This window comes from Polypterus senegalus, chromosome 4, assembly GCF_016835505.1.
Source record: "Polypterus senegalus isolate Bchr_013 chromosome 4, ASM1683550v1, whole genome shotgun sequence".
Classification (NCBI taxonomy): domain Eukaryota; kingdom Metazoa; phylum Chordata; class Cladistia; order Polypteriformes; family Polypteridae; genus Polypterus; species Polypterus senegalus.
This window is the reverse complement of record NC_053157.1, coordinates 228816164-228878437: the sequence shown is the minus strand read 5'-3', so window position 1 is coordinate 228878437 and position 62274 is coordinate 228816164. Positions and strand designations below refer to the sequence as shown.

At 38.4% G+C, this 62274-nt stretch overlaps 2 protein-coding genes across 3 annotated transcripts; one reads left to right on the top strand and one right to left on the bottom strand.

Annotated features, from left to right (window-relative positions):
- The first annotated feature begins 3397 nt into the window (after positions 1-3397).
- Positions 3398-11144, top strand: LOC120528880 (zinc finger protein OZF-like). The gene is made up of 2 exons (XM_039752956.1): positions 3398-3788; positions 9081-11144. Exons 1-2 carry the CDS (start codon positions 3398-3400, stop codon positions 10124-10126), a joined length of 1437 nt encoding a protein of 478 aa, XP_039608890.1. The 3' UTR covers positions 10127-11144.
- Positions 11145-30517: 19373 nt separating this feature from the next.
- LOC120528096 (zinc finger protein 883-like) lies at positions 30518-48422 on the bottom strand. 2 transcript variants are annotated; one of them, XM_039752119.1, is made up of 3 exons: positions 48201-48422; positions 39579-39931; positions 30518-33844 (listed from the first exon to the last, which is right to left on the bottom strand). In XM_039752119.1, exons 2-3 carry the CDS (start codon positions 39826-39828, stop codon positions 31962-31964), a joined length of 2133 nt encoding a protein of 710 aa, XP_039608053.1. In that variant the 5' UTR covers positions 39829-39931; positions 48201-48422; the 3' UTR covers positions 30518-31961. The 2 variants fall into 2 exon arrangements, with proteins under 2 accessions (XP_039608053.1, XP_039608054.1); XM_039752120.1 differs by having other exon boundaries at positions 30518-33841.
- Between the last annotated feature and the right edge of the window lie 13852 nt (positions 48423-62274).

The following is a 62274-nucleotide window of genomic DNA, read 5'->3' as shown; positions in this document are numbered from 1 at the left end:
ATTAAAAGATTTGTTCTTTGGTGAAAGTGAAATCCACATATGCGAGTGGCAGAGATATGAAGTGGCTGGAGCATAGCACAGGCCCTAGGGTTGTCAAGCCGAAGTGAGCAAGGGCATAGCCCCCTAGTTTAATAATATTTTTGGTATTGTACAAGGGATGTTGAAAAAGTTTCTGCACTTTTTTTAACTCTATTAAGAATTCCAAAACAAATTATATCACTTTTCTACACAGTCCCCTTCCTTTGCAATGCAATTTTCCAAGCATTGTACCAACTTTTATGCCCAATTACTACTCCTCCCGATTCACCATTTCCAAAGAAAATATAATAGTGCAGAAACTTTTGAATGTCTGTCCTATAAAGACTTTTTATTTTTTTTTTTTTTACGGGTGCCGCCAGTTTCTGAAATGGTTTTCAGGATGCTGGTTGCTGCTGCCATCTTAGCATCTTCTTGAAGTTGGTCATCATGACATCACTAGCACTATTTACGCTGTTTAACTCAGTGTTGTGTTACAAACGTTTCCAAAACTGAAGGCTCTGTTAAGACTTATAGTGGGGATTAGTTAAGAATTTATTAGGGCTGTGATTTGTCTATTGTATATCTCAACTTAGCATTATGATTTAGCAAATGCTGAAAGTATTTTGTTACTGCATTAGAGTTATTTTTTGTGGGTTTCAGATATCAGAAAATAAGAATGTATTTATATTTCAAGGCAACTGATTTTGTTGTCGTACAATCCATACATTGTAGTGACACAAAATAATATTCCTCAGGACCAAAGTGCAGCATAAACATAAACACAGGACAAGTGCAAGTCAAGAACAGCTGTACTGTGCCATACTGTAATAGAAATAGATACATAAATGCAGTAAATAGCAGGTAATGAAAAAAAAAATATATATATATATATATAAACAAACCAGTAATGGCGTACCACACAATAACATTCAGTGAATACACTTGACTTGAGCATTCCTAGTTTTCATCCTCTTTCTCTGTCTCTGTTTAGCATTCGTTTGCTCAGAGGTTGAAAAGCTTGCTGCTTCCGAGCAGCTCTTCTTTCTCCACTCTAGCGGCGGCTGCTTCTCATTTTCTGTCAGCATCTTTTGCGTTAAAACTGATTAAGTCAGTTATTGTGTTGCAATTACTTATTACATTTTCTTAGTTTTTCACTTAAGCTAGCACTTAAGTGTTCAATCTGCCTGAAGAATGATTTAAGATATGAAGAGGTAGGAGAAGTCACGGAGAAGGTGGTAGGGAATGAGAACGGCCCATACACATGCGCCGTGGCCACCCTACCAAGAGTTGATTCTACAATAAAATAAAAATAAAAAGAAGAATAAAAATCATCACCCTGAAAGCGGACAGTAGAAGTCATATAGTATATGTGTACCAAATTTCAGGTCAAATGGCTTGTAAGCTACAGGTAATTTAAAATCCTGGACAGACAATCAGACAGCCATGGTAGCGTATTATATATTAATATATATATATATATATATATATATACACAGTAGATATAGATATCAAAATTAAATCAAACAACCTTTTATTGTCAATTCACTATATGTGCAGAACATACAGAAGAATCAAAATATTGTTTCTCTCTCATCTTTGTAGTACAATAAAATATAAAAAATATATGTAAATGTAACTAATACCAAAAATGTATAATACAAGCAACAGTAGCTACAAGGCTACTGCATATAATAAGCTACCAGGAGCAGATCTGAGGGCAGGGAGCAGCACAGAGTTCAGAGTCCAGACAGCTATGTGGCAGAAGCTTTTACAGAATCTGGCGTAACTGTTTCAGATGCTATAGTACTTCAGAAGAAAGTAGAACATAGAGACTCTGGAAGGAGTGGAAGCAGTCGTCCACAGTGGTGTAGGATTTGCAGATGCAACATTTAATAAAGATGTCTTTAGTGGAGGGCAGAGAAGGTCCAATGATATTTTTGCTGTGTGCACTGTGCATTGTAGAACCTTACATTCGGAGACACTGAGGTTCGATAACCAGATGGTGGTGCAACTGGTTTGAGTGCTGTTTATACTGCCTGAATAGAATGTGATAAGAATGGAGGAGGTAGGCTTGCCTTTATCAGTCACTGAAGGAAGCCAACATGCGCTGAGCCTTCTTAGGTATGAAGGTGGTGTTTCTTGACCAAGTAAGGTCCGATGCGGAGTTCACACCAAAGAATTTGGTACTCTTGACCACATTCACATAGAGCCCTTGGGGTGTGGACAGCATGGGACTTTCTGAAGTCAGCAATCATCTCTTTCATCTTATCCACATTAAAAGACAGATTATTGCACTTACTCCAATGCTCCAATTCTTGCATATTTATTGTGTTAACTGGCTCATCTCCATTTTGTTTAAAGTGTGTGTTTTATTGTGGTAGGATCCTAGGGTGGCCCTGTTCTTTTATTCCAACTGTTTACTACATCAACCTTAACAGAATTCCTCAAATCTCATCTATAGCTGTTATATTTTTACCCTTACCAGCCTGCTCTTTGCCAGGGCTCACTAGGCAAATGGATAAAGTACAAGAACCGACAGAAGAAAAAGTTACACATTTTATTCACATATATATAAACTTACAATATCTAGCTGTGTCCAAAATTACATTAAAGTAAAATGAGTGTGCCAGTAATATTACCACAACCTGATCAATAAACAGTATATCTTGTGTGTTTATGCTAACATGCAGCTTTCTGTGTTAATATGTTGACGGATCTCTGGTCCAATGTGGTCCGGTATGGCCCCTGGATTGAAGAGTAGAGACACAGCATTTCCTCTGTATGGATGAGATAGCAAAGATACTGTAAGGCCTTCTATATGAAACGAGCAGCAGCGACACCAGCATGACTGCAAACATCGATTTATCCAGTCCTTGACACACCTCTTGCATGAGTGGGGCTCCCAGAGATTCAGCTCTTTATCAAGACTTTTATGAACTTTTTGACTATAATCCCTGAGTTTGAGGGCTCAATCCCACTACTGATGTTTTGTGACCCCTTTGTAAGTGTAACCAATTGTATCTCAAGTGTTTGTAAGTCCCTTGGTTAAAGGTGCCTGCCAAATAATAATCATCATCATCTTGCCCCCCAACCCCTCCCCGATTCTACAGGCTGTATTCCTTGAAGGAAGAGAGAGCTTGTATTTCTAAAATGTGTTCTTCCAAAGACAAAGATCAATACCCCATAGGACTTTATTGCAATAATCATAAAAAATAAATCAACTTTGTCATGATATTCTAATTTTATGACAGGCACCTGTACATTTTATAAAGAAATTGATTTTTCTTTTCATTATAGGGCAGGATTTCAAGTGAAAAATATCTCACCATGAGGAAATTCTGGTGAATTAAACAAGTTAACAAGAACTTCATTGAAGTTGATGTCATGGAAGAAAGAACAGGCTCCATCAAAGAAGAGGATTGTGAGGGACTTGGTGCAACATGAACAGGAACTGGAACTTGTGCACCCAAAATTAGAAGGCCATGAATTTGGATTTGCCATAATCAAGCCGGAGCATTTTGAACAAGAGTGCATCAGAATCAAAGTGGAGGATTATGATCAAATGCCTGTTTTCAAGCAAGATGCCCCTTTACAAAATGACTCAAGTTTAAGCATGTGTCCAACATTTAAAAAAGAAATGCACTGTTCACCTCAAAGTCACTCTTTTCCAATGGAGCACAGCTCACTGGCTCTTGAGATCAACATGGCTGAGGAGCTGGGTGACAGTGCAGGTGAACAAGAAGAACAAAGTGCAAGGGAACTTGGAAAATGTAAGTGATGCAATTTAAAAAAGAAACAAAAGATTTCATTCTATCTCACAATTGTATATTGCAAACAAACTAAAGCTGAAGTAGTTTAATAACTAAAATATTTTTAGACAATAATTGGGAAAAGAAGCAATTTGATTTTACTCAAAGGGGCAACACATTCAAAACAGAGATGAAGATGACAGTAAGAGTCAAACTGGGCAGGCAAACAGCTGGAAGATATATTGGCAGAAAAGTAAAACTGAGCAGGCAGTTCAATGCATTAAAAGATACATAAAGAGACTTCATTAGGCTGACCATAATGTTACTTTAACAGTTAGCAGATTTGATGAGCCATTCATGGTAGATATAATTATTGGCTTAAGTTTAAAAACAGGGCTCATTGTGCCTCTCAGACAGTTTATAGAGGTGGGAAAAGAATTAATTTGGATTTAGAAAAAGCCAAGAAGTGGGAAAAAAACCAAGGATTTATTGTGAGAGACGACTGGGGTTTGATAAAGGGCTCTTAACTTGCTTTTGTAGATCTTGTGAAAGCCATCAGGTTAGAAAACAACCGCTACATTTATTTGTATGATGTACTTTCCTATAAAAAAGTTTAGTTGCAGCTGCTTTATAAGTAGTAAAATAAATACAGTAACACTAAATTTCATCTGCCACAAACCTAATCTAATATGCATTTTCTTATTAAGGTTTGTCTGTTAAAACAAACATGTTCTGAGACTTTTCAGTTATGAAAGATAGAAGGTTTGAGGTCATGCAGTTCTCATCACTAATCATGGCGTCAAAGTGTGCCAATGTGTAGCATGTGGATCTGCACATGCAAGTAAGAATTTCACTGTGCTCTGTACACATGACAATAAGGACCCAAGCCAACTTTCTGTCCAAGTCAATCTGTAATAATTACAGCTGATTATATAACATTATTCACTTAGTTTGACATAATCTGCAATTTTATTTTCTTTATTGTTTATGTGTATTAAATAATGCTTTTTCTTAATCTAATGTAATACATTTTGTGCTGTTTTTCTAGTAAATTTTTCCACAATATCTGTCTTAGACTGGGCTTGGTTTCACTTTCGCTTAGAGTTTCAGTTTTGTTTCATGCTGATTAAATACATCTCTATTATAATAAAACAATCCTGGGACGAGACGTGACTTTTTCAGAGAGATACTTTCACGCCCGTGAGACGAGACTTTGTGCCAAGAGATTTAACCATGCCTGGGGCTGGAAATAAAAGACAAAGGTGCCATACACAACCAGAGCAGGTTAGCGATAATGAAAGTACTAAAATCGAAAGCCTCAAAAATGATAGTAAAGATCGCATTAGTGCAAAAACGGAAATTATTAGTCGGTGAAATAACAGAACAGTGAAAAGAGATTGAATATATTGTTGGATTTAAACTGTAAGTTGGAGACTTGTAGATCGTCTAATTAGGTGTTGCCATTAGAGAAGAGTAGTGTTTCTTCCCAATATAGAGATGTATCCACGAGAATTAAAAGATTTGTTCTTTGGTGAAAGTGAAATCCACATATCACGACTGGCAGAGACATGAAGTGGCTGGAGCATAGCACAGGCCCTAGGGTTGTCAAGCGAAGTGAGCAAGGGGCATAGCCCCCTAGTTTAATAATATTTTTGGTATTGTACAAGGGATGTTCAAAAAGTTTCTGCACTTTTTTTCAACTTTATTAAGAATTCCAAATACAAATTACATCACTTTTCTACACAGTCCCCTTCCTTTGCAATGCAATTTTCCAAGCATTGTACCAACTTTTATGCCCAATTACTACTCCTCCCGATTCACCATTTCCAAAGAAAATATAATAGTGCAGAAACTTTTGAATGTCTGTCCTATAAAGACTTTTTATTTATTTTTTTTTTACGGTGCCGCCAGTTTCTGAAATGGTTTTCAGGATGCTGGTTGCTGCTGCCATCTTAGCATCTTCTTGAAGTTGGTCATCATGACATCACTAGCACTATTTACGCTGTTTAACTCAGTGTTGTGTTACAAACGCTTCCAAAACTGAAGGCTCTGTTAAGACTTATAGTGGGGATTAGTTAAGAATTTATTAGGGCTGTGATTTGTCTATTGTATATCTCAACTTAGCATTATGATTTAGCAAATGCTGAAAGTATTTTGTTACTGCATTAGAGTTATTTTTGTGGGTTTCAGATATCAGAAAATAAGAATGTATTTATATTTCAAGGCAACTGATTTTGTTGTCGTACAATCCATACATTGTAGTGACACAAAATAATATTCCTCAGGACCAAAGTGCAGCATAAACATAAACACAGGACAAGTGCAAGTCAAGAACAGCTGTACTGTGCCATACTGTAATAGAAATAGATACATAAATGCAGTAAATAGCAGGTAATGAAAAAAAAAATATATATATATATATATAAACAAACCAGTAATGGCGTACCACACAATAACATTCAGTGAATACACTTGACTTGAGCATTCCTAGTTTTCATCCTCTTTCTCTGTCTCTGTTTAGCATTCGTTTGCTCAGAGGTTGAAAAGCTTGCTGCTTCGAGCAGCTCTTCTTTCTCCACTCTAGCGGCGGCTGCTTCTCATTTTCTGTCAGCATCTTTTGCGTTAAAACTGATTAAGTCAGTTATTGTGTTGCAATTACTTATTACATTTTTCTTAGTTTTCACTTAAGCTAGCACTTAAGTGTTCAATCTGCCTGAAGAATGATTTAAGATATGAAGAGGTAGGAGAAGTCACGGAGAAGGTGGTAGGGAATGAGAACGGCCCATACACATGCGTGTGGCCACCCTACCAAGAGTTGATTCTACAATAAAATAAAAATAAAAAGAAGAATAAAAATCATCACCCTGAAAGCGGACAGTAGAAGTCATATAGTATATGTGTACCAAATTTCAGGTCAAATGGCTTGTAAGCTACAGGTAATTTAAAATCCTGGACAGACAATCAGACAGCCATGGTAGCGTATTATATATTAAGATATATATATATATATATATATATACACAGTAGATATAGATATCAAAATTAAATCAAACAACCTTTTATTGTCAATTCACTATATGTGCAGAACATACAGAAGAATCAAAATATTGTTTCTCTCTCATCTTTGTAGTACAATAAAATATAAAAAAATATATGTAAATGTAACTAATACCAAAAATGTATAATACAAGCAACAGTAGCTACAAGGCTACTGCATATAATAAGCTACCAGGAGCAGATCTGAGGGCAGGGAGCAGCACAGAGTTCAGAGTCCAGACAGCTATGTGGCAGAAGCTTTTACAGAATCTGGCGTAACTGTTTCAGATGCTATAGTACTTCAGAAGAAAGTAGAACATAGAGACTCTGGAAGGAGTGGAAGCAGTCGTCCACAGTGGTGTAGGATTTGCAGATGCAACATTTAATAAAGATGTCTTTAGTGGAGGGCAGAGAAGGTCCAATGATATTTTTGCTGTGTGCACTGTGCATTGTAGAACCTTACATTGGAGACACTGAGGTTCGATAACCAGATGGTGGTGCAACTGGTTTGAGTGCTGTTTATACTGCCTGAATAGAATGTGATAAGAATGGAGGAGGTAGGCTTGCCTTTATCAGTCACTGAAGGAAGCCAACATGCCGCTGAGCCTTCTTAGGTATGAAGGTGGTGTTTCTTGACCAAGTAAGGTCCGATCACGGAGTTCACACCAAAGAATTTGGTACTCTTGACCACATTCACATAGAGCCCTTGGGGTGTGGACAGCATGGGACTTTCTGAAGTCAGCAATCATCTCTTTCATCTTATCCACATTAAAAGACAGATTATTGCACTTACTCCAATGCTCCAATTCTTGCATATTTATTGTGTTAACTGGCTCATCTCCATTTTGTTTAAAGTGTGTGTTTTATTGTGGTAGGATCCTAGGGTGGCCCTGTTCTTTTATTCCAACTGTTTACTACATCAACCTTAACAGAATTCCTCAAATCTCATCTATAGCTGTTATATTTTTACCCTTACCAGCCTGCTCTTTGCCAGGGCTCACTAGGCAAATGGATAAAGTACAAGAACCGACAGAAGAAAAAGTTACACATTTTATTCACATACATATATAAACTTACAATATCTAGCTGTGTCCAAAATTACATTAAAGTAAAATGAGTGTGCCAGTAATATTACCACAACCTGATCAATAAACAGTATATCTTGTGTGTTTATGCTAACATGCAGCTTTCTGTGTTAATATGTTGACGGATCTCTGGTCCAATGTGGTCGGTATGGCCCCTGGATTGAAGAGTAGAGACACAGCATTTCCTCTGTATGGATGAGATAGCAAAGATACTGTAAGGCCTTCTATATGAAACGAGCAGCAGCGACACCAGCATGACTGCAAACATCGATTTATCCAGTCCTTGACACACCTCTTGCATGAGTGGGGCTCCCAGAGATTCAGCTCTTTATCAAGACTTTTATGAACTTTTTGACTATAATCCCTGAGTTTGAGGGCTCAATCCCACTACTGATGTTTTGTGACCCCTTTGTAAGTGTAACCAATTGTATCTCAAGTGTTTGTAAGTCCCCTTGGTTAAAGGTGCCTGCCAAATAATAATCATCATCATCATCTTGCCCCCAACCCCTCCCCGTATTCTACAGGCTGTATTCCTTGAAGGAAGAGAGAGCTTGTATTTCTAAAATGTGTTCTTCCAAAGACAAAGATCAATACAGATCCTTCAACCCCTACCACAAATTTCATACCCCAGAGCAGTACATAACAAAATTCTCATGTGATCCAGTAGGGTCATAAATATGCAACTTATATGCTTGATATTTCTCTCCATTAAACTGGATAGTGCTATTTTGTGGCATAGTTGCTGACATGACGTGATGCTCCATTGTTGGAGATTTGTCACACCCACAGCACTGAATCTGACTTAAAAGCAAAGAAAATGGATAAATGGAAATCGGCTGGTTATTAAGAGAGTAAGAAAGTATAGTCTTATAGCTTCATCATTGTCCCGTGTATGGAGTACAGTGAAATTCTTACTTGTATATGTTAAACAAACATGCAACACATCGCTATGATAATTTTTTAAAAGCTTTTTTATTTTTGTTATCCAGGTTTTACTTATGCAAGCAAATCTTGCAGGCAATATACTGTGATACTGGCACTCTGAATCAAAACTGTTATGCTCTTTTTTTTTTGTAATCCTTCACAAAATATAACTGATGAGTTCATAATTATTATTTTTTTATTTTTGGACTGCTGGAGTTTCAATTTGCTTTTCCAATGTCTAAATGATTGCAATTTTCTTATCTTAAAGCATTTTTGCCAGAGGAAGGCAGTGGCCCCCAGTGTTCTTCAACATCTGACGAATCTTCTGCTCATTGTGGAATTCAGTGGGACCAGCACAATGAAGCCATGAAGAACTGGATGTCTGATCCAGAAATACTGAAAATGGACTCTTTGCAATGTTGCTCTCTCCCTCTTGTCAAGCTGACAATGATAGACTCCATCAAGCTTCACCAGCAGATGCACAACACAAACCATGCCTCTTTGTACATCTGCCAAGAGTGTGGGAAACTTTTTAAACATAACCGTGATTCTAAGGATCAAATCATTCAACCTGAGGAGAAACCTTATGGCTGTTCTGAATGTGGAAAACTCTTTGCATTTAAATGCAGTCTTCAAAAACATAGGCAGATCCACACGGGTGAAAAACCACATTGTTGTACTGAATGTGGCAAACGATTCTCCCAAACTGGTAATCTGAAAAGACATTCAAGAATTCATACTGGAGAGAAACCATATTCTTGCTCTGAATGTGGTAGACATTTCTCACAAATCAGCAACCTTCAGACACACACACGAATTCACACTGGGGAGAAACCATATTGCTGTACAGAGTGTGGGAAACGTTTCAAACATATCAGTGACCTGAACAGACATGCAAGAATTCATACGAGAGTGAAGCCATACTCCTGTTCTGAATGTGGCAGACAGTTCTCACAAATAAGTAATCTTCAGACACACAAACGATTTCATACAGGTGAGAGGCCATATTGCTGTAGTGAATGTGGCAAGCGATTTTCGCAAATCAACAACCTTAGTCGGCATTCAAGAGTTCATACTGGAGAGAAGCCTTATTCCTGTAGTGAATGTGGGAAACTATTCTCACAAATTAGTGATCTTAATCGACATTTAAGAATTCATACTGGAGAAAAACCATATTACTGTTCTGTGTGTAGCAAACAATTTTCAAACAGTGGTGATTTAAAGAGGCACATCAGAATTCATACAGGGGAGAAGCCTAGGAGACAGAAACAGGAGGGAGATGTGAGAACCTGTGTAAATATTTGGCATCATTAATCCTTAATAAAATGAGTTCTTGACTGCGGGTGAATGTCTGTATGGTAGGCATTGCTTAAAGAAATTTCTATAAAAATGCTACTTAAATGGCCTGTAAAATACAAACAGGCCAAGGTCCATACTATGAATAAAGTAACTTCTATACTGTGAATAAAGAGTCATACGCACACAATCCTCAAGCACTTGTGAAGGGAAGTTGTTAGTAATAGTGATAGTGTAAAATCTTAATGTGATAAGACAGTCCAGGAATGTGAAATCAGTCTTGAGAGATTGCTCTAGGGTTCCACTGCTATGGAAAAAGTACAATTATGTCATCTAGCACTTGGCAGAAAATTAACAGCAGATACAGGCTGGTGGTCAACTGAAAATAAGGATGAGAGCATATAGTGATATGTTTATGTGATACTGCCTGAAATTTTTAATTAAACACAACACAAAGATTTGTTTTAAAACTTAATCAAGAGAAGAAACTCCACCTAGCAAACAAAGGAAAACAAATACACATCTTTAATACTGAAATCACAAAAAGAAACCACGTGAAAAATCCAAAATGAAACAAGAAGAAATAGCTGAAAAATAAGACACACTGAACTAGAAATGATCTGGTGTAAAAAAGAAGCTTGCATTGTGTGGTGAAAAAGCATTTCCCCCTTCCTGATAATTGTCTAGTTTTGTATATTTTTCACATCGAATGGCTTCAGATGTTTAAACAAAATGTAATATAATAGAAAGGGAACTCAAGTGAACATATCCTAACACAATTTCTAAATTGTTTCTTAATATAATTAATATTAATAATAATACCCAAGAACATTGAACAATAAAATAAACACAATACCAGCATAACGACAGGAAAGGTAATACGGAAAACACGGCCTGCACAGCCCACCATTCCTGCAGTACTTCTTGCAGGGTCTCGCTAGCTTAGACTAGAAAAGATCCTACTCTGAATAGCCCTTGAACAAGGCCCTTAACCTGCAATTGCTCCAGGGGTGCTGTACAATGGCTGACCCTGCGCTCTGACCCCAAGGGGTATGCGAAAACTAACAAATTCCTAATATAAGAAATTGTATAAGGTGAAATAAAGAACAAAAATAAATAAATTAATAAATTAATTAAAAACATAATATCAGTCAGCCTGGAGTGAATTTGACTTAGAACTGGGTGGGAACAAGTAAATGTTTCACTTATCTTGTAATTTCTAAACAATCCAACTCCTTATGAAGGCATGGGTCACAGTAGAGGTAGGAATTGAACCAAAGAGTAACAGTGCTCTTGCCAACATCATCCGACTGATAACAAGCCTTTGGTCAAGATGGATAAAGCTTCAATGGCTGAGAAAACTCCTGAAAAAGACCTCTGTTAAATATATACCTGGGTATTGTAAGTGCAGACAACACATTACTTGTGTAAAAAGGAGAATGTTTTCTGTAAAGCTAGATTTTACTTTGGAGTTAAGACACATCACTGGGTCAGTGGGCAAAGTGAATGATGCCCTGCCACTGACTGCATATTGTGTCTGTTGTTCTCAGAAACAATGATACTGCCACAGTCCATGTGAGGCTGAAAGAAATGGCAGCTATACCTGCAAAAAGATGAACTGTAAAATATGGATTTGAATGAAATGGTCTGCCTGATGCCATGTTCAGATGTGGTTTCTGCTTTGCACCCAGTGATTGCTGGGATAGGCTCTGGTTGCCCCCAGACCCTGCTCTAGATTAGATTAGATTAGATTAGAAAAGAAATATATTTGTCCCCAGGGGAAGTTTGACTTTTTACAGATGCTCTTTAAATAAACAAAACAGATGATAGATAGATAATTGTTTTGTCAGTTATTGCTGTTCATGTCTTTTTGTTTTGAATTAAACAGATTTCAGTATATAAAATTATAAACAAATTAAATCCTCTATTTTGAAAGCTTTATTAATGTAAAAGTATTCAGAGCCCTTACTTTTTTAAAGTTTATATTTCAATATTGTGCTAAATTCAATTATATTTTTCCTTATTATGCAACACTCATTACACAGAATGACAAAGCAGAAACAACATTTAAGACATTTGTGTAAATTTAGATTGGATTAGATTAGATAAGAAAAGTAAAGGAAAAGAAAACAAAACAAATATATTTGTCCAAAGGGGAAATTTAACTTTTTACAGATGCTTCTTAAATAAACAAACAGATAGATAGACACACTATAGTCTGATCACACACCAGAATGTCTAAAAGGATGAAAATTAAAAAGAAAGAAAACCACTAATTTGGCTGTTGCATGTGTATTTTTGCTGGTATAAAGGAGCCCTGTCATGTTTCTTGACACACTTCTGCTAAATGTTTTGTTGGCTGAGCGTGTTCTTAATGACACTCGGTTTGTCTTCATTCTTTCATTCTCTACTACCTCCAGGGGGTCCTCAGTGCATCCCATGACTAAGCCTACTATTTTAATTACCTTGTTAATTTGGAGGTGCTCTCTCTTGAACTGATGTTGCCAGCCCAGAACACCACAGGGTAAAAACAACGCACAGGCCAACACAGAGTTATAGAAAATACAAATTATGCCACTTCTCACATTAAAGGATTGCAGTCACCCAAGAAAAAAGAGCCTGTTCTGCCCTTCCTTATATAGTTCCTCTGTGATAAGGGAGCAGTCCAACTTGTCATTGATGTTGACCTCCAAGTACTTGTAACAATGCACCACCACCACATCCTTTCCCTGAATAGTGACCGAACATAGAGGTTCTTTGGTGAGGCAAATTCAATAACCAAGTTCTTAGTTTTGCTGATGTTAAGTTGCAGGCAGTTCTTTCTACACCAAGATATAAAGTCTGTTTCACCTCCTTTATCGTTACACTGAATAAGCGTAGAGTTATCTTAGAATGTTAAGGTGATGCATGGATGGACTAAAGTGTTTGCTGTCACATCCAGTTAAAAGGAGTTGAAAAGAACTATGGTTAAGTGACTTGTTAAAGAGAAGCCACCGGAGATGTCATTTTCAGTCCTCAGTACACCTAAAACAGTAAATGTGCCTAATGATTCTGAGACAACTCAGGAGAACCACAGATAACGAGGCTTCACAGCAAACATCTTAACTGAACATCTAAACAAATTACTAAAGTACAGTAAGTGAACATTACTCTCTAATTGAAAATGCCTAACATGCTATACCTGAATATGGTTGCAGCGTTAGTATTCACCATAACAAAAGGACAAGTGCCTGTGTTCCAGTGTATCTGTGTGTATATACGAGGGACGTTCAAAAAGTTTCTGCACTTTTTTTTAACTCTATAAAGAATTTAAAAAACAAATTACATCACTTTTCTACATAGTCACCTTCCTTTGAACTTAAGACTGTCATGAATCAGGGCATAGGCAGATCCAATACTAGCATTCAGCTCTCCTGCACCTCCTCAACTGTTATTCTTCTGGTTTTTTGCAAATTCGTCCCAGGGTTCTTTGTTCATTCCTTCATTCAGGTAAATGAGCGTGGGGGCCAGTCAATGGTATCAATTCCTTCATCCTCCAGGAACTGCTTGCATACTCTTGCAAACACATGAGGCCGGGCATTGTGGTGCACCAGGAGGAACCCAGGAGCCACTGCACCAGCATAGGGTCTGACAAAGGGTCCAAGAATTTCATCCCAATACCTAATGGCAGTCAAGGTGCCGTTGTCTCGCCTGTATAGGTCTATGCATCCCTCCATGGATATGCCTCCCCACATATACCATCACTGACCCACCACCAATCCGGTAATGCTGAATGATATTACTGGCAGCATAAAATTCTCCACGGCTTCACCAGACCCTTTCACGTCTGTCACATGTGCTCAGGGTGAACCTGCTCTCATCTGTGAAAAGCACAGGGCGCCTGCTAGTGATGGACCCGCCAATTCTGGTATTCTATGGCAAATGCCAATCAAGCTCCATGGTGCTGGCAGTGAGCACAGGGCCCACTAGAGGACGTTGGGCCCTCAGGCCACCCTCATGAAGTCTGTTTCTGATTGGTCAGAAAAATTCACACCAGTGGCCTTCTGAAGGTCATTTTGTAGGCTCTGGCAGTGTTCATCCTGTTCCCCCTTGCCCATAGGAACAGATACAGGTCCTGCTGATTGGTTAAGGACCTTCTACGAGGGGTACTGTCCAGCTCTCCTTGTGTTACTGCCTGCCCCCAGGAATCTCCTCCATGACCTTGAGACTGTTCTGGGAGACACAGCAAACCTTCTGGCAATGGCAGGTATTAATGTGCCATCCTGGAGAAGTTGGACTACCTTTGGAACCAAATTCTGTAGGGTCCAGGTATCGCCTGCCTCATGCTACCAGTAGTGACACGGACCATAGACAAATGCAAAACGAGTGAAAAAACAGATGAGGATGGAAAAATGTCAGTAGCCTACCTCCACCTGTGAAAACATTCATTCCTGTTTTGGGGGTCTTCTCATTGTTGCGCCTCTAGGTCACCTCTTGTTCATTTCATTAAACTGATTAACAAGCCCCTCTTCTACTTAACTGACCAGATCAACAGCCTTCAAGTTTCACTGACTTAATGCTATACTCTCATTCAAAAGTGGGCCTTTAAATTTGAGCAGTTTATATACTGTATATATTTTGCATCTTTGACTTTGTCATGCTTGGGCTTTCAAAAAGCATTCTTCTAATTGATACAGCCTCCTGTTTCCACATTGAATTACCTACATGGGGCTTTTCAAGAGGTTATAAACAAACAAGTAACAGCATCAGGGTTTGACCTGTCAAATGTAAAACCAAAATTTTGGGTCTAACTTTCTGACCAGCTTAATACACTTAGGGAAGAAATTCAAAATGCCTGGACATTCCAAATCTTCCCCATCTATCCTTCTCTTTTTAAAAAGAAGTCTTACTTTTCTTCTTTTCTTATGTGAATATTTTATTTTGATTTTCCATTCTAAACATGAGTTAAATTCACCATATCTCAGTAATGATAATCATCAAGTTCTTCATCACTAACTTGGGCATAGGATTAATGGAAAAAAATAAATCAAAGGCCCATTAAGCATAACACATGAACAACTGCTGTTTGATTTATTAAATACGTACAGCACCAATTATAATGAAATGATAACATTTTGCTATTGAGGCAGCAGGAATGTGACCCATTTCATTTCTGTTTCAATCAAAGTGCAGAGTGTAGGCCATCTTTGTCTTTGAGATCACGATGGTCCTATAGCTTCCCATGGACCATTGTAGGTGCACTAAGCAGTGCAGTGACACACTGTAATGGCACCCAACAAAGGAAAGACTTTGCAGGATAGTATGGATGCAAGAAAAATATCAGGATGTCTGACTCCACTTCACTCTAGTCATGAATCACACCAATCCAACATTTTTCATCATACATTCACCCAACATAGCCTGCAATAATAGGTCTGATGTGAGGGGTTGTGACGATGCAGTTTCGCTCCATGCCACCATCTTCCTTCTGGGAGCTCTTGAACTCTACACCGTCGGTAATGTCATTGATGAGCTAGGCAGTGAGGCACAACAATGAAGCAAAGGGGATGGTGCCAAAAGTGCAAAGTGCTTTTGTTAAAACCAACAAACAAAACAGTGTTCAAATGAAAGTAAAGTGCAACGCATCAAAATCTTCAATAAATAATCCATAAAATGAGTGAATTAGTGGAGGTTAAAATCCATTAGAAAAAAAAAACAAGTCTTTTAAAAACAAAAAAACAAACATAATGAAGTAAAAACAATGGCTGGAAGCAGTTTCTTTAAAAATTCCAAAGCACAGTGCTACTTCTCTAACCCTGGCAACTCTCCCTTCCGGGCCCCGCAACAGGGAGTCGCCCAACCGGCAAAATGCAGCTTCCTCAATACAGGTCCGGTAGCCCTCCAATCCCTGGCTATGTCGGGCTCCTTTCGCACCGAGACTTGGTTCTTTCCCCCGTGGCCAGGGCGCTCACGCTAGGACTGAACCAGCCCAAAGCCTCCATGACTGCCGCTGCCTTTCGATGGCCAGTTGTCTTCATCACCGGTTACTCCAGCTCCCTGATCGCTCAGCTGGAGCGACCGTTTCCTTCAGCCACACCTAGTGTCGGCCTAACACTCTTTCTTGGGGCTCTCCTCCCAGCTGCCTCTGCTACATCGAGCCTGCTCTCACTCACTCGCATCGGCTCTGTGCTTCCTGCCACCTTCTTCTTACTCAGCGGTTCTCAAACTGTGAGGCGCGCCCCTCTGGGAGGGCGCTGAAGCTGTACAAGGGGGCCAACGAATAAATGAACAAGACATCAAAATTAATTTTTTATGTAGCCCTCCCACAAAAAAAAAAAAAAAAAAAAAAAAAACTGACACATTTATGACATAGGATGAAATTTCACTGGTGGGATCCACATTAAACACCTCCCAATAAATTTTAATAACCAATGGGTCCAATGAAAACAATTATTATTTATAGCCTAATTTTTACACTATTTCAAAGTAATGATTTGTAAACACTCACTCCTTTTTATTAATTATTTGAATGCAACCACCATGTAAGCACTTCACACAATCATGGATAGAAAACAACAAACAAAAAAAAATCGTTGGCGTGCATGCTTAGTTGGAGCTCATATGCAGTACATAACTTCACGTGTACTCACGGTGTCTTTCCAGAACTTTTCCCCACACTGCTCATTTTCCCCTGTGGTTAAACACACGAATCTCATAGCTCCGTCTGGGATGACGCCAGCAGCTTCGTCTTGATGCGGGATTTATTTGCGTTCCCTGATTAGTTGTTACCTTCTGTGATATTTCTGACACTGCTTATTGGCATTTTTCTCCTTCTGGGATAAATCATGTCAGCCGTATTGCGTGCCAGCTGTGCCTCTGTGGAATCCGGCTGCCGCGGTCCTCCAAAAAGTCCATATCACCGAGCTCTGTATCGCTTAAAAGGGAGAGCGAGCGACTGCGCAGCCGCGTTTTACCTCTTACAGGTGAGGAGTGAACCTGCTTGGCGCGCGAGTCCCCTTCCTACTCTCCCGCGGCGCCGAAAGCCGTGTGCGCACTTAGCGTCAAGTAAACACTCTGAGTTTATTATTATACCCAACTAGGAGGGTGCTACATTTACATTTTTATTTCAAATTTAAATTTGCAAGCATATAATCACAACAAATGCATTATAACTAAAATTAAAATAAAATATTTCTAAGGCATAGGTCTAATGCGTAGCCAATATTGCTAAATTGAGTTAAATAATTTACTGCGTATTGGGTTATTTTCATGATACATCTAACAGCGGTATAATATTTGTCGGACGAAAATACGTTCGTCTCACACAGATTGACATCATCGGTGTCCTTGTTTACAAGGTTTTAAGAGAATTAAAACATATTTAATTGTTTCTTTACATAAAAAATAAATAAGAATAAATACTTTATTCTTTGTTTTTGGCATTAGAATTACTACCAAAAACCACACAAGGCATTTTAACAGTTATTAAAGCACTCAAATGCAAATATTTCATCGAAGTCAACTGAACACATGCAAATCTTATGGAAGTAAAAATGATAGGATACCGCGACACCGCACGAGTATCATGCCTTTGTTAGTTGTATCATGGGTTATTCTCATCTATCTTATATTATGCAGGGGGCGCAGAATTATTCCAAGTAGAAAAGTGGAGGCGTGAAATACGAACGTTTGAGAACCGCTGTTCTTACTTAACCTCCCGTCTGTTTCTTTCTCAGATGTGGCAATTAGCAGGTCCTGGGAACAATTACGGACGCAGACGACTCCTCACCTGTGCACTTATGCGAGGTTAGCCCGCATCACGAATTCACAAGGGAACCGCTTCCGACCACAAATACCACTCCACCTCTCTAAGCCGCGAAGGTGGCGATTATTTATTTAAAAAGTGGCCTTCTTGACATGAGCTGTGGACCCGCTACACCACAGGGGTGCATCTGACCCATCCGGAGTGTGTGATTGTGAGAGGGCAGGATCTCAGCTGCTGCTTCAGTGGTGAATATTCAGACAGTCAACTGACTGTCTTCACCAGGCACCCTGCTGACTGAGTTTGCCATCTTCTGTGGGGATGTAACAGTGGTATTTACTCTCGAGTACCAGGTAATGTCTTGATCATGGAGAATCACATTCTCTGTTCAGCAACATGAGATAGGACATCGCCATTTCATATGAAAAAAGTTTGACATTTTTGATAACTTACTGATTGCAAACTCAGTGATTACAATTATTGACACATGGTACATTCTGCCTATGTTTAGGATGGAAAATGAAAATGAAAGATTTGCATAAGAAAATTAATTTTTTGTTTTAAGAAGGAAGGGACAACGTAGGATAAATTAAAAATATTTTGAAAATTATATGCACATTCCCACATGCTGTTAGGGTGCTCTATTTGACAGGTCTGCTGTTCAAACCCGATACAGTTGCTCTTCTGTTTAGTACTTTTTCAGAAAGCCTATATATACTCAGCAAAAAAAGAAACGTCCTCTGACTTTCAACTGTTTTTACTTTCAGTAAACCTAATGTGTAAATATTTGTATGAACACTAAAAGAGTCAACACCATAAGACATAAACTCAAAATGTTTCACAATGTGTCCCTGAATGAAGGGAGGCTCAAAATCAAAAGTACCAGTCAGTATCTGGTGTGGCCACCAGCTGCTTGAAGTACTGCAGTGTATCTCCTCCTCATGGACTGGACCAGATTTGTCAGTTCTTGCTGTGAGATGTTACCCCACTCTTCCACCAAGGCACCTACAAGTTTCTGGACATTTCTTGGGGGAATGGCCCTAGCCATCGATCCAAATCAATCCCGCTCCAGGGTACAGGCCTCGGTGTAACGCTCATTCCTTCGACGACAAACACAAATCCGTCCATCACCCCTGGTGAGACAAAACCGTGGCTCATCAGTGAAGAGCACTTTTTGCCACTCCTGTCTGGTCCAGCGAAGGTGGGTTTGTGCCCATAGGCGGCGTTGTTGCTGGTGATGTCTGGTAAGGACCTGCCTTACAACAGGCCTACAAGCCCTCAGTCCAGCCTCTCTCAGCCTATTGCGGACAGTCTGAGCACTGATGGAGGGATTGTGTGTTCCTGGTGTGACTCGGGCAGTTGTTGTGGCCATCCTGTACCTGTCACGCAGGTGTGATATTCGGATGTACCGATCCTGTGCAGGTGTTGTTACACGTGGTCTTCCACTGCGAGGATGATCAGCTGTCCTTCCTGTCTCCCTGTAGTGCTGTCTTAGGCGTCTCACAGTGCGGACATGGCAATTTATTGCCCTAGCCACATCAGCAGTCCTCATGCCTCCCTGCAGCATGCCTAATGCACGTTCACGTAGATGAGCAGGGACCCTGGGCATCTTTCTTTGGGTGTTTTTCACAGTCGGTAGACAAGTCTCTTTAGTGGCCTGCGTTTTTAGAACTGTGACCTTAAATGCCTACTTTCTGTAAGCTGTTAAGGTCTTAACGACCATTCCACAGGTGCATGTTAATTAATTGATTATGGTTAATTGAACATGTATGGAAAACATTGTTTAAACCCTTTACAATGAAGATCTGTAAAGCTATTTGGATTTTTAAAACATTATTGTTGAAATACACAGTCCTGAAAAAGGGATGTTTCTTTTTTTGCTGAGTATAGTTATTTGAATAAGGAAAACAAAACAAAAGTCTGTGTTGGTTACAAATATGTGTTTCTGAGACCTAAATATAGCTAAGCCTAAAACTGAAATTAAATTTTGGTCAATTTCAAGGGGCTGCTTTGACCATTTAGGGTCATCTTGACCAAATGTTTTAATTTCATCACACACTATACCAATTAATGTACCAGCGTGCAGAGACTGAGCCTGCTCAATGGTTTAGTTCTTAAGCTATGGACTTGTGAAATTTCATGAGAAAGTGAGGCTGGAAAAAAATTGATGCCCCGCTCCCCTAACAAAATTGGCTGCATCTTGAAAAGTATTGATCTTACATCAAAAATACTTACAGGGTGTCTCCTTACTAACATGGGTATACCTCATCATTTTTTCAGAATTTTTCCGTGCGTGGGTCATTGGTTGATTCGACATGGAATGACATGTTTCGTTTTGCCAATCACACTTCACTGAAAAATAACAAATATGTGTCACACACAGGTGAACAAATGGAATTAAGCTGCAGTGTGAATGTCGTCTTGTTTATCCTTTTCAAAAATCAATAACTGACAAAAAAATGCAAGGTTATCTGAACCTGTCTACAGTCAGCTGTCGGGTCCTCGCAGTTGCTGCTCTCATCAACACAGGGATGGGCATATAAAGCATAGACATTGAATTACTAGACACCGAGTGACCAGCAGCATCATATGTCAACGTTGCCGCCATTTTGCAAGTGGCACTGCTGTGGAGTGAAGTAATGGATAAAGATGCCTCATGCATGTGCTGCTTGGGATTATGCAAACCACTGTATGCTCCAAACCAGATCCCGGGGGATCACATTTCATAGGTAAGGCTGAACAATTGTTTTGGTTATATTTTGCCATTAGAAAATCCTGTTTTATAATCTTAAACTTTAGCTACACCTGGCTAAGCTAGCAAAGAAATGCATTTATGTGCTCAGGTGAGCCTCCAAACAACGTTTTGACTAAACGTATTTAGTCACTATGTAGATTGTTGTTAGCTGTTAACATTTCTCAAACTTTGAAGGTTTCCCAAAGAAATCCACCTCAAGAAGCAGTAGGAGGTAGCCCTGAGATGGGATTTTGAGAAAGCTGTCCTGTGATGTGTGCCATGCTAGTTTGGTAACAAATGCTGTACCGGCATCATATGATCAAAGCTACCACTTGCTCACATTAAAAAACAAAGGAGGGTTTGATGATTCCCTCTGAGGGTCCAGTCAAGGTGGTCAAAGTAGCTGAGCGTGTTATCCGATAGTCGACATTAGGGCAAGCTGTCAGAGTATCTTTGATCAATCAGTATGATTCAGGCTGAGATTGGGTCAGATGATGTGTTTATCCTCTAGGAGTACATCGAGGAAACACAGTTTGAAATTGACAACCATCATTTTATGCTCATGTCTTTAGTTGTGTCTGTCTTCCACCAACTAAGGCTGCACCATATTGCCAGACTGAATACTCTCAAATTACAGGATCTGAGTGAGCGAGAGGGAGTGTAAGTCTTGAGGAGATCAGTGAGGTAGGGGGGAGTGAGACTGTGGAGAGCTTTAAATGTTCAGAGCGGTATTGTGTAATGTAGTTAACAGGAAGCCAGTGCAGTTGAGAGAGAGTAGGTGTAATATGTTCAGTGGATTTAGAACAGCAGGTTATTATCCTGGCAGCAGAATTTAGAAGAAGTTGTAAGCGATCGATACGTTTTTGTGGGATGCCAGATAGAACAGAATTACAGTAATCTATACGTGAGGTGACTCGGGCATTAACTGATACTTCAGTACTGTGTTGCGTAAGAACAGGACGGAGTCTAGAAATGTTTTGGAGATGGAAGAAGGCAGTCCAAGAAATGTTACTTATATGGGAGGAATTATTTAATAATAATAATGATTATTATTATTATTTAATAATTGACATTATTAGTGCATAAATGGATATAAATAATTGCATTTAAACGATTCGCCATAATCTGTTGTGTGTAAATGATATTGTTTTAAGTGTTTTTTATTAATTTAAATGGCAATTTTGCCACTCACAATATGGCGGATGCGCTGATGTATCATCTCGACTGGGCAACACAGTGAATGCAGCGTCTATCTATATATGTCTATGATATAAAGGGAAGTGACGTCACCACTCTCCTGAGGTGCTGAGCAAAGAAAATTCTTGGGACTTTGAGTTCTTACATTAGCGCAGTACTAGATCAGTGATGTCACCGGTCAGAACTTCTCCAGTGATTTATATAAGAAAGGCTAAATTCTCTCACACCATGATTTTTTCCTGAGCTTTCTTACGATCAAGTACATTTTGCTATTAAAAGATAGAAAGATTCCATATTGAAAGACAGAAAAACGTGACAGTTACTGTATGAATAATAAAAAAAAAATGTGCTTGAAACTGCCAGCCTGTTAAACTGGGAAATCTCGAGTTCAGTTTTACCAGCACACTATTAAATGAGACAACAAGATCATATATAAAATTTACATTTATAGTTTGTTGTCTAGTTCACTTCCCGGGTCCTCCCTGTGTCTGTGTGTGTTTCCTCCGGGTGCTCCTGTTTCCTGCCACAGTCCAAAGACATGCAGGTTAGGTGCATTGGTGATCTTTAAATTGTCCCTAGTGTGTACTTGGTGTGTGTGCCCTGCGGTGGGCTGACATCCTGCCCAGGGTTTGTTTCCTACCTTGCGCCCTGTGTTGGCTGGGATTGGCTCCAGCAGACCCCCGTGACCCTGTAGTTAGGATATAGCGGATTGGATAATGGATGGATTTGTTGTCTAATAACAGTTTACATATAGCAAGTCTTATTTGTTTTCACCAGGTTTTACCCGTGACTCTTAATGACTATTTTGGAGCTGTATATGATAATAAATTCAGAGATGTCTTTATACCCTTTATCAGTATGCTAATTGGTGTGTTTGAAATGCTTCATAGTCATTACATGTAAATGAACCTGAATGAAACAGAATAAAGGAAGCTTTATGACTGACGAATAAAAGGTTTATAATGATAGTTTAAGGATCTTCTTTATTTAACGAGTATTTCATGCAAGAGTTTACCTTTTAAACACAGTGAATTCACACCTGTTCAAAAGGGGATCTGACAGATCGGCACAATTTCCTTCATTTAACACATTTCTTGTATTTAATGTTTTTAGTCAGTCCCAAGAAAACAGCTAAATGCGGTTCTACTGCATATGGCATATACGCAGAGTGAAGAACAATTTAGAGAGCATGAGTTATACAATATGTGACACACATGAATAAAAGATCATTTGGACTCAACTGCAGCTTGATAAAAATAGGAGGGGAAGATGAAGGTATTTATAGTACCTGCTCCACAAGACTTACTACCATCTGGAGGTCCACATCAATGGCAGGGTGGACTTGTCTTAAAACATAGAGGAGCTATATAAGAGAGAGCAGAGCAGACTGCTCTTTCTTTGGTGACTGTGTTTTTTTAATGTGGGTAGTGACATCCTTCACATGTTCTATAACTTTGTGATGGCCAGTGGGATTTCTATGCTGTGCTGTGCTGGGCTGGTAACTTCACTTCAAATGAGGTCCACCAAATCAATAAACTAATTTAAAGGGACGGCTCAGTTATGGGGTGCACTCTAGACAGCCTCAATTTAGTAACAGAGAATAAGGACATCCACTATATTGCCAAAAGTATTAAGATTCCTGCCTTTGTACACACGTGAACTTTAATGGCATCCCCTTCTTAATGCTTTACATAGGCTTTAATATGGAGTTGGCCCACTCTTTGCAGCTCTAATAGTTTCAACTCTTCTGGGTAGGTTTCCACAAGGTGTAGAAGTGTGTTTATGGGAATTTGTGACCAGGAGAGCATTTGTGAGGTCAGGCACTGATGTTGGACGAGAAGGCCTGGCTCACTCACTGTCTCCCAAAGGTGTTCTGTCGGGTTGAGGTCAGGGTCCTGTGCAGGCCAGTCAAGTTCCTCCACACCAAACCCACTCATCCATGTCTTCATAGACTTTGCTCTGTGCACTGGTGCATGCACAGTTATGCTGCCATCCCCAAACTGTTCCCACAAGGTTGGAAGCATGAAATTGTCCAAAATGGTTACATATGCTGAAGCATTAAGTGTTCCATTCACTGGAACTAAGCGGACAAGCCCAACCCCTGAAAAACAACCACACACCATAATCCCCCCGTCCACCAACCTTTACACTTGGCACAATGCAGTCAGACGAGTCCCGTTCTCCTGGCCAGACTCGTCCATTGGATTGTGTGATTCGTCACTCCAGAGGACACGTCGGCACTACTCTTGAGTCCAGTGGCGGGTGGTGGGCTTTACACCACAGCATCTGTTGCTTTACATTGCACTTGGTGATGTCAGGCTTGGCTGCAGCTGCTCGGCCATGGCGACCCATTCATTCCATGAAGCTCTTTCTCTATGCACTTTTCCAGAGCTTTTGGAGGGCTGTAGCTATGGACTCTGTAGAAAGTTGGCGACTTCTGCACACCTCAGCATGCTGTGATTCTACGTGGCCTACCACTTCATGGCTGAGTTTCTGTTGTTCCCAATTGCTTCCACTTTGTTCTAATACCACTAATAGTGGACTGTGGAATATTTAGTAGCGAGGAAATTTCACAAATGGACTTATTGCGTAGGTGACATCCTATCATGGTACCACGCTTGAATTCACTGAGCTCCTGAGAGAGACCCATTCTTTCACAAATGTTTGTAGACGCTGTCTGCATGCAGGGAGGCTCGAGTTTATAGACCTGTGGCCATGGAAGGGATTGGAACACCTGACTTCAATGATTTGGAGGGGGTTCCCAATACATTACCTATACAATATCTATTCAATGCTGCACATCCTTTCTCTGACACACTTACATTAAGGACTTTCAGCTAACAAAATATTTAGCAGAAGTGCGTCAAGAAACACAATGGGGACTCTTTTATACCACTGACAATATGTCTAAAAAATGCTTCACTGGGTCTGCAATTGCTCTTTTTTTATCATTTTCCAATTCAGAAATTTACTATCTTTTTAGTTTTTCTGGTGCATATTTAGAGGGATGTTGTTGTTTGTCATAATATTTATTACATTTTTATGAAAAACCAAGTTTCTCTCAGGGATAAAGTGTTAGGGTTAGAGTCATAAAGTGCTATGGATGTAATCTAATAACTTTTAACACCACATTATCCACAGTGTAGGTAGGTTTGACGGCTATGTGTATTAACATCATTGTTATTGCAAAACTTCAAAACATTCGCTGTGTGATGGAGTTTGAGGACCTTCAAATTTGACTTGATGTTACCTTGGAGAACTTAAATGAATACAACTGTCCTTTGTTTAATTTTGTTTTACCAAAATAACAACAACAACAACATTTATTTATATAGCACATTTTCACACAAACAGTAGCTCAAAGTGCTTTACATAATAAAGAATAGAAAAATAAAAGACACAATAAGAAAACAAAATAAGTCAACATTAATTAACATAGAATAAGAGTAAGGTCCAATGGCCAGGGGGGACAGAAAAAACAAACAAAAAAAAAAAACTCCAGACGGCTGGAGAAAAAAATAAAATCTGTAGGGATTCCAGACCATGAGACCACCCAGTCCCCTAAACAGTTATATTGTTTAAAGCCAATTGCATGTTGTACTCCTTGAGAAAACCTTCAACAGTAAAATAATTTGAGAAATGGCCGTGAAGTGTATAAACAGATCAAAAGAGACAGCATACCCCAGTGATTCAGTAGAAGTCCAATTCCCAGGGGCCGCTGTGGTTGTTGTTGTTTTTTTTAACCAATTTCACAATTAGCACACCATTCTTCCTTTTACTTGATCTCATTGTTTGTGACCAGCTGTTTTCTTTCTCACTTATTTTAACAACTTCTAAATTATCTGTATTCTTGCCGAGGCCTTAAGTGCTCAAGATTCCTTTGCCATTTTCTTTTTTACTCACCCTTTCTTTCGGATAGCCAAATGCTGGCAGCACTGAGAGCTGAAGGGAAGCCACAGTCACTGGTCTGCTTATTTATAAGAAGCACTAGGGGGTTTTGCCCCCTGCTCACGTTGCTCGCCAACCCGTTAACCCCAAAGCGCTATGCGCTGTTGTGAAGATCAATCAATCAATCAACATTTATTTATATAGCACATATTCATACAAAAAAATGTAGCTCAAAGTGCTTTACAAAATGAATAGAAAAATAGAAGACACAATAAAAAATAAACATGGTACCACACTTGAATTCACTGAACGCACCCCAAGGAGACCCGGCCGCTCCTCCGAAACCCCTGTTAAGATGGTGATACATTGGGAAACAAATAGTTATTTTTTTACCTCCTCTTTACTCGATCAGCTGCTGGCTTGCTGCTTCTGCCGTGCCGCGTAATCTACACTTCGCTTGCCTACCCCTAAACCGCCAGCACTACACACCGTTGTGAAGAGGTGGGCTGAACGCACCTTCCTCAGAAACCCGTCTTAAATGATGATACATCCATCCATCCATTATCCAACCCGCTATCCTAACTACAGGGTCACGGGGGTCTGCTGGAGCCAATCCCAGCCAACACAGGGCGCAAGGCAGGAAACAAACTCTGGGCAGGGTGCCAACCAACCTCAGAATGGTGACACAATGGGATTCAAATAACAGTTGTATTTTTACCTCCTCTTTGCTCGATCAGCTGCTGGACTGCTGCTGCTCCTATGCGGCGTGATCTGCATTTCATGCAGCACTTCAAATGTTTTACAGTCACTGCCTTGTCTCTCTTCTCCCCCAGACATCCTCAAACACTATTCAATCTCTTTTCGCTGTTCCGTTATTTCACTGAGTAATATTTTCTGTTTGTTTGCGCTAATGCAATCTTTACTCTCATTTTTTTGAGACATTCAATTTTTCCTACTTCCATTATGTCTAACCTGCTCTGCATGTGTATCACGGGACTTGCTTCCAAAGGTTGTAAGTATGAATTGACTTGTCCATGTTGTGGGACGTGAAAGTGTCTCTCTGTTTTCCAAAGATCTCTCTTCAAAATATCACGTCTTGTCCCAAGTCTTTTTTTTTTAAATAGAGAGATTTCTGAAAGAGCAGGCTTGTGAACACAGCTGTGAAGTGATGGCTCCCTTTCAACATTCACTGCTGTCTGCACTGCTCATTGCTAATCATCAGCATACAATGAAGGGAGCAAACACTACAGAAATAGGAAAATGAAAAAGAAAATGGCAAAAGAAACACAAACAGTTGAAATTACAAGAAAGAAAGAATTTCTTAGAAATACATGTAGGCCAGACAACCACAAAATGAGAGTAAAGTAAAAATAATGCACTGATTGTGAAGCTTTTTGAAAGCAAACACGTCTGCAGCTATGGGGCTCTACCTGGGCCTGAACTTAAAAAGCATCGATTCACATGATTAGTGTTGTGAGTCCCACTTCACATTCATGCCACGTCAGAGTAAGTTACATTTAGCGCACTGTCTTAGAGGAAGCTCCCACCAGTACTGCTATTGTGGGCTGCATCAGGTGTGGGCAGGAGGAGGAGTACGGGCAGCTAATCAAAGACTTTGTTAAATGGTGCGACTCAAACCACTTACATCTGACCACTAGCAAGACCAAGGAGCTGGTGGTGGATGTTAGGAGGCCTAGGCCCCTCATGGACCCTGTGATCATCAGAGGTGACTGTGTGCAGAGGGTGCAGACCTTTAAATATCTGGGAGTGCAGCTGGATGACAAATTGGACTGGACAGCCAATACTGATGCTCTGTGCAAGAAAGGTCAGAGCAGACTATACTTTCTAAGAAGGTTGGCATCCTTCAACATCTGCAGTAAGATGCTGCAGATGTTCTACCAGACGGTTGTGGCGAGTGCCCTTTTCTACACGGTGGTGTGCTGGGGAGGAAGCATAAGGAAGAGGGACACCTCACGCCTGGACAAACTGGTGAGGAAGGCAGGCTCTACTGTAGGCACAGAGCTGACTCCTGTCAATCATGAAGAATCCACTGCATCAACTTAACTGTGTCATCTCCAGGCAGAGGAGTAGCTTCAGTGACAGACTTTTGTCACTGTCCTGCTCCACTGACAGACTGAGGAGATCGTTCCTCCCCCACACTATGCGACTCTTCAATTCCACCCGGGGGAGTAAATGCTAATTTTAATTTTATTTTTTTCATTTTTATTACTATTTAATTTAATATTGTTTCTTTGAATCAGTATACTGCTGCTGGATTATGTGAATTTCCCCTTGGGATTAATAAAGTATCTATCTATCTATCTACTTTACAAACTATCACACCGACTCAAGGAACTAAACATCTTGAATTTACATTTAACAATTTATTCATTAAAACAATGTACAATAAGAGCAAACTGGCAATTTTCAAGGAGGGCAGTTGGCTTTTGTCTTAAAGTCTCAACAGAAAGATTTGTCTGCAATCATTAAATCGGTTTGACACAGTGCATTTATCGTGTGTGCACATTCATATTACAAAATGCATATACAATATTTACATATAAATACAAGGTCTTTAAGAAACCACATAATTACAAGAAAATTTGGCAGGATTAGTAGGTAGCTCACAGTGCCAAAGAAATATAATTACTACACAAAGAGAAAGATGTGCAAACCTCACAACATCCTTGTTACTCAAATTCACAGTTTCCCAGTCATAGCCTTTACCTGCCTTGAATCCTTCAGGATAAAACGATCTGACATCAGTGCAGGAACAGACAAGGTAAAACTACGTGGGTCTGACCAGAAAGAATTGGAACCAACAGGAATACTGACTCCTCATAACTAAAAGATTCAGATTTCAATGGCAGTAAATAAAGGGGAGCCCAGCACACATTTTGGAATTAATCCGAAAGTAAATTCAAGGTGTTTTCCACAAAAGCTGCCTCTTCCTGTAGGGGCGTTCACTCATATGGACTGTTCACACTGAAAAAGTGGTGAAGGCGGCACAACACTGCCCTTTTTATCTCAGGCTGCTGAAGAGGTTTGCAATGAGCCCTTGCCCCCTCATCATTTTAAATCTGCACCACTGACAGCATCCCAAGTGCTGTCCGGTATGGGAACTCAACCAAAAAAGCCTTGCAGAGAACAGTTGCGCTCTGTTCAAAAATCCTTGCAGATGCATTCTGAACCTGCAAGACACATGTCGAGGGAAAGCCAGGAAAATCATCAGTGACCACCGTCATCCAAATTAAGAACTGCTCACATCATTACCTTCAGACAGATGATACTGCAGCACTCAGACCTGCACCAGCAGACTCCATAACAGCTTCTTCCATCAAGGTGTTAGGATGCTAAAAAGTGACAGGTGACCTTTATCAACACCATAACCATCCCTCACATTCGTGCAGCTATTTTGTGTTATTTGTATGCATTGTATAGTGTACAATTTGTCGTCATGTCTGTTTATGTATGTAATGAGTTCACTTTGTACAACGAATTTATTATTTGTACTTGAACTCAAGTTAATACTGCTCTACCACTGTGGATCTTGCATACACATTTTCACTCACCGGTACATTTGTGTTAAGCGAGATGACAATAAAGTGACTTGGCATGACACTTTTGGGGTAAGGACATCTCACATGAAATCATTATTGTAAAGATAATGATCAGCTTTAACGATTCAGGCCCAAATGTTTAACTCAAATAATAAAACTACCATAGAAAACCCTTCAGTGTATTACTTTAAAATTTTTAGAGCTGCCATTCCATTGGTCCTCACTATTTCTTCTTCCCTGCTGTGTAATTACACATTACCTTAAACAGCTATAGGTTGCTGATAGGTATTGCATTATTTTAATAGTAAATTGCAAATGTCACAGAAGATATACTATAAGTGACCTTAGAGCTTCAGCTAGAGGTCTGAAACATGGCGGTTACCCATGATGAGGCATTCATTTAGTCAAAATACTTTCTTTTTAAATTTTTTTTTTTTAATCACAGTCTTTGAGTTGTGTATTTGAAGGTGGGGGTGTTTGTGATGTTTATTTATAGAACTTAGATAAAAAAGTGAAAATTTGCCCTTGGCATGGTATGCTGGGTACACCATTGGCTCTTCCGAGAGTCATTAAATCAGCACAAACCCACCACCACCCAGTTACCTTCACAAGAGGATATATACAGAACTTGATGTTTACGATGGGCTAAAAAAGTCATTAAGGACCCATCGCAGCCAGGCTGACACCTTTTTTTATTCTGCTGCCTTCTGGAAAGCGTTTCAGTTCAATTAAGACTCACACTTCCAGACTACTGAAAAGCTTTTACTCAAAATCTATCAGAGAACTACATTTTGGTAAATAACTGTTTACTGCATTTAAGTGCAAGGTTTTGATCTTACGTCTTTCACTGTCACCCATAGCATCAATGGGCAATATCTCAGAGACTCACTGTAAAATGGGACTACTCCACTATTTACTATTTTTCAACTTATGCTTTTGCATACAGAGGCACTAAATGTTTTGTTTTATTGTTTACTGGTTTATATTGATGTATGTGTGTAGTTTAAAATGCATAGCATATGTTGAATCTGTTGAAGATTCCATTTTAATTATATTGTACATACTATTCAGGGAAAAATAAAATGTTGTTGTAAATTTGTGCAATGACAATAAAAGCCATTCTAATTCTAAATACAGTGTTATCTATCTATACACTTTGCTGCAGACCCATACTGTATATACAGTATAGAGCCTGCTAAAGGGCTTACCACAGGGAGATCACAATGGAAAATAGCCAATAGTAGAATAAATGCACTTAATGGGGTCCCATTCTGATACAATCATAAGTCTGTTATTTGAGGTTTATTTAAAGTGCCAGCAACAATTCAAAAACAAAATTCTTCCATGCATCGGTATACCATTTTCATATTGATTTGAAACATCAGTGTTTGCTTTTACAAAATTACATTTTGCTTAATTTAAAATGTTACAAAAATGTAGACTTGTCCAATGTGGATGACAGAGTTTGATTACTTTAAATTTCTGTAAGGAATGAGCTGTGGTAAAGATAGTTCTGCAAACCCATATCTAAATGGCAGCATGGTCCAAGTATTTAACTGCTCACCTGTCAAAGATCAAACTTCTTAACTGCGTAACATTTTGCTTGTCAAACTTTGTCCATGGTGCACTGCCAAGAAAGGTGTCAACCTCACCAGTAGGTCATCATATCTTTTAGCATTCTGCCATGTGAGTGTCTTATAAGGACAGATTTATCAGGACATCGGAGGAACTGGAGTGAGAGGTTACACCTGTATATAATGACAATCTCCATGTCTGTTTCCAGAACTCAAAAATGGACATCACATCAAGTCCTTCCTAATTCCTCCTATTTTGGTATACAGACAATAAAATTACATTTAAACAAATTCCAACAACCATTAAACTGGGACCTCAAGCCTTTATCATCTCCTTTGTATTTTGTTACAGCTGCTTGTGTTGCATTTTGACATTTGTGCAGGTCATTCTGAGAAGTACCTGAAAAAGCCTTAAGGGACATGCTAATAAAGTAAATCTAAACACAATTTTTACTCTCCCATTTAAAAATCACATTGTTTGAAGGCTTGGTTTTACATCTCTGTCCACTTCAAACTGAAAGAGAAGAAGTTTGCAATTATTTTTTTATCACTATGTACGTATACCAAGAATACATTTTTTTCTTAGAGGAATTTAGGTTAATGTGCTTTTTATGCATTTTGGGTACTGTACTTTTTCAAAAATAAATAAGATCATATAAAAAGCACACTCAATGTTTTGCATAACCTTTGAACAACTCTGTGTGAAGAGTATGTTTTCAAGTCATCAGGAACTTTTCCATCTTGCATTTTTCTCCCAGCATCTTTCAGGTATCACAGTCATGCACTTTTGGCAAAATCTGCACTGGAGAATTCGGGCTGCTTTACTGTTTTTTCTTGCATGGCACAACTGTGCACCCTGATCGTGAACTACATTTTCACAGAAATTGAAATTTACCTGTTCTTTGACTATTTTTATAAAGGGTGCTTTTTTCACCTTTAATTTACTCTTCATATAGGCCTTGATTTAAAAAAAAAAAAAAAGATTGGGAGTATAAAGCCAGGAGATATACCATTTACAGTCTTGTCAGTTGTTTTTGTTATCGTGCAGGCTATGTTGACATTATTAGTTCACAAATGTAACAGATTTGTAAAAGATGCACTCCTTTCCAATGACAGCTTAAGCGAGATTTACAATAGAGGACAAATTCATTTTTTCCATTTAGTTTTCTTCAGCATGAATTTTTCTGTGTCTATGAAGACTGTGTGTGTGCAAGAAGCGTTTACCACACTGAGCACAGCAATGTGGTTTCTCTCCAGAGTGAATTCTTTCATGTGTATAAAGATTGCTCATTTGTGAGAATCGCTTGCCACATTCAGAACAGCAATAGGGTTTCTCTCCAGTGTGAATTCTTAAGTGAGTTTTCAGGCGGCTTGAACAGGAAAATTTCTTGCCACATTCAGGACAGCAATATTGCTTCTCTCCAGCATGAATCTGATTCACTCCTGTATGAATTTTTGTATGTGTATGAAGATTATTCCTTTGTGCAAATCGCTTCCCACATACAGAACAACAATATGGTTTTTCTCCTGTATGAATTCTCATGTGTTTATTAAGACTATCTAGGTGTAAGAATCTTTTACCACATTCAACACAACAATGTGGCTTTTCTCCAGAGTGAATTTTTTCATGAGTGTGAAGATTGCTTATTTGTGAGAATCGCTTCCCACATTGTGAACAGCAGTAAGGCTTCTCTCCAGTGTGAATTAATGCATGTGTTTTAAGATAGCTAAGTCTAGAGAATTGTTTATTGCATTGAGGACAGCAATAGGGCTTTTCTTTCAAATTATTTTTTTCATTTGTGACAAGATTGCTTATTTGGGAAGACTGTTCACCATAATTTGCACTGACATGTGATTTCCCTCTAGAGTGAATTTTTTTGTGAGTATAAAGATTGCTGATTTGTGAGAATCGTTTTTCACATTCAGAACAGCCATAAGGCTTTTCTCCAGTGTGAATTCGTTCATGAGTTTTAAGACGGCTTAAACAAGAAAAGTTCTTGCCACATTCTTGACAACGGTATTGCTTCTCTCCAGTGTGGCTTTTAATGTGTGTGTATAGACTGCTTCGTTGGGAGAACTGTTTTCCACATGAAGAACAACTATATAGTTTTTCTCCTGTATGAATTCTCAGGTGGTTTCTAAGCCGATCAAGGTGAAAAAACCCTTTGCCACATTCAGTACAGCAATGTGGTTTGTCTCCAGAGTGAATTCTTGTGTGTGTGTATAGATTGCTCATTTGTGAGAATCTTTTTCCACATTCAGAACAGCAATAAGGCTTCTCTCCTGTGTGTATTCTTGTGTGTATTTTAAGGTAGCTTATGCCAGAGAATTTCTTACCACATTCAGAACAGCAATACGGTTTCTTTCCAGAAAAAAATCTTTGATGTGGACTTAGATTCCTTATTTGTAAAGATTGTGCACCACACTTGCTGGTGAAATACTGTTTAACTTTAGAGTGAACTTTTTTGTGTGTGTAAAGATTGCTTATTTGGGAGAATTGTTTACCACAGTCAACACAACGGTACGGCTTCTCTCCAGTGTGAACTCTTGTGTGAGTTTTAAGACGGCTTAAATAAAAGAATTTCTTGCCACATTCAGGACAAGAAAACTGCTTATCTCTAGTGTGAACTGCCTTCTCACCAGAATGTATTCTTTGATGTGTGTGAAGATTACTAATTTGTGAGAACTCTTTTCCACATTCTGAACACTGATAAGGCTTCTCACCCGTATGAATTCTTGTGTGTGTTTTAAGGTGGCTTAAACTGGAAAGTTGCTTACCACATTCAGAACACCTATAGCACTTTCCCACAGTTCTTTCTGTCATCGCTAATGGATTTGTATTGTTCATCTGTTCTTGACAGTCTGATCCAGTCAGCTTTAGAACAGGCGGACTGGTGTCTTGGAAATAGGCCACATACACACTCTCTTTAAGAGGTTCACATTTCCTAACACTTTGCATACAGTCCATCTGAGGATCTTTGCATTGAAGAGGGTCCTGATGGTCTGGTGAAAGGGGTGAGATGATGCCTCCTTGAAAATCTACTTTAATTAAAAAAAAAAAAAGAGTGATTACTTTAAATTTTAAAAAAGGGTAGATCAAACATTAATAGCACATGCTATAAATTTCAAAACCAAAAATAATTTCTATTTACACTGCTTTTACAATTCAAAACTAACTACAAACTGTTGCCAATTTACAGGTAGTAAATACTCAGTTAAAGCCATATTTGTTATTTAAAAGGATGCAAATTACCCTTTACATTTAAATATTTTAAAATGTTCTTCCACTGGGCTTTCTGCTTATTATGAGAAAAGCAGATCTATTCAGTAATATTAGGGGAAAAATCTGGCATCTGTTTCACCAATGAGATTAGTCAGAGTGGCCAGATGACACATGAAAGCCTGCCTGGAGTTTGCAAAAAGGCACCAAAGGACTCTCAAACTATGAGAAACAAGATTCTCTGGACTGATGAAACCAAGATTGAACTGTTTCTTCTTAATTTAAGTATAATGTCCAGACGAAACAATGCATGAATCATCACCCATGTAAATACCATTTCAACACTAGAGCATGGTGGTAGCAGCAGTGGGGAATGGAAAACTAGACAAAATCAAGGGAAAGCTGAACAGAGCAAAGTACATAGATATCTTTCATGGAAACCTGCTTCAGAAGTTCTCTGGACCTAAAACAAGGCCCAAGCTTTACTTTCTAACAAGAAAAAGGAAAGGCGATGCAGGAGTGGCTTAGGACCAACTCTGGCAATGTCCCTTTGTGGCTCAGCCAGAGCCCAAATTTAAAGCCAATCCAAAATAAGTGGAGAGACCTAATAAGATGGTCTCCTTGCAAACTGATTAGCTTGAGAGAATAAGCAGAGATGAATGGCAGAAAATACCCAAATCTAGTTGTGCAAAGCTTACTGTGTCAAACAAAAAATGACTCCAGGCTGGAATTGCTGCCACAATGGCTTCAACTGAATGCTGAATAAACAGTCTGGACACTGGCATCAGTGCTAGATTTCAAAAGTCTTGCTTTCATTTTGGTATTCTGGGGTACTGAGTGTTGCTTGATGCAGGGAATAAATTAATTTAGATGATTTTAACACAAGGCTGTACTATAACAAAATTTGCAAAAAGAGAAGGAGTCTGAATACTTTCTGAAGGAACTGTATTCATTCACACTGCCTATAAAAAGTATGCACCTCCTTGAACATGTTCATATTGCTGTAATTTTAATTCCAGTGGATTTAATTTGGCCTTTTTGATACTGATCACAAGAAAATGACTGTTTAATGTCTAAGTGAAAACAGATCTTTGCACTGTGATCTACATTAGTTACAAATATAAAGCCCTAAATAATTGAAGGTATAAGAGCTAACCCCCTTCAAGTTATTTAGAAGAGGTCACTATGATATTGTTAAGTTTGTGTACACAGATTTCTCTGTACTAGCTCTGCAATTTTTCCTTTTTCTTCCTCGACACACTGCTTGGGCTCTGTCAGGTACCATGTTCATTGTGAGTAAACAGTCTTTTTTCAGCTTTAGCCACAAATTCTCCATAGGCCTGAGCATCTTCACAGCCTGATACTGCCACAAATATGCCTGATAGTGTCAGTATGATCTGGCAGAATTACAGCTATGCCATGCTCTTTCCTTTTTTTAATGATTGACTAATTGCACTGTGAGGGGTTTTTGTGATGTGAAATTTTGCATACAAGTTGATAAATATTTTGTATGTCTTTATTTATAACTTAGACACACTTTTAGAAATGATTCTCTTTGAAATTTTATGTCAGGGTTGGTGGAAGTTCCTCAAAAAAGTTTGGCAATTTATTATCTGCTAAAGTCTCTCAGTCAACCCCCACACAGGAAAGCCTGGTTGCTTAACACTAGAATTACCAGAGCCTACGAAAAAACTAGTAAATTCGTCCCACCTTAAATCTCTTCTTCCCTTCACACCTCTCCGCCAGCGTCCTTTGTCTTCTAAATGTGCTGATAAAGAGAAGCTAGAAGCAGCCGGCTATTCCATCCCCCCACCAATTTAGAATGTGCACGAACTTCTCCAAGCCCATGCCTTGATTGAGTATCTGGGAGTGAAGTGGAGTTTTAGAGTGGAAATAATAGATCGTTATTTGGAACACACGCATTTCATGTCTGTTCCGTTTCTACAGTAATCTGTGTAAACACATTGTTAAAACAGAAACGTTTTTTATATTCTAGTAGTAGATGACAAAATGTAGCCATAAACTATATAATGTAAGAAAAGCCTTAAATCCAAATATCAAAGAAATATTTTCACAAAAGGTACAAATATAAGACAACAATTGCGCTTTTATTCAAAAATATAGCTGCAGAAAAAAAAAGCCGCCTTAACATGTGACATTGACACCCACTAATTACGACCGCCTCTGTGGCGCAATACATTCGGCTATTGACTGGGAATCAAAAGGTCGCGAGTTCGATTCTGCAGTATTCTGTTTTGAGAAGTAAACTGCTCTTAGTCTTACTATTTTAGAATAAAAGCATACATTTGATTTCAGTCTGTAACAGCCGGTGTAATTTATGATACTTATAAAGGTTAGCTTTTTTTTTTTTATTCACTTTTCATTCTCTCAGTCGCGTTCAGAATCAATCCATACAACCCCATCTGACACGGCTGTTTTCAAATAAAGACGCGCTATAGCTCTGCAGTGTACCACGAAGGATACTAACACACCCCCCCACCCCCCAAAGGGTTCTGACACACAAATGCTGGCGAAGCTGCCTTCTTCGTATCTCACTGTCACTTGATTTTCTTTTTATTCATTTTTCTTGAGTGTTCCTGCCAGTCCCCGCATGTTGCTGTATGCTGTTTCTTTTGTACTCCAGGACATGCAGAGGAGAGAATGGTAAAGAGCAGTAACTTCAGCGCTATATGCAATCATCAGACACTCTCCATCTGCCCGTGTCACTCAAACACAGGAACATATGTTGGTGTAAAAGTATAACAAAAGCGCACTTTTATTCAAGTGCACTTTTTCCATTGTCTTTTCCTGTAAGAAGCAATGTACACACTTCTCTCTATGTTGTGATTTCTATTACACACCTGAAAGAAAGAGACAATATATATAAAAACATCATCGCACTAATACAATATTATTTGAAAACGAACACCATCACATCTGAGAATTCCCTGTAATTTGCAGCTCTATTCATTATCTCAAAACACCACGCACATTCACAGTAATTCCCAGTTATGTCCACCACTCACACCCGCGCCCACAACCATACAGAACTGATCCCACATCAGAGAATTTCCAGTTCCTGCATAAATTCACACCCGATCTGACGCTGTTCGTTTTCAAATAATATTGCATTAGTGTGACAATGTTTTTACATATATTGTCTCTTTCTTTCAGGTGTGTAATAGAAACCACAGCATAGAGAGAAGTGTGTACATTGCTTTATACAGGAAAAGGCAATGGAAAAAGTGCACTTGAATAAAAGTGCACTTTTGTTATACTTTTACACCAACATATGTTCCTGTGTTTGAGCAAGTTACTGCTCTTTACCATTCTCTACTCTGCATGTCCTGGAGTACAAAAGAAACAGCATACAGCAACATGCGGGGACTGGCAGGAACACTCAATAAAACTGAATAAAAAAGAAAATCAAGTGACAGTGTGATACGAAGAAGGCAGCTTCGCCAGCGTTTGTGTGTCAGCACCCTTTGGGGCGGTTAGTATGCATCGTGGAACACTGCAGAGCTATAGCGCGTCTTTATGTGAAAACAGCCGTGTCAGATGTGGTTGTATGGATTGATTCTGAACACAACTGAGAGCATGAAAAGAGAATAAAAAAAAAAAAAAAAGAAGCTAAACTTTATAAGGATCATAAATTACACCGGCTGTTACAGACTGAAATCAAATGTATGCTTTTAGTCTAAAATAGTAAGACTAAGAGCAGTTTACTTCTCAAAACGGAATACTGCAGAATCGAACTCGCGACCTTTTGATTCCCAGTCAGTAGCCGAATGTATTGCGCCACGGAGGCGGTCGTAATTAGTGGGTGTCAATGTCACATGTTAAGGCGGCTTTTTTTTCTGCAGCTATATTTTTGAATAAAAGCGCAATTGTTGTCTTATATTTGTACCTTTTGTGAAAATATTTCTTTAATATTTGGACTTCAGGCTTCATACGTTATATAGTTTATGCCTACATTTTGTCATCTACTACTAGAATATAAAAAACGTTTCTGTTCTAACAATGTGTTTACACAGATTACTGTAGAAACGGAACAGACATGAAATGCGTGTGTTCCAAATAACAATCTATTATTTCCACTCTAAAAATCCACTTCACTCCCAGATACTCAATCAAGGCATGAGCTGAGAGAAGTTCGTGCACGTTCTAAATTGGTGGGGGGATGGAATAGCCGGCTGCTTCTAGCTTCTCTTTATCAGCACATTTAGAAGACAAAGGACGCTGGCGGAGAGGTGTGAAGGGATTTAAGAAGTGATTTAAGGTGGGACGGATTTACAAGTTTTTTCGTAGGCTCTGGTAATTCTAGTGTTAAATGCCAAGCTTTACCTTAACACATGGATTGGAGGGCAGGTGAGAAGGCGTTCTATCCCCCATTGGTCTGAAGTATGGCTGTTTGGAACTGGCTTGTATCGAAAGCTTTCAAGTACCATGACACCCTATTGGCTGTAGGGGATGGACAGAAAACCTATAAATTTGCTTGCTTTACTCGGCTCGAAACTGAATATGGATGATCTCCACTGAACTAAATGACAGAACTTTCTAAAACTGACTGGTAGAAACAGTGATGATCTAGGGAAGCCATAGGAAATACAATCATTCATTAGGTGTGCAATAAATACAGATCAATGTGTAGAGCAGCGCTTCCCAAACTCAGTCCTGGGGACTCACTGTGGCTGCAGGTTTCTGTTCCAATCAACTTGTGTTTTTAATTGGACTCCTATCCCAATTAAGTGAGCTATTATTTCCCAATTTCTGTGTTTTGGAGTCAATCGAGAAATAATAAAACTAAGTTTGGTAAATTGATATTAAAATGTACTAAGCACTTCTAAGGTCATAGTTTTCTTTATTATTATTGTTTAACAATTTTCAGATTGATTTTCTGCTTTTCTAGGTGTTCTGATTGTTTAATTTATTATTTACTAATTAATGGGTCTGACGCTAAAGTTATTGCAACCTTTCATCAGTCAGTGTTGTTTACCTGGTTGTCAATTCTGTTTGTTTTAATTATCATTATTAGGATACAATGAAGTGTGCAACTGCACTAAAAATAACAAAACAATAGGACAACAACAAAAGAGAGGTTAGCGTTTAAAGCAAAAGTAGAAATATTTCTAAATGACTTATAAATGTAAAAATCATACTGCTATGCTTTTCTAAAGGCAGAATAAGAGAAGGGAAAAAAGACCATCTAAATGAATAAGATCAATTATTATCACTAATTGTGAATTTGGCTAAAATAAAAACCTGGAGTCACAGTGGGTCCTCAGGACTGAGTTTGGGAACCACTGGTGTAGAGGTTTGTTTTCACTCTGACATTTAAAGGTCTTTTTCTGCAGATCAGTCACAAAAAAGCCTAATTAAATCCACTGTGATTTAATTTTTTTTTTAAACAATAAAACATATAAGGCTAACTTTGGGAATGCTTTGGGAAGGCATTGTACCTAACCAGGCTTTCAAGATTTCCCAATTTAAATAAGACAGAAATGTTTGACAAAGGGTATATATTCTCAATTTGTTAAGAGCTTTTTTATGACTTACCCATTACAGTGTGTGTCTCGGGTGACATCTGATCATTCCTCTCTTCAGTTACCTCCTTGAACTCAGTCTTCACAGTTATTGGTCTCGAAACCTCCTCTTTCACACTAGCAGTTTCCTCTTCCTTTAAACATGGTCTGTACTGTAATACACTGGCAGCCTCACAATCCTCTTCCTTAATGACACTTGACTGCTTTCTCATGAAATGTCCTGGATAGGATTTCATGTCAAAAACAGGGGTGTCTTTTTCCATGTCTCACCACTTCCTCACATTTGCAAAGTTCTGCTGTTGCCTACATTAAAAAGACATCCTCCAGTTTCTCTCAATGGGGATGAAAAGTGTGTTGTTGGCACAACTGCAAATAAACAAAGTAAAATTAGTGAGGTAATAGAAGCAATAAAGCAGCATTAATAGCGTCACAAGTGCAGATGCTGCATTTGTCACATGGCAGAGCTGGGAAGTCAGAGGTTGCAGTTGCCCCATTTGCAACCTTTGTGCATTGTTACCCAAGTGGGAGAGTAACACTGGATGTCCCCAAACACTAGCAATGCGTTCCATAGTCCAAATCGAAGAAGAAACTAATGAGTAAAAAAGGCACAAAAAGTATGTTCTCTAAAACAGATTTTTATACTCATGTCCATTATCAATAGTATTATTTCTGCATGGAAGGTGTGATTAAAACTTTCAAAAAGCAACCACTTAGCGCAACGTAAGAACAGTAACTTGTATCAAATTAACATTGGTTATTCCGTTACTGTTCTTTCTGGTACTGTTACGGTTTAATTTCTCAATATTCAGTATTATTGAGGTGATTCATTTAAATTATTCTAATAAATTAAACATATAAAGTGTTACAGTATGCCCTGATCACATTGTACATTGCCATTCATAGTTCAGGTTAGGTTTTCTTTCTGTTATCCGAGTTTTAGTTAAACAACGCATTAGTTATAGTGAAATCCTTATAAGTAGGTGAAGGTGAAATTTATAGTTTTATAGGGTCACTAGCTGATACCTGCAGCTTCACAATAATTTTAGTAAAAAGTTGTCGCACTAAGTCTACAAAATAAAATGTATAAGCAAAAAGAAGGCAATATTTTTTCCTGATGTTTTATTTCAAATAAAACAAGATTTTTTTTAATCAGTGTCATACTAAGAACTCACCCCTTCTCGGATTACTTCACAATAAACGGCAGTCTCAATTATCACTAATTTTAAATAGATAGAAATCTGCTCATCAATGTGAGCTAAATATAACTTTTGTTAAAACACATCTTTATTTATTAGCATCTGCTTTTATATCTCATATAAAGCATTCATGAGATATCTTTCATAATAACTCAACAATGCTAATATTAATTAATATGCTATTTGTTATATCTATCTTTTATAAATTAAATTTCTTTAATATACTTATTTTTTAATTATTAAATAAATATACACATACAGTAGTATATTTTTAATATTTAAAAACATATCAGGTCTTTATATTTCTGGTTATATGTGGTAAATCACATATTTGATTGCAACTTTTCATTAAGGGCCCTTTTATACTTTTTATTATGAAGATTAATCTTTTTTAGTTGAATTTGTCATATCTCAAATTTAATCAATTAATGTTTATTAAAGTTGCTTCTTATATTTTCTTCTAAAAATTTATTACTTTATTATGTATGATGATCAAAAAACAAACATACTTTTCCCTTTTCACCCCCTCAGGGGCAGAATTTGGAAAAATCCTTTCTTAGTGGGTGCCTACGTCATAAAAGGAACGTATCCTCCAAATTTCATAGTTCTAGGATCAATGATTGAGGCTGGGTGTTGATATGTCACCCAGTCAGTGGATGGATGGATGGATGGATAGACAGATAGATAGATGACTTTGGTGGAGTACAAGGAGAGAAAGGAAATTTAAAAAGACAAAGTAAATACAGGCAATTGTACAAAATCAAAGGTTCAGAAAATTAAAGCTTTTTGAATGAGTTAAACAGAGTAAAGAATTTAAAATTGCAAATTCTGTACATAAAAATTATACCCTATGGACATTTTCACATTTTATTGTTGTACAACCTTGAAACACAGTGGAAGTGGTTTTTTTTTTTTCTGTTTTTTGACACTGATCAACAGAAAAATACTTTTTAATGTCAAAATGAACCAATCTCTGCAAAATTGTCTATATTAATTACTGATGTAAACACAAAATAAATAAAGGCATAACTATTTAGCCCATTTAATATGACACCCTTAAATCTTCAGTGATGCAGTCAAACGGTTTTAATGGTCACTTTAGTAGCACAATTGAGATCACCTGTCTGGAGTTTCAGTTGATTGTAGTTGTAGAAGAACATATGCTCAGTTTTTATAGGTCTATTCAGGGCTTGTATTCTACTCTGTTAACTTGAAAATGTCATCACTAGGAAAATATATGTTGTTGTTTAACAATAAGTAATAAACTGGGTTTCATGTACATTAAATAGTTTCATACTAGTTATTTTCTTGAAGTTGTAACCAAATCTGTATCTTTACAGGCACACAATATATTGGAATTTTAAGGACAGCAGTTATTAATAAGGCAATTAATGACCTCTGTATGCAATAAAGCAGATAAATGTTTGCTAACTAAGGGTCGCCAGACATGACTTGACTGTTTTTGGTTCAAATGAAGATTAATGGCAAGAGTGAGGATTATAAAACTATAAAAACTGGAGACTGCTTAAATTCGGGACTTTAAAGTAAAGTTTTGGATCAGCAGTTATACTAATAAAGACCTCCTTTTGTTAAATTAAAATATTGTGGCTTATTTTCGTCCACATATTCTAAATGCACTCAACTATATGTGTAAGATTCATCATGTCAAGAGTTAGTGTGCTATGCCGAACTACACAAGCAACTCCATTAAAGGGAAATTGAAAAGCACAAGTTAGGAGATGGAGACAAGCAAATATCCAAGTCGGTGAATATCCAGAGAAGTCAATCATGAAAAAAGAGTATGATGCAGCTGTAAATCTATCTGCTAAAGCAAGATACACAAACTGAAAAAGATGAGTGAGAAAGGCCACCAAGAGGACCCTGGCAACTGTAAAGGAGTTATAAGCTACAGTGGCTTACACTGGTGGAACTGTGTAAACAAAACATGCTGCCTAAGTGTTTCACCAGTCACAGTCTTATGGGAAAGAGGCAAAGAGAAAAAAAAATGCACAGGAATAAAAAGCACACGGGAGTCTCTGAAGTCAGTTGGAAGAAGGCTCTATGGTCTGATGAGAACAAAGTGAGCTCTCTGGCCATCAAAGATAATGCCATGCTTATGCACTGCATATTATCACAAACGCACCATTCCTGCTGTGGCCCCAGAAGGCTTGTGAGGAGAAACTGAAAGCAGTAAAATATATAAAAATCCTGGGGGAAAACCAGATGCAGGCTGCAAGAAGTTTGCACCTCAGGAGAAGACCAGCAAGACAATGAAAGTTACACAGGAATGGCTTGTAAACAACAATGTTAATGTCGTGGAGTAGCCTAATCAGAATCCAGGTATCAGTTCAAAGGAGAATCTGTGGCTGGAGTTGAAAGTCTGTTCACGGATAACCAATATGACACCTGATAGAGTTTAAGCACTTTTATATAGAAAGAGCCTCTTTGCGGTTCTGACGCATGCGTATTGGGATACAGATGTACAATTTAAACAGATTTTTATTTTCATGGGAATTGTTACAAATGCATCAATGCAATGGATAACTGCCCGTGACTGAATTTCGTTTCTTTCTTTCTTTCTATTAAATAAAATTACTTTTTTGAATATTTGTCTCCGAGATTTGTTAATTGTCTTTGCAAAAGCTATTCTAATGGGAAACTGTTAACGTTTTAATACAAAAGTCATATCAAGATTTCCTTTGCTGTCTAATGTTATCCCCTGAAGATGTACTACACTGTGTGCACAATTATTAGGCAAGTTGTATTTTTGAGGATTAATTTTAATATGGAACAAACACAGTGCTATCAGTCAATCCAAAATGTTAATAAACCTGAAACCTGAATGTTTCACAACGGAAATGTGAGTGTGAACATCATCAGGGGAATACATATGTTCGCACAATTATTAGGCAACTATTAGTGTGCAGATTTATTATGCAACTAAAGGAAAAATGAAAATTTTCCCATCTCACTTGTTTATTTTCATCTGTTATAGTGAGAATAATAAACAAACACCTCAAAATTTACAAATAAACATCTCTGACATTTCAAAAAAAATAAATCAATCAATCAATGACCAATATAGCCACCCTTCTTTCCAATAACAGTCATAAGCCTTTCCATTCATGGAGTCTGTCAGTTTCTTGATCTGTTGACGATCAGCTTTTTGTGGAGCAGTGACTACAGCCTCCCAGACACTCTTCAGAGAGGTGTATTGTTTTTCTCCCTCGTAAATCTAGCGTTTAAGAAGTGCCCACAAGTTCTCGATAGGGTTTAGGTCAGATGAGGAAGGGGGGCCATGTCATTATTCCTTCATCTTTAAGGCCTTTACTGGCTGGCCACGCAGTGGAGAACTTCGAAAGCATGTGATGGAGCATTGGCCTGCATAAAAATCATGGTCTTTTTCCTGTATCACTGTTTGAAGAAAGTGTCTTCGAAAAACTGGCAGTAGGTTTGGGAGTTGATTTTGAGTTCATCTTCAATGCAAAAAGGTCCAACTAGCTCATCTTTAAAAATACCAGCTCATACCAGTACCCCACCTCCACGCTGGAGTGGAGCTCTGTGCCCATTACTGATCCACAGGTCCATCCATCTGGTCCTTCAAGAGTCACTCTCATCTCATCGGTCCATAAAACCTTTGAAAAAAATCTGTCTTCAGATATTTCTTGGCCCAGTTTTGACGTTTCAACTTATGTTTCTTGTTCAGTGGTGGTTGGGTTTCAGCCCTCCTTACCTTGGCCATGTCTTTGAGCACTGAACACCTTGTACTTCTGGGCACTCCAGGTAGGTTGCAGCTCTGGAATATGAAAGTACTGGAGGATAATGGGTTCCTGGTAGCTTCACGTTTGATTCTTCTCAAATCTTTGGCAGCTAATTTGCGTCTTTTGTTCTCAATACGTTTCTTGGACCCTGTTGACTATTTGCAACAAAATGTTTGATGGTTCTGTGATCACACACCAATATCTTAGCAATTCCAAAAGTGCTGCATCCCTCTGAAAGACTTTTACAATTTTTGACTTTTCAGAGTCAGTTAAATCTCTTTTTTGGCCCATTTTGCCTGAGGAAAACTAGCTGCCTAATAATTCTGCACACCTTGATATAGGGTGTTGATCTCCTTAGGATTGGTCCCTGCCTTGTGCCCTGTGTTGGCTGGGATTGGCTCCAGCAGACCCCCGTGACACGGTGTTCGGATTCAGCGGGTTGGAAAATGGATGGATGATCTCCTTAGGCCACACCCTCCCTCATTACACAAATACACATCACCTGACGTGCTTAAATCCAATAAGCATTCAAGTTAATACAGCTTGGAGTTGGAATATATGCATTAAAAATGATGATATGGTCAAAATACTCACTTGCCTAATAATTGTGCACACAGTGTACAATACCTTTCTTGGATACAAACTTCTTTCTATAGTAATTCCGCTGGTGGAAGACCGGACAGTGTTAACGGTTGAAGATATCCTAACAGGATATTGGAAGTTGATGTTTTCATCTTCTGCACCATCTGCACCAACTGTTTCAGCAGTGTCTATTGATACGCATTTAACCAATTTGCCGTGCAACTGATTGACATTTTTGGACGCATTTAACCAATTTGCTGTGTAACCGATCAACATTTTTGGCATTCATTCGTTTGACTTCCTCGTTTCTTGGTGTTAGGATTGCCCATGTACTCATTCTGTTGATAACCCTTCGTGATGCAAATTTTTCAATAAGATTTGGACATAATATGTGTTCTTTAATTGGGAACTTAAAGTGAGGAAAACATAAAAATTTATAAGAGCTGAGAGTGTAGGAAGTGTGTTTGACAAAAGCATTCACCCGAAGGAGAGGCGAGAGAACTGTGGTTTTGCTTGAATATGCTTAAGAGGAGAGCGAGACTTGAAGAATCTCAAGGCAAAAGTCTCATTTCACGAGACTTGAAAAAATTCTCTCTTCCAAAAAGTCATGTCTAGTCGAAGATTGGTTTTATATAATAGAGATGTTAATTTAGACCACTTGGCAGGGATCTGTTCTCACTTTGACATTAAAGTTTGTTTCTGTTATCAAAAAGCCAAATTAAATCCCCTGTCATTTTATGTTGTATAGCTATAAAACTTGAACACTTCCAAGGAAATGAATACTTATAGGAACTGCATCTTGTATGTTTATAGGTTTATATAGTTTTCATTGTCACATGTACTGAATACTCTGGAATTCTTACTTGCATGTGCTAATCATAAATGTAACATATCACCCCTCTCTGGTATCATGATAAATGAGTTGACCTGTCTTACCTCCAAATTTCTGTCTCCCTTAATTGAATATTAAGAATATTTAAGTTTAAAATATGTTACACATGACAAAGAGTTTACAGTAGCTTGCATGTTTGAAGAAACTGCAATATGCACCAGATACCAAGGTTTTTAGGCTGCATTCACATGCAGAGATTTTTCTGGAGTTGCAACTTATGATGTTGCATCTTGCCTGTTCAGTGTGTTTCCAGTTGGAATTTTGAGAAAAACGTGGGAGGTCACCGATAATTTGTTACTTGCTACCCAAATAAAACTCAAGAGCAAACTAAACACATTCAAGGTGTGTGGGGTTACTCCAAATTTAATTACACCACAAAAAAGCCAAATCTGGCTAACCACTTTATATATTTTTTATTCTATTCAATTGACAAAGGTGAAAGGGCATTGCTGTTTCACAACTCTGAGAATTTGTGTAGCATTGTTTTCATGTGAAATTTCAGACTTACAAACTCTGATAGCACAAGAAAGCAGCAGACTATGGTATCCAACTTCTCAAAGTAACCTGCTTTTAATATCTGAGCATGCAGTCCCTTAACTTCTGCAAATGAAAATTTGATTTTCTCAAGATAAAAAAAACATTTTTCATATATATCACTACTGAATCTTAAATGTCATTTTTAACAGGAAAAAATCCATCCATCCATCTCCTAACCCGCTGACTCCGAATACAGGGTCACGGTGGTCTGCTGGAGCCAAACCCAGCCAACACAGGGCACAAGGCAGGAACCAATCCTGGGCAGGGTGCCAACCCATCGCAGGACACACACAAACACACCCACACACCAAGCACACACTAGGGCCAATTTAGAATCGCCAATGCACCTAACCTGCATGTCTTTGGACTGTGGGAGGAAACCCACGCAGACACGGGGAGAACATGCAAACTCCACGCAGGGAGGACCCGGGAAGCGAACCCGGGTCTCCTAACTGCGAGGCAGCAGCGCTACCACTGCGCCACCGTGCCGCCCTCAGGAAAAAAATCATATAATTTTATTAAATCTAACACTTTCTAACCATAATATGACCTGATTAAGCAGGGTTATAAAGTAGGATAAAATGTCAGAACACTGGTATTGTGAATCTCTATGCATTGGTTATGTAAAATATAAAAACACTGAATACAATTAGCCAAAAGCAGCCTGAGTGCCAGAGCCAACAAGCGCCCAACCCTCAGTTATACGGTTCATGAAACAAGTGAAAGCGACATACATCTTTCAAATCATTTCACACTGTGATTTTCTCCCTACATACTGATATGCAACTTCTGTGCTCAACATTTTTTTTTTAAATTCAAATAATATAACAAATTCACCTGAAGCTGCATTAAAATGAATACACAAAAAAAGAATCAGAGGTATGAGAAATTAGTTTAGTACACTGAATACTCATTCCATTGTTAAAAGTTAAAAAAAAAAAAAAAACAACAATGAAGGAAATGGTTCGGACATATGAGGCCAATGCACAGAGACTTCCTTGTTTATTCACATCAGGACTACAGCCTGTGATAAATTTGCTAATAATTCTTTGATGACATTATATTCATAAAATGAAAAGCTCCAGGGCAAACCATACTGAAGCATTGTCAAAACATCAACTTTAGTTTTAATAGCTGTAAGAAAACCGTGGATACTGTTAACGCATAAGTTTTTAAAGTTGAAATATTAAAAATATGTGCATACATAAATGCATATATAGTAGCTACCCTCCGTGTGGATCAATAATGAAGGAAACCGTGGACTGTGGAAATAAGAAATAAAACAGAAAGGTTCATTCTTCTTTATACAATTTTTAAAAAAGGATATCAGTATTTAAGTTACAGTATATTCTTATGTTACAGTAAGAAAGGAGATAAGCTACACCTATGCACATCCCTGACTGCTACTTCGCCATTGAGAACGCTCTCAAAATTTACTGATCTTTTCATTATGGTTATTGTCCATTGTGCCCTCCATTCTTCCTATCATCACAAGGTGGGTCGGTACAATCTTATGTTTGCCTACTCAAGAAATGCACATTAAAATTTCATGTATATACTGTTGATTATGTTTTGTAAATGTATTTGTTTGTTACAAAGATCCTGGGCTGCTTTGCCTTCTGGCATGTGCTACTGCCGCTCCAACCTGCGCGCCGCTCACCTCTTACCTGTGGTTCAGCCTAAACGCCGTCCTTCTGTAAAAACAGACGTCCTGTCTGCGAGTAGCCTTTCCCGTCTCTAAGTCGCTGTGTCAGTGTGTATCTTAGAAAACGATCTGCTTCTGCGGCTCAACGTCCATTTAATCACACATTTGCCATGCCTTTCCACTTCAATACAAAACAGCAGTGTGATCAGTCTCTCTCCTCCTGAGCTTCAACAATACGCCAATATCTTCTTCCGGGTTATGACTGGTGGCACGTGTTTCTGGATCATGTGACTGGCAAGCGTGGAATAAATAGAAAAGCCAGCCACAGCTCAGCAGAGACTCGGGGAGGATATATGTAAACTTTGAAGTAAAGTGAAATCAGATGGGGGAAAATATTGTTGGTTGCATAGATATCGTGCAATGAATAGAAGAGCTGAAGATATATTGTATATTGTCAACGTTGACCAATAAAAGGTGTTATTTTACTTGACTTGTCACTAGAAGAGCTGACAAAGGCTTAGGGCATGTCATGTCTCTAGTATACCCAGCACTGTCAATGAAGTTCAGTTAAGGGAATGTTAAGTTCCATTGACTCTCGGTTATTTAAGTTTGTTTGGAAGGAAAAAGCTGAATATATTAAAGAAATACATTGTTCAAAAGTAAAAATGATGGTGACCCAAACGCTATGGATTTCCAGACTGTTCAAATTAAATATTTGCCAAGCCCCATGCATTATACTGCTCTGAAATATATGGGGGTTGAGGTCACAGTGTCGGGAAAAGTGGGGCTGGATGTTGAGCATGTGTTAAAAAGTGTTGTAATTTCTACATGTTGTGACCGAAATGTATGCAAATATCCTTAAATGAAAGTCTGCAATGTGAACTTTAATCTCGTCTCAATTGTTTGATTTGCAATTTTAAACTGTGGAGCAGAGGGGAAAATCAAACAATTAAACACTGTATGTAGTGGTACTGAATCCCAAATTTGGTATATGAGAGTTGTGGTTGCTTAAAATTCTTACTCTATAGTGATTTTTAAGTATAGTAAACTCCCAATCAAACTTTCCAGAATTTCAGAAACAAGCACTTGATTCATGGAAAATTGAATTTAAACTCAATTTCTCTGCCCCACTTGCATAATTTGGAACAATAAATACATATTATCAGGCAACACATCTATAGTAATAAAGGAGTGGGCTGACCGGGTGTTTGTTTATGTATCTGAACTTCTTAATGAGCAAGCGAATTTGTACACTTTGGATGATTTTATAGGTTTGACGGGGCAAGTGTTTCTCCAAAAGATTACTTAAAGGTAATAAAGAGCATTTTTGTTGTTTAAAGCCCATTTCAGTTATGACACTTTCTTTTTTTGTACTCCACTATTTGTAATCAGTGGGATCAGTATTATGGACAAGAAATGTAATAATTACTTATTTAGAAAAGCTTTTTTTCTCTGATTATGGCACTTCAAAAGCTTATGGCTAAGTGGAAAAAGTTATACCCTAAATTTAACTGGAGTAATATGTAATCTGTCTGACATAAGAAAGAGGACTGTTTCATTTATGTTATTTATTTATGTTAGGTAGATTGCCCAGAGGGGACTGGGTGGTCTCATGGTCTGGAATCCCGGCAGATTTTTTTTTTTGTTTTGTTTGTTTGTTTTTTCTGTCCACCCTGGCCATCGGACCTTACTTTTATTCTATGTTAATTAATGTTGACTTATTTTATTTCCTTACTGTCTTTTATTTTTCTATTCTTCATTTTGTAAAGCACTTTGAGCTTTGTATGAAAATGTGCTGTATATAAATAAATATTGTTATTGTTGTTGTTGGATAAATGAAAGGAGTCCATTCAGTCCATCAAGCTTGTTTGTTCAGCTAATAGCTAAGCATTCCCAGTATTTCACCCAGATACTTCTTTAAGGTTGTCAAGGCTTCCACTTCAACTACATGTCTTGGTAGTTTGTTTCAGAAAACCTCAACTTCTCTGTGTAAAGAAGTGCTTCATGGCTTCAGTCCTAAATGCACTACCTGCTAATTTTCACTGATAGACGCAATTTTAAAGAAACTGGAGATTTTCCTGGGTCACTTTACTGCACCCTGTCTTATGACATACGCCTGTATGAACAACCTGCCGTTATAGCAAAATGGCTTTGTCAGCTATTAACCCTAAGTAGCTTGCAAGGAGTTATTTTTTAAATCAAATTTACCAACAAACTAAAAACAAACAAATAAATAAATGAATGAATGAATAAAAAGATGCCTTGATTACACTGGATATGGAATTTTTAAAGAAACTACAATTGCCTTTACTGTACTATTAGCACACAGACTTATCTTGCTCAACTGGAAGAATCCTAACTCACCTCTTTTAAGTCAGTGGGTAACTAATGTTATATACTATTTGAAACTGGAAAAATCCAATTTTATCTTAGAGCATCTGTTCAAAACATTTTTAAACCTGGCAGGATCTAATCAATAACATTTTAGAATAAACATTTTAATTGGGGAGAAAGACTCCTTTCTCTCTTTACTCCTCTCAAAAGGTTTACTTTGGCTGTTGGCCTTCCTCTCTTTCTCATGAGTGGGGGTTGAATTGAATTTAGTTTTGTTAAGTTTGACTTGATTGTATGGAATGTTAAATGCTTTTAATAAATTCAATAAAATAAATAAATTATAATGTCAAACTCACACTGAAAACTCATAATAAAACAACAGTGCCCTATGTATTGAATGTGAGGCTGGTTTTAGTCACATACTGCACGTCTCCTTGTTGTATCAATTTGATTGGAGATATGTTACGTGTGTAAGAAATCTTCTATTAGCTTTTTAATTCTAGCTATTTGTTTTTATAACTTGGTGTACTGTATTTCTGAAAATTTCTGAACCAAACTGATATTTTTGAGTATTTTGGGAAAAGTCCTTTAAGGACTGTTGTGCAGGTCAATGTGTGAATAATAAAAAGATGATACCCATTAGACTTAAAAACAAGGTCTGAGTGTGTGTCAGATAAGGGACCTTTATTTATACTTACTGATATCGAAGTACCTTATTAAATCAGCTACTTGGACATTCTACTTTTTGAAAAGGAGGTGCATTTGTCAGAAACTGATGTTTAGGGATTGTCATTTTATATGCATTGTCTTAGGAATTTTGGCACACTGATCACATAAATCACCTTAATAAAAATAAATAAATAAATAAAAAAGATAAACTTCCACCTTGGACCAAATAAAGTAATATCTATCTATCTATCTATCTATCTATCTATTACAAACATACATACATACATACATACATACATACATACATTCAGTTTTTTAGTTACAATGTGTTTACAATTTATCATTATATTATTATGGTTGGCTGCTCAGTGACATTCTGTTCCTGACCTGACTAGTGTGACTGTTGATGGTCCAGTAGGGAGGAGTCAGAAAAGCACCAAGCTTTTTCCATTCATGCCAAATGCTTGAGGAATGTGTCAATCCCAGCTCGATGGCACTGGTGTTGATTATGATCAGCATGTCAGAAACTGTCAATCATTTACGAAACAAAGTATGTTAAAATGACCAAAATAGTCTGGCTACAAAAACAAAAAAGGACACTACTGAAAGAGCAGGATCTACTTTGGAATACATTGTACTCACTCAGTTACTGAGGACGATAATCCACCAAATCTAAATCATCAACTCATTGGTCCCACTAAAAAACTTTTCTTTGCTGCAAGCAACAATAGACATTGAGAGGTTGGCTCCAAAGCAGAGCTGGTACAGCTGCATCTAGACCAAACCGAAACAGACCAGCAGTTAACGTTAGAAGGTGAGGACATTTCAAATGATCTGGACAGTGTACTGACATGGCATGTGGTTAATGGACTGGCTTCAGACTGGTGGAGACAATGAATATAGAAGCTGCATTTAAGACATTTTCAGGCATGCTTGAATGTCCAATATGTACACTTTTAAAAGCTAAGCTTTATTAATTAAATAATATTATTTTATGTAGTACATTGGTCTAAGATGGATGTATCAAACTGATGTGAAAGTATGCCTGTATGCCATAGACAACTGTTAGAAGTAAACATGAGACAATAAATTGATTAACGATAGGGTATGGAGTACGACAAAGCCATAAGTCTGCCTTATGCCTCATTGCAGCCGTGACAGACAAGTCAGAAGTTTTCTTTCTGTTTAATATTTTTTTTTCTTCAAACCAAAGTATGTTTATTTATTTATTTACCTATTTATTTATTTATTTAAAGAGTTTCTGTTAAAAGCCAAATTTTTCCCTGGGGACAAATAACATTCTATCTATCTATCTATCTATCTATCTATCTATCTATCTATCTATCTATCTATCTATCTATCTATCTATCTATCTATCTATCGTCACCCTACTTATTATGTGTGTATCATGCAAAATGCTGGTTTAAAGAACTTGGATATTGGAATTAAAAGAAGAACTTTCAACAAATTTAGATATGTAGATGACACTACTCTCAAAAGTAAAAGTGAGGGGAACTTGAAACTTTTGATGAAAGCGAAAGAAGAAAATACAAAGCCTGGCCTGTGGTTCAATATCAAGAAAACTAAGATTACGACAATCAACCCTCTCAAATATTTGTTAATAGATGAAGATGAAGTGAAAGCAGTGACCAATTTTGTTTTCCTTGGCATCGAGATTTATGTGGATGGAGGCTGCAACCATGAAATTAAATGTTGCCTACTTCTGGGAAGGATAGCTATAGCAAATCTAGACAAGATGAAGGCCAATGTACAATCTGATGCTACAGAAAGGTATTTTCCTTCCATTTGGTTATATAAAGGACAGGATTGGATATCAAATTTTGTTATTAACCTGCCCACTAAGGTCCTCTCATTCTGTGCCCCTCACTAACCTGCACTCTGTGGGTGACAGCAGGGCCTTCAGCTGTATATAGCGCCCTGACTGTGGAATGACCTCCCAAAATTAATGACATCAGCTGACTCACTTCATTTGTTTTTAACTCGTTTGTTTAGGAGGACATTAAACAGACCTGACATTCGGCCCCTTCTTTCATTTTACCCCCTCTGTCTGTCCAGGTACTCAGGGTTTGCATTTCTATCACAATTTATGTTATTTGTTCAAGATTTTTTTGTAGTATTATATGTTGTATTTTAGTCTGAATTATTGTCTTTTATTCTATTTGAATGTTTTGTATATCCTGTATTTATCTTTATTAGTGAAGATATTATTTGTAGCCAATGTTATATAGGTCCTGTTGTTCTCCCTTAATTTTGGGCATAGGAAGGATGCTATATAAATAAATTGTGTTCTTATTAGTATTTTTTTTTCTTTTATGATCCATCGTTTATAATAAGTGACAAAAACTAGAGCAGTTCTATATAAAGCAATATATAGCATAATTCAGTGTATAATATGTATTGCCGTTTTCTTCACATACATGTTTTAAAATATTAGATTGGCTTAAATGTTAATTCTAAATTGGTTTAGAACAATATTGCACATATGCATAGTACATTTTTAAAAAAACAATCACTTTTATTATTAACGTTTTATTATTAACGTGGTGTAAACATTATAATTCTATTGTATATTTCGTTTAATGAATGTAAAGGAAAAACTGTTTTCAATTAACACAGATCTTGTTGATTTTAATTTTGTCGACATGTTAAATGGTTCCCACAGACCCAAACAAAACGTAAATGTTAATATTAATATTTCACAAAAACGATCCGTATTGTTTAGTTTGATGTATGACACGACGTGATGGCAGAAACACTCTGAACTTCACAATGATGCGTATTATTTGGTTTGATGTACTTTTGTTCCTTCTCATTTTTATCGCTTAATTTCTGAACGGGTCCTTCACCCGACGTCACTTTCCGGGTTTTGCCGAGACCTGCCGAAACCTTCCAAAAGTAATTTTACGAAGTAAGTCCTGCAACGACAGATACGTCACTTCCGGGTCTGTAACTGCGGTGACGCATGGTGCTGTAACTCTGCAAGTGGATGCTATTCGGTTTACTCGCGAATCAGGCGGCAGTGCCGAATAAAGGTATTGTTTCCTTCATAGTGACGATTTTCGCCATCCCCGAACGAGTCGCTATTGTGGAACTGTACGTGGAGACTCGGTCCTTCAAAAAAACACGTACGTCAGAATTTAGTGAAAAAGTGTAAAGAAACGGGCAATGTAGCGGATAAGCAACGTGTTAGACAGCGAACCGTCCGGACTCCGCAGCTGGTGGCAGTAATTCAGGAGCGCATGACAAATAATCCTGAAACGTCAACGAGGCGTCTGTCACAACAAGTTGGGGCATCGAGGAGATCTTGTCAGCATTTTTTTCATAACTTTACAGCTGGATTCAGCTCTGATGTGTTTCCATCAGTGATAGCCATTTTTAAACACAAGTTGACATTTAAATGTGTTTTGTAACCACATGCAACAGGTCAGTAGATAAAAACCCAAAAGGGTCATGTAGGATGGTGACAAGCAGGTAAACCAGGGAAAGACCAGCTCTGACATCCATGTAGCTTTAAAAAGTGAGCAAAGTGGCAGCAGTGGCCTACATGAAGTCTGCCATCTCCTTCATGAGATTAGCTGGTATTCTTTTTCTTTGATTCTGTATTTTGAAAAGCACAGCAGCATGATTTTTACATTTAAAGGACATTTAGAAATATTTCTGCTTTTCTTCTAGATTGAAATGCTTAACTCTCTTTTGTTGATTTCATTATATTTTGTCCTTTCTCTGTGCAGTTTTCCCCCTTCGTTGTATCTTATTAATGACAATTAAAAATAAGCAGAGCAGACACCCAGGCAAACAGCACTGAATAACACTGAAGTTTAGCGTCAGACCCACTAATTAGTAAATAACAGATTTATTAAACAATTAGAACAGCTGGAAAAGTAGAATGAAAATCAAGATGAAAATATTGTTTTAAAAAACTGCTTGGTACATTTTAATATTTATTATTATTATTTTTACCAACCTTAGTTTTCCAATTTCTATTTTGTTCCCAAAACACAGAACTTGGGAAATAACACATCACTTAATTAGCCCAGGAGTCCAATTAAAAACAGAAGCTGGTTGGAAGAAAAACCTGCAGCCACAGGAGGTCCCCAGGAACGAGTTTGGGAAGCACTGTGTTTGATCATTTCACTCCCTGTTATGACCTTGACTTGTTTTTTTTTTACCGTGTCCTGTCAACCAATTCTTACCAAATCCAAAATCAACTGCCACCCAGTGCAGTTCAGTACAACGTCAAGTAGGAACAGAGGACAAGCACTGTAGTGTCTGGTGGCATAACATGTTTGGGAAATATTAGGAGAGAATAAAGTGCCATATGGTGGAGTTGATTCATTTTTCACTGTTGAAATACTGGGATGAAGACATATTCCTTTAACTGGCAATGTTGAGATTTCTTTCTTTCTTTGCTGAATGCTGGTCTCCACAAACCTCAGAAAAGGTTTTCAGGTCAAAGACTATGTCTGGCAACTCTTTTAGGCTCTACAAACATACAATAAGCTTGGACCTAAAACTCTTCGCCTGCACCTTCACCCTTAGACCAAGCATAGAAACTCTAAAAGAAGAGGGAGAGTTATTCTGATAAAATAAAGCTTATTCATAAACAAGAATCCCAAATCTAAACCAACAGAGCATTCAAAAGATCAAAGGTAATGACAAAATAATGCTTAACACTTTCAAACAGACAAAACGTTGATCTCAAGAACTACAAGGTGAAAGGTACTGTGTTCACTGCTGCATTTTACTTGTTTATTATACAAGGTTATATTGTGTTTTCATTTTGATGGTCTCATCTCTCTATTAAAACCTGCCAATAAACCAAATTTCTTTCTTGGAATTACTGAACCTTATACTGATTTTATATAGCAGTTCTAGTACTGTGAGTGCTGTGCAGAGTGGAGGCAGAACCTCTGTGTTTTTCCCAGTTGATTCTGGGGTTCGTCAGGGGTGTGTTCTTGCTCCTACTCTGTTCAATGCTTGTATGGACTGGGTGTTGGGCAAGGTCATGGGGTCCAGTAGCTGTGGGGCATCTGTTGGTGAAGAAAGATTTACGGATCTTGACTTTGCTGACGATGCTGTGATCTTTGTGGAGTCAATGGAGGCTTTGATCGAGGCTCACGAGAGACTGAGTGAAGAGTTTGAGTGTTGGGCTTGCGAGTGACCTGATAAAAACCAAGATCCAGACTTTTAATGACCTCTTGGGCACAGCCATCGGCAGTGTGTCTGTTTGTGGAGACAGACACATGTTTCTTGAGAGGTTTATTTACCTTGGCAGTGACATTCATGTCTCTAGTGACTCTTCCTATGAAGTCAGTAGACAGATTGGGAGAGCATGGGGGGTCATGAGGTCACTGGAAAGGGGTGTGTGGCTCTCCCGATATCTATGCAGAAGGACGAAGATCCAAGTCTTTAGAGTCCTGGGGCCTCATGTATAACACCGTGCGTAGAATTCGCACTATAGCATGATGTAAGCACAAAAGCAGAAATGTGCTTACGCACAGAAAAATCCAGATGCAGGAATCTGTGCGTACTCCAACCTCCAAGTTCTTCCGCTCCATAAATCCTGGTCAGCGTGAAAACTAACGCACGTGCACACTCCTTCTGTCCCGCCCCAATTCCTCCCAGAGTTACGCCTCTTTGAATATGCAAATCAATATAAATCGCCCTTAAGCTCAGCGTTCTGTGAAAAGCACGGGGGAAAATGCAAAAGGAAGCCGATCGACCGACATAGCTTGTTGGAGAAACTCGAAAGTTCAAGTTCACAAATTCGCACAGTGCCCAAAATAAAAAAGAGGTTGTCACATATCAAAGTCGCTGTGAAAAGGCGAGTCGTAGCCCACCGTCTGAGTTTCATATGAAAGCTTATTGGGGTACAGAGAAAAAAAGAATAGGCACACAGTAGGAAAAAAGCATGAAATGTCAACTTCAATCTAGAAATTTCCACTTTAATTATGTAGTTTATTTGGTCATTAACGTAGAATATCATAAACTTCATCTTAAAATTGTTTAATTAACCAGTTTCTCAAAACACATCGTAATTAAAGTAATTAAAGAATAGGCACACAGTAGGAAAAAAGCATGAAATGTCAACTTCAATCTAGAAATTTCCACTTTAATTATGTAGTTTATTTGGTCATTAACGTAGAATATCATAAACTTCATCTTAAAATTGTTTAATTAACCAGTTTCTCAAAACACATCGTAATTAAAGTAGCACGTTAAATGCTTTGTTTTGTATTTGATCTTGTGCTCTATGTGTGTGAATCACTACGTGCTTCCGCTTTCTGTTTCTCCGACAGGACACAGAATCCTATACATTCATGATATTACAGCTCTCTCAATAATTAAAATACAGTACTGAGATTTATACGTGATATCTTTTTCATGATGATAGGAGTTAAAGCATGTTATTAAACAGGGGAACATGGTTTGTGATTGTGCACGACCTTAGATGAAATAATTGTAGTAGTACTGTCTCTTTCAAACGTACTAACCTCCAATTCCTGTGTTTACTTTTCTTTCTCCAAATACCCAATCGCCAGACAATCAGCTCTGTAATAGACATTAAGCCATCTGTAAGCTTACAACGATTCTTGAAAACTTTTAAGGAACATTGAAAAATCTTTGTAGTACATGTTTAATTATTCTATCCATCTATCCTTCCAGTGTCGCGACAGCACAAGGTAGGATCAGTCTGTGAACTAGCTAGTGCTGCGGAACCGTGTCCTCACATGTTTAATTATTAACAATACAGATTAGTTAAATGAAGTTAAAGTTTTATCTATATAATATAATCAACATATTTTGCTGCATTTCATCTTAAAAATGATATCGTCATCATATGTAAATACGCGCTTTATAAAGTGGTGCAGATTGTGCAATATTATAACTGTAGTGTAAATTTACAGTGAGTTGATTGTACATATAAGTACAAACAGTTCTACAAGGATCAATTGATTGAGTACATTTATAGTTCTTGGGATGAAACTGTTTCTGAACCGCGAGGTCCGTACAGGAAAGGCTTTGAAACGTTTTGCCGTGGCTGAGGCAGCGTATGCTTGATGCTGTATACCGATAATTCTCTTTCTGATCAGCTGCTGCTGTGATTCCCCACTCAGATGCAGTGATATAAATACTCTGAGTGGTGCAATGAGAGTAATATGGAAAAAGATGATCCGCTGTGGCAACTCCTAACTGGAGCAGCTGAAAGAAGAAGAAAAAGGTGCAGTGAGAGTAACAACGATAAAGCAGTTATGGTATTTGGAATACTATGGCTATTCCCTGGACCATTATATTGTTACAAGTTAATTACAATCAGATGCATTACACTAATAAACAATATGCGGTTAGTTTTTAGTGTATCTATAAAGCCGCGGCAGGAATGTGGTTCTAAGAAATAAAGCGTAACCACACAGGACCAGTAGCACTGCTTTGACGCTGGGTGCCACCAATCTGCAAAACCGAGCAGAGAATTTGCGTACGACAAGGTATGAGTTACTGTGGGAAAGTGCGTGGCTTTACGCCAAGTGTAAGTTTTTTACATCGCGATTTGAACGTGGAAAAGCTCTTACGCAACATTTCTGTGTGTACGCACCATTCATACATGAGGCCCCTGGTGCTTCTTGTCTTGCTATATGGTTGGGAGACATGGATGCTATCCAGTGACCTGAGACAAAGATTGGACTCCTTTGGTACTGTGTCTCCCTGGAAAATCCTCGGGTACCGTTGGTTTGACTTTGTGTCGAATGAGTTGTTGCTCATAGAGTCCCGAATGAGGCACATTGCCTGCATTGTGTGGGAGCGCCAGTTACAGCACTACAGCCATGTTGCGTGTTTCCCCGAGGGTGATCCGGCTCATAAGATCCTCATTGTTGGGGACCCAAGTGGCTGGGCCAGTCCAAGGGGTCGCCCACTTAACACCTGGCTGCGGCAGATAGAGGGTCATTTCCGGAGGGTGGGATTGGACTGCATGTCTGCTTGGGGGGTTGCCAACCGGGATCCTGAGTTGTTTCGTCGTGTAGTGGGTATGGCAACACACTGTACCAGTGCATGCTCCCCAACTTGACTTGACTTGACTACTTTAATAGAGGTGACTGGATAGATGACTTAAAACTTTGCTTTTCTTTTGTAGTTCAGAAGGCATTTACGAGGTGAAGCTCCACAAGGAGAAGATGCAGCCTGTGAAGCAAAGCTGTAAATGTGAGGTGAGGAGCCCAGAAACAGTGCTGATTTACAAGGAAGAGGATCCAGATGTAAAGTTTAATGTTGCCGAGCAAAGAACGGTGCTCATCAAAGAAGAAGAGGAGGAAGAAGAAGAAGACTGCAAATGGGAGTCCATGCACTTTACGTAAAAGGACTGGACAAAAATATTAATGTTTACCAGAGAATTAAGAGAGACTACATTTGGATTGTGATGGTGGGAAACCAGCAACACACATATGTTTAGGCTGGAGGATGTGAGTCACTGTTCTGGATGTTTAAAATTCATTACAACGTGTAACAGGATAGCAATCCAGAGTAGTTAACATGATAACACTTCCATACCAGAATGACATTAAGATGATACATCAGAAAGAATTACAGAGATCACACGTGACAGCCCCTGTCAAGTGAGAAAACATGGCGTGCTGGACTCCAGATCAGTCAGGTATCAGTTATAAGTGACTGCAGTGTCTGAGGTGACAGTGACAAAACACCCAGCAATGAGCAACTTGAGATCAGCCAGATGTGGGACAAGTGAACTGAAATTGTTAATAGGTTTTGGATCATAAGCTTCTTAAGGACAGTCTAGACTGCCAAAATAAACTCTCAGATAAACTCAATGGGAGAAATTAAATTATTGCTGAGTTTTAGGCCCGATATGGATAGGCCATAGGATGGAATGATGACACTGTGGTTCATCCTGATGCCTCTCAAGTCCCAGAGGTCAGGACCCGGTCACTGATGATGTGGAGTTTACACATTGACTAAAGTGTTTGGTGTTTTTTTTTTCTTCCTAGTTTTCCTCCTGCAGCCCCAAAGAATAGCATATTAGTTATTTTATTGTCATTCTGTAGAAATGTGCATGACTGTGGCTTCCATACACACCTATGCCAATCACTACCATGAACAAGATGAAGTGAGTTTAAAAATTGGAGGTACAATAGTTTATCCTCAACAAGTTCACTGCCATGTAAACACAGCTTAGATGAGATGCTTACTGGCATGTCTCCCATGGTCAGTAGAGTCAGAGCTCAGGCATTCAATTAACCACTAACAACAAATACAATATCAAGCAATAACTGTGCCATCAGACAATAAATTAAAAAAAAAAAAAACAAATTGTGAGTCTATGGATTTATGGAGCAGTTCATAAGTAGCCTTATGACCTGTGGGTAAAAATGATCATTGGCTGTCCACCCCTTCCTGGTCAATCTGCAGTAAGGTATTAGTGATGGGCCTTCTAATCTGATGACAGAAGCTTTCTGTCTGTTGATTCCAGTGCTCCCAGTATAATTTGCAAACCTTCTAAAAACATGCTTTAACTTAGTCATTATGGGTTATTAAGTGCAGACTGATGGGCAGAAATGGCAGATTTATCTGTTTAAAATAAGATGTCTGACTGCTGTCTGAATACGCTGTATATAGTATAGTTATAATGTGCCTACCCTTACACTGAAGTCAGAAATCATTGAAGTAAACGGATTTTTAAATTAAATCTGTGTTGTCTATGACCATTTGTTTCTGCCCTTTTGGGTTTGGTGGGTGAGAACTGTGCAGTTAACATACAGCAATGTAACTGCTGGTGCATCACTGCGGACTGGCCAACGCCAGATACACCGTTTCAAGTGCGTGTTTGATCATTTATGAAGCGTTCTTCTTGGCCATTAACAACAGGAATGGACGGATAAAATATTACACTTTACGAGGCGCCTTTATTAAATAACCGCACTCATTATTAACCTTAACTGCTGTTCGGGGTGTCTAATTTTTTCCATCTCGGTGCACATTACAAAAACAACAATGAAACTTTAGATTAAATTGTTTTTATTTAGATATTTCTGATCAGATATTACATATCATTACTTTTGCCTGGTGCTAACGAGCTTGGCACATTTTTATTAATAGACTCGTGGTCGCCTGCAGTGGAATATAGAGGACAATGAGAAGAAGCCGTTTCTGTATTACTCCGCAGCCTGACTTGATGTGCTCCTTGGGCGACACTGCTAACATTTTGCCAGCTCCTTCTTTTCAGGGACACAACAAGCTGTTTTGCAATGGATATGTAAGGATTTTTTTGTCCCCGTAGCATGCACCTAAACGGGGTACGTACAGTCATCCCCATTTTTAAAATGGGCAATGTACAGTACTTTAGTAAGCCACAATCCAGCGAGGAGTGGCGAAGTCGCCCTTGGAAGACAGAACACTGTACTTAAATCTGTCGCGACAGGGAAACGACAAGGCCGTTCATTGCATTGCATGTCTCAAGCAACGCATCCTCTTCCACCACTTTTGCAGACTTGCCTCTTGCATTGATAATTTATTTTAAAAACATATATTACCTTTAATAGACTCCAGCAACCCTGTTTAGGACTAGACTTGTTAGAAAATGACTGACTGACCTTTGGGTGTCCGCGTGGGTTTCTTCCCACAGGCCAAAGACATGCCGGTCAGTTGTATTGGTGATGCTAAACTATTCCCAGTCGCGTATGTGTGTCTTGACCCAGTAATGGATTGGCGTCTTATTGTTACTGCCTTGCGTCCTGTACATGCTGGCATAGGCTCCAGCACTGCCCCCAATCCTGCTCTAGTAAAGCGGGTTTAGAAAATGCTTGTTACCTTTAGTAGCTTGACAATAGCTTCCTTGCAGCACTGGCCGCGTTGTCTACTATATAACTTACGCAGATTTTAAACAAAGCGCCAGCCGTCTGTTAATCGTGTAGTCGCGCCACTTTCTCACTTTTTATTTCTATTTTTAAATTATTAAATATACACTTTGTGTCGGTGTGGAGGTCCAATAAGGGTAAACTCCAGGCAATCCTTTATTGTAGCGGGGCTCACGCCCGAAAGACACCGGCAGCAGACCTGCAATG

What these genes read in the sequence shown, in the direction of transcription:
- LOC120528096 (XM_039752119.1), bottom strand. Translation starts at nt 39,828, where the DNA reads ATGGAAAAAGACACCCCTGTTTTTGACATGAAATCCTATCCAGGACAT. An exon ending in CGAGACACACACTGTAATGG is followed by an intron (nt 33,845 to 39,578) that starts GTAAGTCATAAA and finishes TTTTAATTAAAG; the next exon opens with TAGATTTTCAAGGAGGCATC.
- LOC120528880 (XM_039752956.1), top strand. Translation starts at nt 3,398, where the DNA reads ATGTCATGGAAGAAAGAACAGGCTCCATCAAAGAAGAGGATTGTGAGG. An exon ending in TGCAAGGGAACTTGGAAAAT is followed by an intron (nt 3,789 to 9,080) that starts GTAAGTGATGCA and finishes CTTATCTTAAAG; the next exon opens with CATTTTTGCCAGAGGAAGGC.